This window comes from Taudactylus pleione, unplaced genomic scaffold, assembly GCF_031769625.1.
Source record: "Taudactylus pleione unplaced genomic scaffold, aTauple2 ptg000007l, whole genome shotgun sequence".
In the NCBI taxonomy this organism is placed as follows: domain Eukaryota; kingdom Metazoa; phylum Chordata; class Amphibia; order Anura; family Myobatrachidae; genus Taudactylus; species Taudactylus pleione.
The window spans coordinates 24908043-24980131 of NW_028284410.1; the positions used below are offsets into that span (position 1 = coordinate 24908043).

General features: G+C 44.4%; 1 protein-coding gene across 4 annotated transcripts; it reads left to right on the plus strand.

Annotated features, from left to right (window-relative positions):
* The first annotated feature begins 18780 nt into the window (after positions 1-18780).
* KDM1A (lysine demethylase 1A) lies at positions 18781-55650 on the plus strand. 4 transcript variants are annotated; one of them, XM_088462556.1, is made up of 19 exons: positions 18781-19285; positions 31474-31645; positions 31976-32109; positions 33511-33589; positions 33747-33839; positions 34093-34199; positions 34709-34790; positions 35462-35556; positions 36143-36291; positions 36548-36638; positions 37994-38128; positions 38216-38289; positions 40442-40553; positions 40663-40795; positions 42746-42933; positions 52435-52549; positions 52786-52913; positions 54138-54284; positions 55078-55650. In XM_088462556.1, the coding sequence occupies exons 1-19, from the start codon at positions 18995-18997 to the stop codon at positions 55252-55254; spliced, it is 2502 nt and encodes an 833-aa protein (XP_088318682.1). In that variant the 5' UTR covers positions 18781-18994; the 3' UTR covers positions 55255-55650. The 4 variants fall into 4 exon arrangements, with proteins under 4 accessions (XP_088318682.1, XP_088318683.1, XP_088318689.1 ...); XM_088462557.1 differs by having other exon boundaries at positions 36149-36291; XM_088462563.1 differs by having other exon boundaries at positions 31474-31639.
* The last annotated feature ends 16439 nt before the right edge of the window (positions 55651-72089 follow it).

A 72089-nucleotide genomic window follows, 5' to 3' on the forward strand; every position in this document is an offset into this window, starting at 1 on the left:
GAATTTTAATGGAAGGGAGCTAGTTGGAGTGAATTGATGGGGTTTGATTTTTAATAATGGAGCTGGTGTAGTCAAATCTGAGGGCCTGATTCAGCACTAATGGCACGCACCCGCTCACAACGAAAATATGCTAATGAATGCAATCGCATGGCAACCGCAGCTCTATACCAAGATGCCCATCACTGTATAAAGCCGCCCACTTCCCAAGTCAGCAAAACATTGGTAACATCGGAACCATTTGCACAGTTGTGGTTGACCTGACCCTACCTCACAAACTGCTAAACTTCCTGTCGCCATCTAAACCTCTGTCAGAGTATGTAATCGCAGGGGCTTAATTATGCACGCCCCTGTAACGGCGTTCAAACGCACAGGCACGTCTGCGTTACCCCAACCATCCCCCCTCTCCACCCCCAAACGGTCACTTAATTTCAATCACTATGCAATGGGACTGCATGCTCACAGTGATCGCTTCCCAATCGCAACTGTCGGTTTGCGCACGCACCGAGCACAAACATCACCCAGCTGTGTGCGAACTCAGCCTTGCGATCCAAACTAAATAAGGCCCTGAGTTTGGATTTGTTGATGTGTAGTGTAGAGCAATGTTAGTGCGTAGTGTAATGTCAGCATGTAGTGTAGAGCAAAATTAGCATATAGTGTAATTAGCAGGTAGTATACAGCAATATTAGCGTATACTGACGCAGAATCAATAGACTCTGGGCACTAGAGTGTGCCCAGAGTCTATTGCGCATGCTCAGATCGCCTGGTAAATGGAGCAGTGCCATTTTCCCGCAGATTTCCACACAGCGCATGCGCACAACGCCGGAAAAATGGACGCGTTGGCCATTTTCTGGAATTTGAGCAGCACTGGGAGACCTGACGCGGGACCTCGGAGAGGTAAGTTTTACATATTATGGGTGCATGTGTGCACCCTGGACCCGGGGGCCTGTGTGCACCGCACACCCTGCACCCATTATAGATACACCCCTGAGTGTAATGTTAGCAGGTACTGTAGAGCAATATTAGCGTATAGTGTAATTAGCAGGTAGTGTAGAGCAATATTAGCGTATAGTGGCCCTCATTCAGAGCCGTTCGCTATTTGCGGTCGTTCGCTCAAAAACAAGGGGTGGCTATTCAAATGATCCGTTCGCACATTGCAGTCTGTTCACACCTCTAAGTCTGAACGAGCGAGCAAAACATACACTCGTTTATTTGATAAAAACGCCCCCTGGCCGCTCGCACCATACGTCATGTCCGCTATTTACTAGATTAATCGAGTACATCGTACAGCGTATGAACTGCTCGCTATTCTTGTGGTTGGTTTTTTCAACCACTATTTTGCGAGCAGTTCTGAGTTTAAAAAAACCAAGTGACGTGGTCAATGACGCTGCTGGATTAATTATGCACACCCTTAAAACGCCCGTTTTGACATTTAAGCACGCCTGCGTTCCAATTCCACTCCCCCGTTTTAAGCACCTTCCCCTGTTACCACCCACATACGCCTCATTCTGGCACTCAAAATAGCAGGCACTCGCTATATAGCGTACAAACGATTTTCGGCCGCACTGACTGGTTCGCGCATGCGTACTAAAAACCGTACGCATGCGCAGATGTGTGAACATCGCTCGGAACGAGCGTACTGCCGCTAACGAGCGGCTCTGAATGAGGGCCAGTGTACTTAGCAGGTAGTGTAGAGCAATATTAGCGTATAGTGTAATTAGCAGGTAGTATAGAGCAATATTAGCGTATAGTGTACTTAGCAGGTAGTATAGATCAATATTAGCGTATAGTGTAATTAGCAGGTAGTGTAGAGCAATATTAACGTATAGAGCAATTAGCAGGTAGTGTAGAGCAATATTAGCGTATAGTGTAATTAGCAGGTAGTGTAGAGCAATATTAGCATATAGTGTAATTAGCAGGTAGTGTAGAGCAATATTAGCATATAGTGTAATTAGCAGGTAGTGTAGAGCAATATTAGCGTATAGTGTAATTAGCAGGTAGTGTAGAGCAATATTAGCGTATAGTGTAATTAGCAGGTAGTGTAGAGCAATATTAGCGTATAGTGTAATTAGCAGGTAGTGAAGAGCAATATTAGCGTATAGTGTAATTAGCAGGCAGTGTAGAGCAATATTAACATATAGAGCAATTAGCAGGTAGTGTAGAGCAATATTAGCGTATAGTGTAATTAGCAGGGAGTATAGAGCAATATTAGTGTATAGTGTAATTAGCAGGTAGTGTAGAGCAATATTAGTGTATAGTGTAATTAGCAGGTAGTGTAGAGCAATATTAGCATATAGTGTAATTAGCAGGTAGTGTAGAACAATATTAGCATATAGTGTAATTAGCAGATAGAGTAGAGCAGTGGTTCTCAAACTCGGTCCTCAGGACCCCACACATGTCACGTTTTCTAGGTCACCCAGCAGGTGCACAGGTGTACTCATTACTCACTGACACATTTTAAAAGATCCACAGGTGGAGCTAATTATTTAACTTCTGATTCTGTGAGGAGACCTTGAAAACATGCACTGTTTGGGGTCCTGAGGACAGAGTTTGAGAAGCAGTGGAGTAGAGCAATATTAGCATATAGTGTAATTAGCAGATAGAGTAGAGCAATATTAGCGTGTAGTGTAATTAGCAGATAGTGTAGCGCAATATTAGCGTGTAGTGTAATGTTAGCATGTAGTGTGAAGCATTGCTAGTATCAATTCCTACCTATCGATTCCTATCCATATGCTCTAAAATAATTGTCGCTGTTGTGATTCGCACAAGAAATAATTGCTTTCAGACTTTAATTGTGGTTCCAAAGCACAAAAAATTATTAATCAACATAAAAACAGATAGTTACACGCTGTGATCTAAATACAATTAGCGCAAATAAATTATACAGACCCAAGGTACAGTCGTTACATATGCATGCGCTCTGGACCCAGATCCCGGCATCAAAGAAGAAACCTCCGTCAACAGCAAAGCAAGAAGACTAGTATCCAGTTTCAGAGAGCATGCATATATACTCTAGCAGAGATAGGCAATACACTAGAACAGGTTGGCATGATTCCTTTGGTTCTTCTTCCTGGTTCTTCTGTTACAATATAGTTCATAGGTCAGTTCGTATGGTCACAATCCAGTCTCCAACAGCCCTTTGTGTCCATTTTCCCGCTGCATAATAAATCTAAGCTGGCTACATTACAGAGTAAATTTTAATGTTTACCTCTCTATGGTCCATAGTTTGCAGGCACATGTTGCGATCTTCTCACCGATGATACCGGAAATCTGCAAAGACACAGTGGATCAGAACAACACCAAACACGGTCTGCTTACCATGTACTAAACATTAGATATCAAATAACATTTATTTCACATCATTACTATACTGAATAAACCTTGAATATTGCAATTTAATGCTAGGGAACCTTTTTATGTAAGTGCGCAGTGTGTAAGTATTGGGGTAGTGAGAAAAGACGCTAGTTAGTGTTGTGCGACTACGTGTTTGTGGAGTACACCATGGTACGTGTTTTGCAGAGTTGATCATTTTATATGTTTTAGTGACTGTCTGTATTTGTTTAATGAGGACTTTTAACATCTTTCTATTGCGTGGGAATCGCACAAATCTAAATAATAGCATCGCCGTATGTACTTACAATGGGCGAGATTCGCTAAAATGGCGCCGGGCGGCCAGTCGCAAAATGGCGTCTCATTGCCATTCGCAAAATGGCGTAGTGCAGATTTAATTTTAAACCGATTCTGTCTCAGCCAATTATCCGGCTTCGACACTAGTGTGCAGTATACAGCATTGTTAGCTGTCGATTTAAATCAACATGGTTCAGTTTAGGGGCAGATTTGACAGACTTTGCTGAATACTTCCTAGTAAGATGGACCTTTCAGTGCAACGGGTCGGAGGACAGGGGCCCTGCCTGTTTCATTTGTACTGGGCCCCACAACTTCTGATGGCAGCCTTGGGAGGAACCAAGATCCTGATAGCATCCCAGTGCACACCATGGTGCCATGATATCAACACAGGCGTCGATACCTTGCTGATCTCAGCTGCCAAAAGAACCCCCCCAATCCCCGCCGTAGACCTTCCTATATCCTGTAACATACAAACCTTTGATGCTCCAGTCTGTTGTGACAGACAGTATAAAGTAAACTTGGAATTCAAATGAGTGAAAGTAAGAATAACATAGATTATAAAATTATTCAAATATAACATAATAAACATTTTTATGATTGAATTATTCAAACCAAAAACAGTTTTTAGTTTACAAATTACAACTGAGTGAGTCAGTGACACTGACTGACTTCCCACCCCTCTCCTCTATGTAATCATTGAAACACAGTAATTTTTATTCATATAATCCCAGACCAAGTAATTATCCCTCCTAGCACCCCAAACTTAGTATTTATCCCTTTTATCACCCAAACCCAGTAATTATACCTTATATTACACCAGGCACGGTAACTGTCTATAATATCACCCCAGGCTCAGTAATTAGCCTTTAAATAACTCCTTACATATTAATTACCCACATATCATCTCAGATCCAGTAATTTCTCTTTATATCACCCCAGACCCAGTAACTGTCTCATATTAACCCAAATGTGTGGTAGTTTTATTGTTTTTATTCTACCAAAGGGGGTGTCAAGTAACCAGAGCCAATGACATTATTGTGTCCAAATATGCATGTCCAACATCAGGGAAAACACCTGGTTGTCATCCCTTCATAAACAAAAATACAAAGTAGGGTGGTGGTAATGTCTGAAATGCCAGGATTGGACAGAGCCAGAGTGGAATTTGACAATCTAGTTCAGGAGGCCCAACCCTCATCTGATTGGCATAGTGGGGCCTTGGGGATTGATCAACTAATTATCCCCTTATCAGCAGCTCTGGTGAGGTAGAAGCCAGGGTAATAAAAGTTGACTTGCAATTTAGTGCTGGTCGGCTGGGCACACACCTAAACAACCGGCAATCGTGTCGATGTTCTGGGCGATTTGCCTTCACCCTGGACAAAGCATGATTGCCGGTATACACTGCACAATTTAATTAACAATGGAACAACTACTTGTTCCGTCCTTCATTAATATGTATGGCGCCGCATGCGATATCGTGTGATTGACTGTGCAGCACAGCCAATCACACGATAACGCATGCGACCAGCGGGAGTGCGCAATTGTGCAAACACAGTAGGCGATATACACGATTTGTTGATGTACTAAGGTTGCGGTGAACATTCCGCCAGTCACCGCAAACTTTCTAATCGCATATGTACTAACATATGCAATTAGTATCGAAAAGGACAGCTCTTGCGATAAGAGCTGCCCTTTGCGAAGCAGCCGACGCCGGGAGAGGGGGTCTCCGTGGGACTGAGCCCCGGGAACTTCCTGCTGATGACCTGTACAGGAAGTCCCAGTCAGCTCCTCCTCCTCCCTGCACCCGGAGGACCCAGGAGGAGCTTGGGCCAGCACACATGACACTCAGGTGAGTGAGGGCCAGCGAAGCATCGGGTGTCGGATGCGGTAAGAAGCCCATAGGTTTCTATAGGCTAATACCAGGTTTTTCTGGTGTTACCCTCCGCACCGATAATAGGGTGGCCGGGGCTTAGTACATATGGAAATGCAGTAAAAACCCCGAAAACAGGGTTTTTACCGCATTTTTCCATTAGTACATCCTGCCCATGGTAATTCTTGTTAATACTGAATTTGTGTAAATGCTATAGGTGTGTACATGTTTAACTATAACGACGTCGTTATCGTTCAATCGTTCATAAAATCGTTTAGTTTCTGAGTTATAACGATGAACGAAAATCGTTCAAGCGCGCTCCCATTTGTAGTTTATTTCAGACTGTCCAACATAACGATTTTCGTTAAGGGAAGGTAAATTTTTCGTTCATCGTTGTAAAAATCGTTCACTTTTTCAAGGGAAAATCTGACAGATAATTGTTGGTTACAAAATCGTTACGCATGTATGCACCTTAAGCCTAGAAACATAGGTATGTAGGGGAAGCAATCTGCTCACTTTGCATACAACTAATTTTCATGTAAATATTAACATAGGGCCCCATTTAACAATGAGACATATTTGTTCTTCTTTCAATTTAACAAACAATAGTAAACTAAGATTACCACTTTTTGTCACTGTATCGCTATAGAGGACAAGAGCGATACGGTCCTCATTTCCGGGAATGGGGACCCAGCAACAGCTTTTCCGGCTTATGTGATACCTTCCAAGGCTTTGCTTGTGTCCTCCCACCGTATAAAAGTGTAATGCGTATGTTCAGACTAGCCGTCGCACATGTGTATGAATCAGCAGCCTGTCTCTGGCAGTGATAGGCTGCGAGCAACAGAGCAGGGTATGCCGCTGAGGAGGAGGTTGTCACTGGATCTTGCTGGAGGGGTGAGTAATGTTGAATACCAGTGGCATATATAGTAGTATCACTGCGATACTAAACAAAATATGAAGCTGGTAATAAGATTAGTTATTTAATTGGAGTCAATATTATAAACCAATTTTTCTCGAGCTCTGTCCTCAGGACCCCAAACAGTTCATGTTTTCCAGGTCATCTGTGGATTTAAAAAATGACAGTTGGTAACACATCTGTGCACTTGCTGGATGGTCCTTAGGGGTCCTGAGGACTGGGGTTGAGAAACACTGCTATGGTATGTGAAACATGTCCTAATACAGTAGATTGTTTTCAGGGCTATAAGTTGGGATGTGCAGCCCTTGCTACTGCATAGAGCACTGGGCTCTGTGGGCAGCACCGACACTGCCCCACGGCACCCAGAAGCCTGTATCACGTGGCAGTACTGCCTGGAGAGTCCTTAGGATGCCATGCACCCTGCCACCTGTAAGTACAGCCGCTCGGAGCGACCCGAGGATGTTCTGGGCAGTGCTTCACTTCCTGGCAGGGGCTGGCTGGCAACTTTTAGCCTGGGGGGCAAATGCATGCAGGCGGCCCTGGCAGAGGAGTAGCGTGTAGCCAGGGTGCCCGAAGAACGTGCGTGCAACGGCGCCCCCCCTCAAGTGTTCCAGGGAGGAGGCTGGCCATATGGGATTAATGTAAAGTAAAAATAAAGATTAGGGACAGCCCCATCGTGGTGCCCATATGCAGTGCCCCCCTGTGCCCCAGGAGAGGATCCCCTTATGCAGGCCTCCAGTAGTGCCCCCAGTAGTGATCCCCCGTATGCAGTGCCCCTTATACAGTGCCCCCAGTAGTGGTCCCCCCTGTGCAGTGACCCTTGTGCCCCCAGTAGTAAGCCCCTTATATAGTGCCCCCAGTAGTGGTACCCCCTATGCAGTGCTCCTTTAATAGAGCCCCCAGTAGCAGTCCATACCCCATGCAGTACCCCCAATAGTGGTAACCCTTATGCAGTGCCCCTTAAATAGTGGCCCCAGTTGAAATCTCCCCCCTATGCAGTACCCCAAGTATTGCCCTTTTTATAGAGCCCCCAGCAGTGGTCCCTCGATGCAGTGCCCGTAGTAGTAGTCCCCTCCCCCCTATGCAGTGCCCCTAGTAGTTGTCCCCTCCCCTTGTAGTGCCCATAGTAGTAGTAGTCCCCCCCTTGTAGTAGTAGTCCCCCCCCTTGTAGTGCCCCCAGTAGTAGTCCCCCCCCTTGAAGTGCCCCCAGTTATAATCCCCAGTAGTGGTCCCCCCTTGTAGTGATCTCCCCCTTGTAGTACCCCCAGTAGTGGTCTCCCTCTTGTAGTGCCCCCAGTAGTAGTTCCTCCCTTTTGTAGTGCCCCCAGTGGTCCCCCCCCTTGTAGTGCCCCCAGTAGTAGTAGTCCCCCCCTTGTATTGCCCCCATTAGTAGTAGTACCCCCCTTGCAGTGCCTCCAGTAGTGGTTCCCCCCTTGTGGTGCCCCCAGTAGTGGTCTCCCCCCTTGTAGTGCCAGCCTCCCCCCCCAGTAGCCACACGTAGTAAAAAAAACCAAAACCCTTACCTGAATCCCCACTCCCACCGTCGCCATCCGCTCCTCCGTCTGTCCTTCCCGGGCCGGGCCGCTCTGCATTATGGGAGAGACGCCATAAGACGTCATGACACCTCTCCCATTGCCCACTGTGGGAGCCGGAAGATGGAGCGGCTCCTGCAGTGGGCGCAGCAGCAGCTAATGAGAGTCTGACAGACTCTCATTGGCCGCTGATCAAAACAAACACAGCTGCCGGAGCCGGCGGCTGTGTGTTTGTCACTTGTGTAGCCAGGGCTGCCATCAGAAATTGGGGCCCGGGACTACCAAAATAGGCAGGGCCCCCCCCCTCCCCACAACCCCAGACACTTAACTAAGTTACCACACTCTTATTATTAAGTTCTAGCTACTCCCCAGTCCTCACATGCTGCGGCTCCTCGGGGAGAGGCAGTGGCTGGCAGGAGAGATAGGTGACTGGTAGATATAGTGTGAGATCGAGAGGTAGTGGGTGACAGGAGAGGGAGAGGGTGAAGGGGATAGGCAGTTGGTGATGCCAGGGAGAAAATGACAGAGAGAGGCAGTGGGTGATGCCAGGGACAAGGTGACAGGGAAAGGCAGTGGGTGACGCCAGGGATAGTGTCAGGGAGAGGTAGTGGGTGATGCCGGGGATAGGGTGACAGGCAGTGGGTGACAGGGAGAGGCAATGGGTGACGCCAGGTAGAGGGAGAAAAGGAAAGGCAGTGGGTGATGCCAGGTAAAGGGTGAAAGGCAGTGGGTGACAGGTAGAGAATAATGGGGAGAGGCAGTGGGTGAGATATAGGGGGGCACTGGGCTGGATGGAAAGAGGGCAGTGAGATGGTGGTAGGAGGGGGGAACACTAGGCTGGAGAAGGTGTACACTGGGCTGGATGATGGCGGGACACTGACTAGACTGGCTGGGGTTCTTGCTGAGGGGCAGTTAGATGGAGGCAGTGGGCTGGTTGGGCAGGGAAGGGGGTAGACACTAGGATGGGGGAGTCAGTGAGATGGTGGGGGACACTGGGCTGAATGGGGGTGCACTGGACAGGATGAGAAGGGGGATCACTGTGACTGGACTGTTTGCATAGTACCTGAGCCAAATAGAATTGCACATGGTACATGTGCTGGGGTTTTGGAATTGCAGAGACAACAGAGCAATGATCTGCACAACAAAACGTGTAATCTGTAGAACTGCTTTTCCACATCTTTTGTTTTGCAGCTCATTGGACTCTCTCTCTGCAATTCCAAAATCCGGCACATGTACTATGTGCAATTCTAATATATTTGGCACAGGCACAGCATGTGCATATGAAATAAAAAATACACCTGACCTTACCTGTATGGTGGTTTCTCTGTGATGGGGAACCTCTGAAGAAATTGATCCTCCTTGGGCAGATGGTGTCTTCAGTCGGCATTCACTATTCATGGAGGAAATCCCATTGTCCGGAAACTGCCCGTTTGTGTAGGAATATAACTAATGTCATTGTCATACAACAAAGGGAGCTTCTGCCCCCTTTCCATGCCCGTTTTTCCAGCCTCTGGCCCCCTGTCTACCACCGTTTTTCCATCCTTCTGCCCCCTTTCCACCCCGTTTTTTCCAGCCTTCTGCCCCCTTTCCACCCCCCTGTTTTCCATCCTTCTGTCCCCTTTCCAGCCTTCAGCCCCCTTTCCACCCCCGTTTGTCCAGCCTTCTGCCCCCTTTCCACCTCCGTTTTTCCAGCCTCCGGCCCCCTGTCCACCACCGTTTTTCCATCCTTCTGCCCCCTTTCCATCCCCTTTTTTCCAGCCTTCTGTCCCCTTTCCACCCCCCTGTTTTCCAGCCTTCTGCCCCCTTTCCAGCCTTCAGCCCCCTTTCCACCCCCGTTTGTCCAGCCTTCTGCCCCCTTTCCACCCCCGTTTTTCCAGCCTCCTGCCCCCTTTCCACTCCCTTGTCTTCCCAGCCTATGTCCCTTCTCTTACCTTTTACATGATCCTCCATTAGCTGGTCCGGGTCTCAGTCCCACGCGGCCGGCGGCTCCTCTCTTCAGCAGGGAGCGCGACGTGACGTCACAAAGTCAGCGTCGCGCTCCCAGCAGTCCTTCAGGTAGGAACTGTGTCACAACAGGAACTGCCGCTGCGCTGCCGAGCAAGACCATATAACTCGGCGGCGCAGCGGCAGTTCCTGCTCTGACACAGTTAATAATAGTGATGGATGTATGGCGTGGGAGAGCTGCCGGCAGTACTAGGAGCGCCGCGGGCAGGGTCCCCAAAGTGTCCGGCTGCTGTCATGGCTTGTGCAGCAGCAGGGCTTAGCAGCAGGCGGGCCCCTAGAGTGTCTGGCCGCGGCTGTTAGGGTGCAGAGCAGGAGCCCTGGGCTTGGGCTGCAGCGGACGGGCGGGCCCACCGAGTGTCCGGGCCCGACTCCAGTCCCCCCCTGATGGCGGCCCTGTGTGTAGCGCTGACCGAACTCCGTCCGGTCAGCGCTACACACGCGGTGCAGTCTGTGTCACAGTGACACAGACTGCCCCGGCCCGCATGACGCTGCGGCCCGGAGCGCACATGGCACCCTGCCCCCCGGCCCAGCCCGCCAATGCTTCCTGGTGCTGGTGGCCCAGCCCCTTCTGCCCCCATACTCCCATAAAAAGAGTGAGGTTTACTTAAAAAGGGTATTAAGTATGCAATACAGCTCAGGCATAATAGTTTCATAGCTGGGCGGGGACGTAGTCATTAGGTCGACTTTTACAATGTTAACATTCATAATGTGACGTCGACACCACAATGTCAACAGTTATTATGTTGACATTGTCAAAATGTCGATAGGTGAAATGTCAGCTTTGTCAGAATGTTGACATTAGGGTTTAGCTGGTTAGGGCTAGGCTGCGGAGGGGTGGTTAAGCATAACAGGGAGGATTAGGGGTATATGTACTAGGGTTAGGGGAGAAATACTTACCCGAAGGTCGGAAGTCTGACCCGAAAGTCACTGTCACATGATCACTGGGACCTGCTGGAGCCGTCTGGAGCAGGTAAGTCACCAGGGCCACCAGGGATATGTCAACATTCTAACATGTTGACATTTCATCAATGTCTACAGGATGAATGTTGACATGTGAAATGTCATCATTAGGGTTAGGATGCGGGTGGGAGGGTTAGACTGGGGGGGTGGTTAGGGTTAAGGACTAGAGGGACGGTTAAAGTTAGGGAAAGGAAAAGAATACTTACCGTAATGCTTGAGGATTACAGCTCTGACCTGGAAGTGATGGTCACATGACCGCAGTCATCAGTAGCAAGTAAGTGACCTTTGGGCCCCCATGGACATTCTAACATGTCAACATATAACACTGTATAACAAAGAAATACTTTTAATGTGTTTCCTTTCTAAAAATAGTCATGCTTTACTAATTTGAGGTCAAGAAAAATGAATATGACTTTAGGATGTTTTTATTAGCTCTAGTTTTTAAGCTACACTACTTGCGCTATATGTATTTCAGTGATACAGTATGTGAAAAACAAATTTCAAATATAAGCTTATATTTTCATGATACAACATAATGAACAGTTGCTTCAATTCAACTAATTGCAAATAAGAGCACAAAACGAAGCGACATAAAGCAACCAAAAGTTCTATCTCATATAGTAGCCTATTCATGAGAGAGCTTTCTCTTTTCTTCTTGCTTGTACTCCGCTCTGGAGCATCTCTTGTCACTGTCCAGCAGTAGTCAGCAAGCATAAAAACGTTCTGCCTACCCAGATATTTTGGTTCCCTTGCTGAAATGTCTTGGTGGAATCACTCACCACACTTGTCAGGGAAGAAGTCCAGATGATAGTGGAGAAAGTGGATTTGAGCGACATGTTGCACCCTAATTAATGATACTTAGTTTCCAGCTCTTCTGTTACCCTAGAAGCCATGCACAACACCTATAAAAGCTTCCCAAGCCGCTTTCTCATTAACCTGGAGGACCGGTCCTTTAGAAGTTCATTTTTATTCATCCCCTTTCCAAAATTCTGTGTTTGGTGTGTAAAGAGGGCAGAAGAATTTTGCTTAGATCAACCAAAGGACTGTGGGCTTGATTCACTACCGCACGCAACTGCGATTATGCATGCAATCGAGCGATTGTTGCGTTCTGCGCATGCATCGTAGTGCGCGTGCGAGAACCGGCTGCTGCGATGGGGACTGCGATCGCAGTGACTACGCAGATCCATCGCAGAGTGATTGACAGGAAGTGCAGTCTGTGGAAGGTGACGGGGTGGTGGTCTGTGCAACGCAGGCGTCCCTATGTGTTGGCACGCCGTTGCCGGGGGCCGTTGCTGCAATGGTACTCGATTGTACCGATGGTTTTGCAGTCTTGCTAAACAGTACATGTGTAGTGCTGCGACAGGATAGCGATCGCAATGGATTATCATACTATCGCAGTTGAACTGTGTGCGTAATCGCAATTGCATACGCAGTTGGATCCGTAGTGAATCAGGCCCTGTGATGGCCATGGCTTACAATGGGATGTAGTCAGCATCCCGACAGTCAGGATGCCAATGATCACAATGCTGACAGCAGCATCACGACTGTCAGAATACCGTCAGATTGCAGAGGTAAATATAAGGGTTAGGGGAAGGTTTAGAGTTAGGGACTAGGGCGAGGGTTAGGCTGCAAGACAGGAGGGTTAGGCTGTGGGACATGAGGGTTAGGGTCAGGCTGCAGGACGCGAGGGTTAGGGTGCAGGAGGGGTGGGCAGGGGTTAGTGGGATGGTTAGGGCTACTATACTTACAGAAATCTGTCGGGATTCTGACTGTCGGGATGTCACTGTCGGTATTGTGACATTGGCATCCTGACCGTTTGGCAGAGGTGTCACTAGGGTTGGTGTCACCCGCTGCTTTAACGCACGGTGAAACCCCTCCTCCCACCAAAAAATAAAAACCCATCGGGACCAAGGTGCAGGGCTGCCATCAGAAATCTTGGGGCCCAGGACTGACAATATAGGCAGGGCCCTTCACTCACCGTGTTTCTGTAACTCCAGCTCCGCAGCGTCTCCCCAGCCAGCACCTCTTCTGTGTCTCTAGGCAGCACCCACATCCAGCCCCTTACAGCCTACAGACACTTACCTTCTCTTACTTCTTCTGGCTGCTCCTCTTCAACCTATGTCAATTGATAAAGACATTTTGAGAATTCGAATGATGAGGAGTCAATTAATAAAGAAGCTTTGAGGACTGTGTACTGGACTGTAGTGTGGCCTGATGACCAAGTTGCAGCCTTGAGGACTGATATAAACTTGGCTGGGGGCAGCCTTGAGGGCTGAGGTATACTTGGCTAGTAGCAGCCTTGACAACTGGTGTGTTGCAGAGAATACACACAGATGCTGGAGTACGGCAGAGACTGCTGTGATGTGAATAATATACACAGACGCTAAAGTGCGGCAGGGACTGCTGTGGTGTATTAGCAGATAGTCCAAATAGACACTGAAGTGCGGTAGTGACTGCCGTGATGTAACTGGTGGATAGTCCACACAGACACTGAAGTGCGGCAGAGACGGCTGTGGAATACTGGCTGAAAGTTCACATTGGCGCTGCAGTGTGGCAGGTATTGCTGTGGTGTTACTATCATAATCCACAGACGCTGAACTGCAGCAGAGACAGTAGAGATACACGCTGGACATGAGGAGCTGGAACATATAGGAAAATTAACTATTCACAGGAACTGGAAGCTACGTGCTGAACGCTATATAGCGGCATAAGAGCAGAGAACCAGCGGAGGTAAAAAAGGAAGAAGATCCAATCGGTGCAAGGAGGAGGTAATGGAGCAGTAAGATAGGAGGACCTCATATAGTAGCAGCCCGGCGTCCTCGTCTCCTAGCAACAGGCGCGAGAGAGCTACCTGGAGTATTGATGTCAAACAAGACGTTACGGCGGCTTGTAATTGGGTGACACCCGGTGTGGCCCGCACCACCCTTGTGAAGCCACTGCCGTCTGGATCCCATACCCAACCCCCTTCAATGACCACATGGCCTGCAATGACTCAGCATTGCTGTATTCATGTTTGCCAACCTACAGTATATATTCTCTAGATGACAAAATTCCCTAGTATTTAATTAAATACCCCTACATCATTGTAAATGGGCTACTATCAATTAGAAGTAACTATTTTCACGTCTGCAACATTTTCCTTGTTGCGTTTCCTCCGATAATCCAGAAGCATACTAATATGTTATATGACTGCAGACTACAATGGTGCATAATATAGTGGTACTATATAAACAATAACATTACTGATATCCAACAAATTCATTTCTTTCTATTGATTAGTATACAAAGCAGGTGCAATTCTGTTTGCCTCCAGGCTCCCCCTACACTGAGAATAGATGCTGTGCGCATGTGCCCGGTATCTATTCTCCTGCTACACACCCGCTGATCTGCTATGCAGAGCAGCAGTGTGCAGTCCCCCTCCACAGCCAACCATTGGATGGGCATCGGAAAGCTGCATCCGATGGCTGGCAACCATTGAATTTCCGGTATTCGATGGAAGAAGTACTTCCATCGAATCAGAAACATCGATGGTTGCTAACCATCGGCTTCCGATGTCCATCCTTACTAGAAGCCAGTAGCCATATTTGGTTGACATGGGACCTGGCTTTGCAGAGGTGTTTTCTATGGGACGATTTTAATAAAAATTATTAATGAGATTTTTATATTTTCAAGAGGTTTTTAAAGAGTTGTAAACTTGTCAGCAGCCTCTGTAACTACAAGTACCTCACTTTGCCTATTGGCCAGCGGTATAGGGCAAGAACCCTAAAGGTTTCAATAGTACTCTAAAATAGTGGAGAGAGACAGGGGTGTACAGTATCTACCCATTGGCCAGGATGGCACTCGCCAGGGGCGCAGGCAGAAGGGGGGGCGCCGCCCGGTGGTGTCACCCACAGCCAGGGAGTAGGATCACATTGTGCTACATGCCGGGGCTGGTGCCGGAGTGGTCACATGATGGCTGCCGGGAGCTTGATGCAACAGGTGACAGCCAGGGATGGAGACTATGGCTGTGGATGAGCTTGGTAAGCTCAGCTTGCATCCAGGCTGAACCAGCAGCTGAGGTTGGGGGACCCAGAGAAGGCTGAGAGGGAGCCAACGAGTATGAGGGCCTTCAACCCCTACACCAAGGGCCTGATTCAGAGCCGGACGCAATTAGCGCTTGCTCGTCCAGAAAATAGGGGTGGCTATTCAAATGAACCGTTCGCTCTTTGCGGTCTGTTCACGCCTCTAGGTCTGAACGAGCGAACAAAACTTGCGGTCGTTTTTTGGGAAACTACGCCCCCTGGCCGCTCGCATCCTACGTCATGTCCGCTATTTATTAGATTAATCGAGTACATCGACCAGGGTATGAGCTGCTCGCTATTCTTGTGGTTGGTTTTTGCTACCACAATTTTGCGAGCAGTTCTGGCTATAAAATAACCCAGTGACGTGGTCAATGATGCTGCTGTTTTAATTATGCACACCCATAAAACGCCCGTTTTGACCTTTAAGCACGCCTGCGTTCGGATCTCCACTCCCCGTTTTCAAACACCTTCCCCTGTTACCACCCACATACGCCTCTTTCTGTCACTCAAATTATCAAGCATTCGCTATTTTGCGAGCACATGAATTTCGACCGCACTGACTGGTTCGCGCATGCATATAACGATCTGTATACATGCGCAGTTGGGCAAACATCGTTATCGACAGCTACAGCCTGGCGCTAGCCTATCCCCACAGCAGGGACAGTACTGGCCCTACTGCCGGCTCCAGGCTGCACACGGGGATCTCGCGATACTTGCGAGATCCCGTGCATGCTCAGTGGAGCCGGCCGGGACAGAGACACAGCGCATCAGCACTAGGCTAATGCGATGTGGTCTCTAGCTGGTAATGCTGGATGTTCTTACATCTCATAAGTAGTGCTTCCTGCTTCGCCTCGGTAAAGAGGCGAAGCGGGAAGCGTTATAGTGGCACATTAAGTGCCGTTATCATACATCACCCCATTGAGTGCACCCTGCTGCCAGCCCACTGGGCATCCTTTTTACTCGTTTATCAGCAACCCAGGGCACCCTCCTTACTGCACTTCTGTGCCAGCACCACAGCGCACCTTCTGTACTCCTCTGTCAGCCCCCACAGGGCACCCTCTGGACAGACACAGGGGAGCCTGGAGAGACAGACGAGTGACATGGGGGGGCCTGGGAAGACACAGAGGAGGCTGGAGAAGCACAGGCGGGGCTGGGAGAGACACAATCACTATTGTAATCCGTAATGAATCAGGCCCATAGTGACAGAACATAGGAAATATGGGCAGATTATTGAAAATGCACACGCACTGCATGATATCGAGAATTTGAGGCAGAGATTTTATTTCTTGACCGACAGATCAGATAATCGAAGGAATGCGTTCATACACACTATACAAGAAGTTATGTTTACAGGGAAAAGCTGCCTATTTACTTGAACATGACTGCTGCCTATACTATTGAGTATTAACACTCAGTAAAACCAAACTATTTATTATTCATATTTTCGCTGTATCATCATTTGATACTTTTTTATGTATTGTACATTGTTTGTTTGTTGTTAAGATCATATTAACATACATAATAAATGTTATATTTGAATTTCTTGTCAAAGAGTGCCCCAGCAAAGATGAGTTAATTTTCTTCTTTTGTCTTCTTACCACTATACAATAAATCAGACCGATCACACGATTATTCGCAAATCGGACCAATAATTGTATAGTGTGTAGGTAGCTTATCAGTTTTAAGGATATCCATGCTTGACCACAGGTGACTTAGGGCCTCATTCAGACCCACTCGCGAGCGGCTGTCCGCTCGCAAGTGGGTCGATGGTGTGCACTGCGCATGCGCACGACGGCGGGAGCTCCGTCGTGCGCATGCGCGACGAGCGAAGGACTTTCCTTCGCTCGTTGTGTCTGATCAAAGGGGGCGTGCTGTCGATGTTGATTGACAGCACGCCCCCTATGGTGGGCGTGCAGTAGAAGCCGGCCCCACTGACATCACTAGTGATGTCAGTGGGAGTGATTTTGGCTCTGATAGAGCCAAAATCACTCCTGGCCTTGCGGTTAAGAAACTCAACCGCAGGCTTCTGGTCGCACTGGCGATGGTCGCGATGGTCAAGACCATCGCGACCATCATCCTGCACGCTCGTATAGGCTGTAGGTGGTGACCCACAGCTATACGAGAGTCCAGGAGGACGCTCCATATTTATGGAGGTGGGCCCTGATTCAGAGCGAGCGCTCTGGTCAGAGCGTCCGGCTCTGAATCAGGGCCTTAATTAGTACCTAAAGGCTCCCATACAACTGCGACGAATCGTAGTGATGGGACCGGAAACGCCGATCCGCTGGTCGGAAATGCCAACCAGCGGCCATCGATGTTCCGCGATCCGTCGCAGGATCGGTGAAATTCTACATGTTAAATTTCACCGATCTGCCAATCACAATAATTTTATGATCGTGATCGGCATATTTGTGAAATCCAACATGTTGGATTTCGGCAATCCTGTAATGCCGGGTTGCTGGATCACTACATTGCGACGATCCGGCGCAGATGTATGGGGGCCTTTAGTTAATTTTATTTAACCACGTTAAATAAAATTAACTTTTAGTTAATTTTATTTAAATGCAAACCGCCGGCTTCCCGACAAGGTACTGACAGGCGTAGAAAATTCGACGCCTGTCATTAGACCTACGCCAGGACCCCGTGCCCGGCATACCGACCGAAGGGCACAGGGGCGGGGGGGGGGGAAGAGTTTTAGGGCACCCGGGGGGACTTGGGGTTAGGCACCCCACCAGGAGACTTAGGATTAGGCTGCGGGGAAGGGGGGTTAGGTTTAGGCACTTAGAGGGGCTTAGGGTTGGGCACCCTAAGGGAGGGTTAGGGAGGAAATAGGGTTAGCGATACTTACCTTTTTAACGATCGGGATCTTCACCCCTGCTGGGCTGCTGCTGTCGGGAATTGAGCGGCCGGCGGTAATACCTACTACACCCCAACCATGGATATCTCTAAAACCTGAACTGTTGGGGTGCCTTGTGGACTGCGTTTGGGAACCTCTGGGCTAGCCTATTGTTCCTTCTAGCACATCAGGAAGGAAGGGCAGAGCATATGTATTAGGTCACCAGCTCTAAACTGTGAGATATCTTTTAAACCACATAAGGTGGGGCAATGAAGAGCATTGCAGCACTGAGCTTAGAGGGTGTTTGGATAGAGATAATTATTAGAACCATTCCCCAACAATTGATAGAGGCAAAACCATAATTATGCTGGCCCCATACACAGGGGTAAATAAGAGTGACTAGTAGCAAATAGCATCTATTTATTCTTAAAACAAGATGTCTGCTATTATTGAGCTATACTTGGAAAATTAAATGCCAAAAATATTCCTGTGTTTAGGAACATATCATTTCTGATATATTTTCCAAAATCTGCTACATATCTGCCCAAATAACATTGCAGTGGGTTATATTTTGTACCAGGCAGGGCATTTTCTTTCCAGCAGCAAAGCACCTTATTATATACAGCTGGGGTATTAGAGGCTGCAGCGTTCAGAGCAGAGGTAGAACGGTACCTGGGATGGAATGAAATACAAGCGTGGATAGAGATCAATCCCTATAGAATGGGTAGAACATTTTTAGTGCCCATGGTCACATAGTTATGTCTGTATAAAAAGTAATTTATTGTACTTCTCTGAATGCGATTATATTAATGCCAGGCAGAACTGTAAAAATGTACGTGAATAATGAACAAAAACACGGTGGCAGAGGAAGAAGTGCCAGTTACTGGAGGTAATGTGTGTGAGCCATGGCGGGGGTGGCAGGTGAGGGGCAGGAGACAATGAGGAGGGCAGCACAGGCTGAGTGAGTGCTGGTAGTAGGCGGAGTGTGAGCAGGCTGCGCGCTCCCCGCACTGACTGAGTGCTGCTGGTGTGCATGTGTGCCGGTGCCGCGCTTAGTTCCCGCAGACACAAAGCTCCGGCCGCCGGTGTGCGGAGTTACAGTGTCCACTACATCACCCATCATCGTCTGCCCCCAGCGCCCACCCATCTCTTGTCCACAGACCCTCCCCCTCACTACGAAGCCGCCATCTCAGAGCGATGCTAGCTGCCAAGAAGTCCGAGCCCAGCGGGGGTGGCGAGAACGGCACCGAGTGTCCGCCGCCTGCCCCCTCTTCGTCCTCATCCTCCTCCTCTTCTTCGTCTTCCTCTGGGATCATGGCCTCCCCGGATACTGGGGCGTCCATAGAAAGGACCCCGAGAAAGAAAGAGAGGGCCTCTCCCGGGGCTGAGCATGGGGGCCCCTCTGTACCCGGGATCATGGCGGGAGCGGATGGGGGGCTCCCAGAGACCCCCGAAGGGCGCCGTACCAGCCGCAGGAAGAGGGCGAAGGTGAGTGTGAGATGGATGCTCCTGTGTCACCATAACTCCAAAATGCAACATGGCCACACTTCGTGCACAGCGCCGTGCTCAGCCTCTGACGCCCTGATGTGCAGCGCTGGCCGCAGCGCCGTGCAGCTGTGTGTGTGCTCTGTGCGGACAGCGCCGTGTACATCGCTGCTGTTATTGGTCACACTGGGGACTGTTTGCAACTTGTTGTAACTTGGATCCATTCCCAACAGGCTATTATACATCTTCCTTATGGGCTGGCTAACCATCCTGAGGGACTGGCCGTCTCTGTCTTCTGTGACTTGAGCCTATTGTGGGTCCCTAGTTTATAGTAGTAGCCATCTGATTGCTTATGCTAGCCATTGTTTACCCTCTATATAACATTAGAGTCTACATTCCCATGGATTATATTGAAATGTTCTTTTTTCATACTGCACCCCCACTTGCACTATGTTCAATATGGTCTTACTACATTTAAATAAAAATACACTACATTTATTACCAACCAGACTGCAAATTGGTCACCTGCCATTGCTGCCACTATTGTGAGGTGCCAGGTATTGCCATTCTGTAGAGTGCAGCACCCCTGGTTGCCCGCAAGTGTACACTGCACTATACTTCCTGGCTTTGTGCAGAATGAAAGAGAGTTTGTGAACCATCTGCTGCAGCAAACAGTTGATTAATGATCGCTTATTCTAACAAAGGCACAAAGCATATATGGCACTTTGTTTTAATATAATTTTAACTTAAAAAAGAATACATTATATGCATAGTTATGGAAATAGATTATATTTACCATGTTTATTTATTTGTGCTTTGCTATAGGTCTTAGAATTAAGTTGGATTTACAGATAATTTAAAGTGGCATTTTTTTTTTATTATTAAGCATATTCAAGTCAATCGTGTTCTACTCTTTACAATCAACCTAAAAATGCATCCACTGGCAGGGAATACATTGTCAGGCTGAGCTGGGAATAACCAACAGGAAGTCCTCACATCATCTTTGTTGTTCATATTTGGGCCTTTTCAGTTTTTTCCCAATGGGCAAATATGGGTACTCTCAGTGCCATTTCAGTGGCATATTTGTTTTGTTTGTATTTCCATTATACTTTGGGCACAGACTAAAACCACTTTATATTAACAGTTGCTGCACCAGCTCTGGTTAAACTTAAAATATTGAAGATCATGTGCCAGTGGTATACAATCGGGAAACCGGCTGCCTTAATACCGACAGCTGGCTTCCCGACTGTCATATCCCGGCGAGGGTGAAATGCCGGGCATCTAGATGTAGACGCCTGACATTTCCCCGATGCCGGGAGACCGGCGCCCGGCATCCCGATCGAAGGGGTGCTGGGCGCCGCGAGCGGACAGCTGCGGGGGGGGGGGGGAGGGTTAGGTTTAGGGCACCCGGGGGGGGACTTAGAGTTAGGCACCCCCTCGGGAGGGTGAGGGTTAGGGTAGGGGGAGGGGGACTTAGGGTTAGGCACCCCCGAGGGGGGGTTAGGCACCCCCCCCAGGGGACTTAGGGTTAGGCACCCCCCCAGGGGACTTAGGTTTAGGCAGCGGTGAAGGGGGGGGGGTTAGGGTTAGGCACTTAGAGGGGGGATTAGGGTTAGGCACTTGGGGGGGAGGTTAGGGTTAGGCACCCCTAAGGAGGGTTAGGGGGTAAGGTTAGTTTATACTTACCTTAGCGACGATCGGGATTTCCAGCGCTGTTGGGCTTCCGCTGCCGGGCTCTGCTCATCTGTTGGACAGGCGTTGCCGGGAATCGGTATTACCGATTCCGTGCAAGTAGCTACTCTGCTAAAGATGATGGTAGGGTTAGTATAAATAGTAGTGATGTATGCCATTGTAGGTACACTGAATATTTTGAAATGTGTAGAATTTTTGTAGTTTAATCTTAAGACAAATAATGAGTTTCGCATAATGGTGAATGAAGGTCTTTGGACAGACATTCACGTTTGTGAGCTTACTTTATCACAGATGCAAATGTATGAAGGTGATCTGAAAATGATTACCTTGTATCTTTTCTATTTTATTGTACTGGTTACATTATTAACTTGCTTGAGTTACACACCTGTGTGTTTTTTCTTTTGAACACTTACATTTTAAATAATCCTGATTACATTTTGTCATTTTTATTAATCACCTATGCACATACAGATGTGTCCTCATATACCTAGCCTCAATACGCCATGTGGCACAAGTGAGCCACCAGGTCCCAGGCAGATGTATTAACCACCTAAGCGGCATCAGCGCACGTTATGTGCGCTGATACCGCTTATCCCCCATATATGATTTGGGGGCTGGGCGTTAAATGACAGGGACACTGTGCCCTCCTCTCATTATTGGCTCTGCTATCTACAAGATAGCAGCGCCGATGGGCAGGGTTATGTATGCCCTATCACCACAGGGACAGTGCTGTTGCGGCTGCTGGCTGCAAGAGGGATCCCGCGCATGCTCAGTGGAGCCGGCCAGGAGTGTGAGACAGTGCATCAGCACTAGGCTCATGCGCTGTGTACTCAGGCAGGGATCGCCAGAAAGGGGAGTTTACACTCCCCCGCTCCGGCCGATGAGATGTTAATACATCTCATCCTTAGTGCTTCCTTCTTCGCCTCAGTAAAGAGTTGAAGCAGGAAGCGATTTAGTGGCACGATAAGTGCCGCTAGAATACATCTGCCCCAAGTGACTTTTTCACCTGAAAATGCGTCTTCCTTGCAATTGGATTAGACAAACTACTTCACGAGATTGCACTGATTAATTTGATATGCGTCGCTTGTATATCCGTGTGCCTCTGAGTCTGTATATGAAGCACAATGAAACGTGACGTGAAAACATTAGACAGCCGCTGCATCATATACAGATTCAGTCTTAGGGAGGTATCCAAATAGCAGTGCTAAAGTAGCGCTGCTAATTGATAGCGTTGGGGCTATCCAATTTACCTCCCAAGTGCCACCTGATGCCAGCACTTATCATGGATACTTTTCGGGACCTGATGTGTCCCGAAAAATAATCCACGATAAGTGCCGTTTTTTCACCACCTAAATTGCGAAAACACATAGGTCCGCGAGCTTATCACAGATCTTGTGTGTTTTCTGGAGAAATATTAATTTTCGACCGAAAAAATAGGATACGGGGAAAAAAAACAGTGGTAATCGGTGAAGAATCCCAGTTTTCGCAGATCGTGGCTAATTGCATTCCCCCCTTAGTCGCACACAGTGTTGTATATCAAATTAATCAGTGCAGTCTCGTGATGTGGTTTCTCACATCCAATTGCAAATAAGATGCACTTCTAGTGGAAATATACAAAAAAGATGATCTGTGTTAGCAGTCACACAGGACCTGGCGTGCCTAGAAGGGCTGTTTAGCGCAACTGCAGCATCTGTTTGGCAGTTACCACTCCTGGTCCCCATTTTTGCAATTTTCATCAGTGATCTTTGACCAATGGGCAGTTGTTAAATGGCTAATGCGTATAAACTCCAAATTCTCCATTTGTGATTATGGGACCTATGTTTTAATATTCGTAGCCAGGGCTGGACTGGCCATCTGGGACTTCTGGCAAATGCCAGGTTGAAACGCTGGCCGAGCAACTCTGCCTCTAGGCGCACTTCTCGGCCAGGATACTGAGAGATGGGGGTGTGCGGCGAGGCCACACACCATGTGGAAAACCACGCCCCTTCTGTCAAGACCGCGCCCACTTCTTGCTCGTGGAAAGGGGGCAAGGGATTCATGCCAGGCCCAGTCCGTCCCTGATCGTAGCAGTGCCATAATTATTAACAGTCCATATTGTGACAGACTTTCATTTTTGTACACAAATATACCCGCTATGTACTAAATCTAAATCGCAGGTACAGCAATTGAGAACCTCTGTTGCTGTGAGTTACATCCCAAGACAACTCTGAGAATCTGACGCTGCGTGTGCGTACAGTGTCAGATTACGGTTTGCGACGGAGGCTGCGGGAGGGGGATTGCTATCCTTTGGGGGGCTTCTTGGAGGTTCCCGACTAGATGTCTTCTCATCTCTTGGAAAGTTTTATGTAACTTTCCACCTCTGGAATATCAGATTCCATTACGGTATCTGGAATAAAGTGCAGATGGCAACTTCAGTTAGAGACAGTTTCTGGGTCCCATCCCATATTATGGGAGGTGAAGGCAGGCAGCAGTTGCAGGGGGGCAAGGAGGGAGTAGGGAGGGGCAAGGGTAGATAGCAGCTGGGGCAAGGAAGAGGCTAGGGGCAAGCAGTTCTGGGGATAGGAAGGGGGTAAGGGTAGATAGCAGCTAGGGCAGTACTGGGGTGCAAGAAGGGGGTTAGGGGCAATCAATACTGGGGGGCAGTGCTGGGTGTAGGGAGGGGGTCAGGATAGCAGCTGGGGCAGTACTGGGGGTAGGGAAGGGGGTAAGAGCAGTTTGGGCAGTGGTTACCTCCTTCCTCCTGGTGGGAGCCACCTGCCGGGTCATTGTAGTCTGGCTCCAGATCCTTCCTGTCCCACGCAGTGTCCATCTCCTGAGCCTCCTGCATGCAGAGAGCTGGGATGTAGGCTTCGAGGATGAAGCACAGGCAGCTAGAGGGGCCGACTCCATCACAGTGCTGCTGCAGCCAAGGAGGATGCGCCAGCGACGATTGATGCAGAGTCAGGACGGAGAGTATGCAGGCAGGCAGGCAGGCAGGCAGGGAAGGAGGTGGTCTCCGGTGGCAATTGGATGAGACGCTGCTTTTGCGATCAATGAGTGTGTATGAACAACCATCATCTGTAGATCTGTCGATCTACACACACACACACACACACACACACACACACACACACACACACACACACACACACACACACACTGTTTTGGTGTGTAACTGTGTACCCAGCTTAAGAATGTTGCATTCAATAAATCCTCCTGTGGAGGAGAGCAGCCAAGCCTTTCAATTTGAAAAAAACATTTTTTAGCCTTTGCATGCAGAGTCCAAAAATTCTGGAAACTGCTAGTGGATATTATTTTGCTGGCATGAAGAATAGGAAGATTTTGAAAAGATTCATCCTTGAAGACCTCAAACTAAGAAAGAGGATCTGTTTTCATATTTTGTGACTCTGGTTGGTAGGTTACCATAAAGCTAAAACGTGAAAAGAACGGCTCCCAATGTGCTTGTTTAGATCTTGGCTGCTTTCAAATATTTTAGATTCTTGTGATCTGTGAACTTAGTAATGGTTGTAGAGGCCCCTTCCAATATGACAACATTTTTTTAGAGCCATTAGCAAGTAACTCTTGATCCAGTATCAAATAATTTTGTTCCGAAGGGGGATCATTTTTTGGAAAAGAAGGAGCATGGATGTAGAGCACTTTTAGGCCCCTTACACTAAGATAAAATGGCTCCAATGACGTCTGTTGAAGCATCCATTTCAATAATGAAAGGCAGTGTTGAAACTTGGTGGGCTGATTGAAAAACGTCCTTACAGAAAGAAAGAAGGCCTGTAAAGTGGAGGTGGATGAAACAAAAGGTATCATCATCCACATACACTGTGTAAAGGTTGCGTAATCTTTTAAAAATGTAATGAAATATCTATACTAATTTGCAAACTGAGGAATATTTGTAAAATAGGGTTATATACAGGCAGCGGTCAGTACGCAGCAACTGAGCAGAGACTTCTGTAACCAGCTGTAGGAAAGAGTCACTGGAACACCAGGAGCTTGTAGCAATAACCAAGCACTGAAGTCTAGGGCTAATTGCCCTAAATAAAGAGCCGGCAGATAATGTCATCAGCAGAGGGATCGGGATGCCAACGCAGCACAGACAGATTAGCTGCTGTGGTATCAAGATGCTGGCAGAATCCCAAAACACACCATGTTGCCATGGCAGCAAACTGCTGTGACCTGTATATACGGGCCAAGAGCTATACCACGCTGACCTCGGCCTCCAAGAGACTGCCAACCCCTGGACCACCACAGCACACCTCTCTGGGCATTGCAAGACTTCAACTTGCTGTATTGTGATTTGTGACCATGGTGGTGGTAGGCTATACAGTATATGAACAGAGCGAACCTGACCCATGTGACATGCCAGGTGGCAGTAGGTCACTACTTTAAATCATCTATTACTGGCACAGTAAAACAGAGTTGTTATGTATTTGCTGGGTTTCAGTCGAGCATCCTGTCTGAGAATCATTGGGTCACATTTACTAAAACTTCTAAAAAGGAGACATATAGGTGTTGCCTATAGCAACCAATCAAGAGTCTAACTATCCTTTCTCTAGTACTTTATAGAAAATGATAGTTAGAATCTGATTGGTTGTTCTAGGCAACATCTACATTTTTCAGAATTGTTAGTAAAGGGGCCTATCCACTACGTCCTGAAAAACTGAACATCTAGCGTTCAGTCCTTCAGGTCGCCGGGTAGGGTGCTCGCACTGAACGGCGTTCACTGAACGTCATTCAGTGCAGGAGACCAACCTCCTATCTGCGAACATGTGGAACCTGACGAGCGTCGTCTGGTTGACCAGCATGTTTGGCAGGTAGTCTGGGTCGGATAGGACCCAGCGTGCACACGCATCGCTGGTCCTTACCAGCTATCCATTAGACGACTTTCTGAACGATGCGTCCAAAACCTCCTGGTTTTGGTCGGATCGTTTAAAAAGTCGTCTAATGGATAGGCCCCTTTAGTCTATCCCATAATGTGTTTTTATGTTCACGGCCATCCCTGTGTTGGTCTGATCAGCTATTTAACCTTGCACATCTGAAAGTTTCCACTGCTCCACCCCTGTTTGATCTATAACCAGTGGTTAGAATGGCATATAGAAATGCATTGGCGCTGTTAGATTCCTCTTATGGTATACTTCAGTGATCTAATAGATTAGAAGCTGTGCAGCATTGCAAATCTACTGACTCTGTGATCAGCTGGATCATTTGCACTTTACCCCTTTCAGTAATGATTTGGATTTTATTTTGTTAATTCTAATGAGTTAATGTACTGTTGGAGTGAGCTCTTATTTAGCCTATGTTGCTGACCCAATTGTATGTGTCTCTTTATTCTCTGGTTAAACTAACTGGACTGAACTACTTGTACCTGAGCACCACTTTGGAAAAGGTGGACAATGTTTTCTATCTGGTATCACACTGGTAGATATAACACCCCATACAATAGCTTACTTATGAACTGACATTTTGAAGAGTCCAGCTCTCTGAATGGCTGTTCATAGCTGAAATTTAAAGACTGCAGTTGTGTTCTCTCCATTGTGCCATCATTGCTTTACCTTTTATGGTCTATCACCACAAGGGGGGTACAGTTTTGGCATCATCAACCATTTAATTTGGCACCTGCACCACATTTGCTAAACACAGCGTTTTCCCATGATACTCATGCAGCTCCTCCTACATCTTTTTACAGTGTCCTGATGGGAACATGCATGTGAAAAAGCAGATGCTGCAGTCATTTGGGTTGTGACATAACTGGCCCCGCCCCCTTTGTGCATGAATCAAACCTACTAAGCCAATGTCCACCACTCTCTGCAGAACGAGAGAAGCACCTTTCTTCTAACATGGCAACCAATTGCAGAGGGGTAATGAGATTGATGAATATGTTGTTAGGCATAAGCACTTTTAAGTCTTTCATTCTACTCAATAATATTACAGCCCATATATTAATTACAAATACTGTGACTTGTTGCATGTTGCTTTTCATTTATTTCCCTTTAATGTATTTATATAAATATTAGTATATCATGTATAGCGAGATTTGCAAAATCACCATGGAGATTGTGAAACCTCAGTCACCTCACTGGTTTTCAGGCAATCAATATAAAGGACAGTACATTTCAATCTGCTCAGAAAAGTCACAACAATATTTACTAATTGAAGTTATTAATGAAATAAAGCCATTAATATCAAATAAAACAAAGATGAAATGCTAAATATCAGTACTGTGGAACGCTATGCACGCCCATGAAACAGAGTTTAAATGGTACTGACGCGCCTGCGTTTGCCTAGCTATGCCCCCCCCTTCCTGTCACCTCCCCCAGACACTGACTACCTGTGAGTGAATTCCATCTGTGAGCATGATTGCAATACAATCTCTGAGCGTGCCCGCCCAGCATTTGCTATGGCTATCAATCACGCGATAGACGTAAATATCGGCATTGCGTAGATCTCAGAATCTGGCCCATTGTTTTCATAAGCAGCCAGCATTTAAACACTGCTTATTATTGAGCTTTTCCATTAATTTCTGTTGCCTGTGTTTTTGCCCGGCATTAAAAAAGAAAAAAAAAATGCATGCGATGACTAATCCTGAAATGCCTGGATTGGAAGCTCCAATCCCGGGATTCAAATCCCAACGTTTTTAGGCCAAAATCCCCGGATCCCGCCGATCCCAGGATTGGCCACCCTACTATTGATGATTAGGAAATGCAGTGTGTTGCTCAGCAGAGTAAAATCTTCCAATATTGCCTGATTTAGAAACAAATTGACTTTTCATATATAGGATAGTTTGAGAATGTTAATTATTTAAATGTTGGGTGATTTTAACTTTTGAACAAATATTGTCCATTGGTAAATCAGACTTAATTATTGATTGATACATCCTCTTTGTTGTAAATGCTCAATATTTATTCATTGTTTTATAGTTGATTATTACTGATTTCCGTAATCTTGCATAACACATTTTAATTGGAGCAAATTATATGGTATTTTACATTTTCACTGTTCACAAATCAATAACTATGATTTTATTTCTATATGGTTTATTAATGAATATTTGACATCTCACTATTTTGTGATTATTTTTTTTTTTTTTTACCACTTTCCAAACATATTTTGCTTTCCTGTACTAGAATAAAGGGTATACGTTTAGGAAGCCGGCGGACAGAATGCCAACCGCCGGCTTCCAGACAATTTAAACCCGACGAGGGACGAATGACAGGCATCTAAATCTAGACGCCTGTCATTTTACCGACGCTGGGAGACCGACGCCCGGCATCCTGATCGAGCGGATGCCGTGCACCGCTGCGGACATCCACGTTTGGTTTGGTTTAGGGTTCCCCGGGGGGAGGTTAGGGTTAGGCAACCACCGCGGGGGACTTAGGTTTAGGCGGTGGGGAAGTGGGGGTTAGGTTTAGGCACTTAGAGGGGGGATTAGGGTTAGGCACTGTAAAGGAGGGTTAGGGGGAAAAATAGGTTAGTTTATACTTACCTAGGGACGATCGGGATTTCCTCCTCTGTCAGCCAGCCGCTGTCGTGATTTGAACCGCCGGCCAGAGGTCCAGTGTTAATTCATACCGATTTCGAATAAAGTAGAACTTATAGTTGTTAGGGTTCCCATACACGGGGTGATTTGTATCAAATCCGATTTCTCATACGATTCCCTCGAAAATTCTTCCCTCAACATTGTGTGATTTGTATTTAGAAAAGGTACGATTGTACAAACGACCATACGATCCGATGTATTAAGATGTGTCACATCGTACTGATCTGTCGAAATCTTTCTGCAAAACCATCTGATCTACGACCCCGGTACACGACGCCGGGGACGCGCATCGCATCGTAATCGTGTATGAAAACACTACTTTTCACACGATTGGTCGTTACGATCATTCGGAATCGGCCATATTGTGTGAAAAATCGCCCCGTCTATGGGGCCTTTAGAATCCCTTTCAGAACAATCTGTCGAAATGTTTCTAAATAGTGAGATAAAATGTAGATACTTTAGCAGTCAACCCTACTGTGTAGCACATTCAGTATCAATAGACTTTCTAACTGCAATGCAGAAGTAACTGGGATTCTTTTGCATACACTGTAGACATTTAGATGCCTATGTATCAAGCTTATTTTTACATAAAATTATGCAGAAACTGTATTTCTGCATAATCTTGTGTATCAATCCTATGTTCTAATAGCACAATGCAGGAGATTTCACAGAAATCTTCGGCAAAGTGCTAATTAGCACTGCAGATTGCAGTCCCCATTATTATCAATGAGGACTACGATCTGACCTCTATGTACTAGACTACAAATAGTGAAGCTTTTCGGAGTTTAGCACCGGTAGTTTACACTATCTTAAGATGGTGTAAACTACTGTTTGTCTATGGGGTCTCCAAGGGAAGGGTGCAGCCCCGCAGCCGGACCCGGGGAAGTCTTTCACTTCTGTGAAAGACTTCTCCTAAATGCCGGGGATATAACTCGCGTGGACAGCAGTTACCACAGCCACTGTCCTTGCGAGTTCCAGGTAGTACATAGCCGGGATATTTTTATTAAAAATAAAAATATCCCTGGCGAGTTGGACCATTAATAATCGCGGAAGTACCGCGATTATTAATACGTAGGCCCCTTAATGATCTTCCAAAGAACACTAGGTGCCAAATGTAATAGGGTTGAGAGTTTAGAAAATGTGAGAGTTTAGCAGTAAACTCTCACAGTATTATATTGGTCGAGTTGTATCATCTTCAAAATGAGAGAACATCTGGATGAGAGTTTAAATTGTGAGTTTTGTGAGTCTGAAAACATGCGAGTTTGCATGTTCTCAGACTCCTACATTGGTTGAGTTAAAAACATGTGAGAAAACTTTCACATATTTTTAACTCTCACCCTATTACATTTGGCCCTATAACTCTGTGGGTATAATCTCCCTATTTCGCGCTGTTAAAAATGTATCAATCCTATTGGCCATTACCTATGCTTGTTCTAAGTGAACTCCAGTTAATTGACTTGTATTAGAAAAGGAATCAATAAATATCTTAGTCAGAAATTACAATAAAAATATATTTTTATACTCCAGGTTGTCTCCCATATCCAAATATTCAGAAATACGGAATATTTTGAAATACAGAATTTTTTCCGCTTGACTGAGATAGTGAAACCTTTTGCTTTTTGATGGTTCAATGTACACAAACTTTGCTTAAGGCAGGGCTTGACAAATTTTTCTAAAACTTAGGAGCCAGGATGAAAGTGTAGGTGCCAGACGCCCCCCCTTCTCCCCAGGAAGCATTACTGAGCACCTACCAACCCCCATGGCCACACCACTAACTGGGTGCCCCAGTAGTAATCCCCCCCTCTGCAGTGCCCCCAGTAGTAATCCCCCTTCTGCAGTGCCCCCAGTAGTGGTTCCCTTATGTATTGCCCCTTTAATCAGTGCCCCCCCATATGCATTGCGCCCAGTAGTAGTCCGTCCCCCCCCCCCCCATAGTGTCCCCAGTAGCGGCCACCCCCAATATGCAGTGCCCCCACACAAGCGACCACCCCCACCTATGCAGTGTCCCTACAGTAGCGGCCATCCCCCCTATGCAGTGCCCCTTACAAAAACAGACAAACAAAAAAAACGCAACTTACCTGATCCCCGCTCCTGCAGACCGCCGCTGTCCGCTCCTCCTGGCCACTCTGCACTATGGGAGAGACGTAATGACGTCTCTCCCAACCTGCTCCCATCCTGCTGCGGGGTGAGCCAGAAGGTGGAGCTCATGAGTGAGCTCCAGCCGGCTCACTCCGTGAACGACGCAGCAGCCAATGAGAGTCTGACAGACTCTCATCGGCTGCTATAACAAACATACAGCCGCCGCTGACGGCTGTATGTTTGTTACCCTGTAGTGTGGATCGCGGTCTGCACTACAGGGCCCGGGGGTTGCTGAAAACCTGGTCGCCAGGCAGCTAATTCTGGTTGCCATGGCAACCTGGCCCTCGGGTTTTGTCGAGCCCTGGTTTAAGGCACGGAATTATTAAATATATTGTATAAAATTACCTGCAGGCTGTGTGAATAAGGTGTATATAAAACCTAAAAGCATTCTGTTTTTAGATTTGGGTCCCATTCCCAAAATATCTCATTATGGTACGCAAATAGTCCAAAATACAGATTATTCCAATATCCGAAATACCCCTGGTCCCAAGCATTTTGAATGTGGGAGACTCAACCTATAGTAACCAGTCACATTTTTTATGTGTTGTTGATACCTTTTTAAGGACCTGTCAGAGGTTCTCAGTTATAGGTGAACTTATTTGCTAAATATTGAGGGAAAATACATAATAAATGTACTTGTATAGAAAATCCAGATTGAGGAATGGAATCCCTGGTATTCTACATTGAAGTATTGCAGACCTTTAACTGCATTCTACACTGTTCATATTTACTTTTAAACCTCTATTTTGCTGTGTTGTATTTAAGACTACATTAATTTTTAGTTTCAACTGAAGTTCACTAAAGGGTAATCATTTTTGTTTTATATTTATAGGTGGAGTACAGAGAGATGGACGAAAGCCTTGCCAACCTCTCTGAAGATGAATATTACTCGGAAGAGGAGAGGAATGCAAAAGCCGAGAGGGAAAAGAAAGTGCCACCGCCCCCACCACAAGCTCCTCCCGAGGAAGAGATTGAGAGTGAACCGGAAGAGCCGTCAGGTAACGGTCAGAAACGTTCCTTTTTTTATTACTCTTCATGTTTGTGCGTTGTAGTCTAGTTATAATTATTTATATTATCCCTTAGGATTCTCTACACTCATAACCTTGTCACTTTGGGATTAAGCAACTTTCATTTTATGTTTAGTATCCCATTAATGCAAAGACTTATGTAAAAGATAATTATTAAAAATCTGGATCATCATCATATACTTTAAAAAATGGGGTTTTGTTTATTTTTATATGATGGATAAATCGGGCATACAGAATAGTTCTTTATTGTTTAAGGAAAATACACCTGGAAGATGTCTGTGCTAAAGTATTGATTTATATCTTCAGGTGTAGAAGGTGCGGCCTTCCAGAGCAGGCTTCCACATGATAGAATGACTTCCCAAGAGGCGGCGTGCTTCCCCGATATTATCAGTGGCCCACAACCCACTCAGAAGGTCTTCCTTTACATCCGGAATCGTACAGTAAGTGTCGCTGTGCACCTGGTCTGGACCCATTGCTGAGAAAGCTAGGCATTAAGGGCAAAAATTAGGAGACTTAACTGTTTAAGCCAAAATATGCACAATGGCAACAGAGTTGGGTTATTATGTAAAATATTTTATAAGGCCCAAATTCCATGTGTGGTATACTCGGCTACTATTTCTAGATCAGTGTGCGTCTGCTCCAGGGACACTATATTTCAAGGAGCTAGCTGCCAGTACTTAAGCTAGTCCGCGCTAGTGTCTCTCCACTCACTATAGCTGACTAGCATTTGTTCAATGCCGATGGCAGCCATGATTTGCTGCTGATCATGTGTAGTAATCCTTCAGGGGTATTCAATATGGGAGCGAAAACTCTGTTTTTGCGTTAATATCGCACCTATGACGTCATTATCGCAGGTTTTAGTTTTACACCGTATTCAATTTCAAAGACTTTTCGCAGGTTCGAAAAGTCTTTGATAAAAAATGGGGATAACTTTTCACCAATGAATAGGTGTCGAAAAAAAGTGCAGAATTGGGGTTTAGGGGTGCAGGCTTAAAAAAAATTTGCCTGCACCCCTGGGAATGACATTTAAAATAGAACTGTGTCAAAAAAAAGTTTAAAAAAAAAATAGGGACACCCCAAAAAATTAATTTCAAAATTGGGGTGAAAAAAAAAATGGGAAAAAATTGTTAAACAATAGGGAAATAGGTTCAGGGCTATTCTGCAAGTATGCAGCAGGTGTTTTCTAGAATAGATTTATAGCGGCAGGTGCACAATTGCAGAATTTTTAAAAACTTACTTTAGGGACATCAAAATATGCTAGTACCCATTTTCATGTACCCCAAATTTGATGGGACCACTTAAAAAAATGAAAAAAAAAACCTAAGTGCTCTTCTGCAACACTTCTTCCATGTCGGGAAAAAACACCTGCTTCGGCTATTTAAACCCCCGACTTTCATTTACAGGCTAAAACGGGGGTACCCATAGTGATCCCTCATGTTTTTACAACTTTAGGGGGGTCCTACAATTTTTTTAATTAAAATTTCGTAACTTTACGCAAATCCCACTTTGCAGGCTCCCGTTTTCGTTAGTTTCATATTGAATACGGGGATAAGCGGCGCGCGCCCGATACTTTAACACAGGTAAAAGCTCCGATATGAAACGTAAACTTCGACAGCGAAGTTTACGTTTCTTATTGAATACCCCTCCTTATGTTTTGACTCCAGGCAGCGTATTTGTTCCTACAGGGAAACAGGTATTTATCCAGCCCTGCTATACATCATCTGATGTACCTTTGTTGGGATAATATTTTTTTTAACTTTTTAAATACTTTTTTTTTCATTTGCACATTAAAAAAACAAAACATTAAATTGCATCTAAGTGTTCTCCATTATTTTATTTAGTTGCAATTGTGGTTAGACAACCCCAAGGTTCAACTGACGTTTGAGGCGACACTTCAGCAGCTAGAAGCACCTTATAATAGTAGGTTCATGTTCACTTGAATTTTGTTTTTTGTATATGTAATCGGTTCTATCATATGATCCTCCTATAGCGTTTCCTGGAATACAAAGGTTTGACTTGTGTAAGATGTGAAAATAGGTGTTGCCTTTTTTCATCTATATTGTATGATTTTATTTAGGTGATTCCGTGCTGGTTCACAGGATACACTGCTATCTTGAAAGACATGGGTTAATAAACTTTGGCGTCTACAAAAGATTGAAGCCTTTACCAAGTGAGTATAATCGTTTTCCTAATTAAAGATGAATCCAAATAACATCTTGAATTATGACCGTTAGACTTCTCTTCACACAACTGACGATATTAAAAGTGACAGTCTTTGATTAAGTGGCCTGTGAAGGATACTCCTTTAGTAGCAATTGGATTCCCAATTGATGACTTGGCAATGAAATAATAGATAAATAAGCAATATTTCAAGTTTTTATTCTATGTAAGAGTTTGACACTTGATTATTTTGTCCTTGTTAGCCAAGAAAACGGGCAAGGTGATAATTATTGGTTCTGGAGTGTCTGGTCTAGCTGCAGCTCGCCAGTTACAAAGTTTTGGCATGGATGTTACACTTTTAGAGGCTAGGGTAAGTACTTCTTATAGAATCACTGCATATATATCAGAGCAAGTGCCCTTGAAGTTGTTAACATGTATCTGCAGCCTGTTTTGGAATATATAAGCATGTCCTTGCTTTAAGTATATGAGCTATGTTCTTAGGTTTGTATTTAGCTAACCCGCCCACTTCTGTGAAATGTAATTCTCTTGTCTGTCACCCATTTGCACAGACCACCAGCCCAATCCATTCTGGCCTGCTATATTCAGTAGGCTTTTATTGCTTAACTGAGCGACAACAGGCCTGAGGGGGAGGGGGAGGGTGTGTGTGTGTGTGTGTGTGTCTGTCTGTCTCTATGGCTTTTTCAGCTGTCTCTGTACAATTTAGCTCTATTTTTACTTAAGTTTTAAATTATTAGTGGTTCGGTGCATGGTGAGTGCATTCTGGGATTGAGAATTGGGAGACTGCATTTGTCACTAATTTGCAAGTCAGTCACTTTCAGGATGTTAAATTATAACAAAAATGTAACATTGCTATTATAGGATCGAGTTGGAGGAAGAGTTGCTACATTTCGTAAAGGAAATTATGTTGCTGACTTAGGTGCAATGGTAGTCACAGGACTTGGTAAGATAGACATTCTGTGAATATTATAACTATACACACTTGTATCCTACTCTACTGTAACGTTGTACAAAGTTGTTTTTTAAAAAAAACAATAGATTGTATGGCCCTTGCAACATTCACCCCCATAGACTGGGGTAATTTGTTTATATTGCAATTTCACAGGACTTTATACAGTATGTTTAAAGGTGAAGCCTGGGCGAAACTATCAGTTCCTGGTCACTTTACTGTAATCATTGGCTGTTATTAACAATCAGGTTTGGTTGTAATCCCAAATCGGGCAGAAAACCGCTTCCATACCAACTGAATGGTAGCTCAGCACAAAGCCCACTTACCTTAGACGTAAACTTTCTTTTGGATTTAGGGAGTACGTTACTTAGTAAAGGACAATATATTTTTTTTCTGCCTCACAAATTAAGGGGTAACTATTAACATAATTAGGGCAAATAATATCCATGTGTTATTCTAACTCCAAAACTCGTTCAGCATTGTTATAAATTGGCATTTTCCTATTCTTATGTTAGATAAGTCCGATATTCATTCCTGTCCTACCTGGGTATTTAAAAAGTCCTGAGTTTGGTGGTGGGGGTTTTTTTTTGTTTATTTTAATTTTTTTTTCCTTTTTTCAAACTCTCCATTGGTAATTTTGCTAAACTTTGTGTGTGTTGATGTAGGTGGGAATCCAATGGCTGTGATTAGCAAGCAAGTAAATATGGAACTGGCGAAAATAAAGCAAAAATGCCCACTGTATGAAGCTAATGGACAAGCTGTAAGTTTACATCAAGACAAACGGTGCGGTTACCCTTCTATACTAATAAAGTAACACACGTGCAGCTGTTCTAGATGGAGAAATATATTTTGGTGCAGATCCAAATTGGGAAAAGGTCTCTGCTATCTACTAAGAAATAGCCCTGAAATACATCCTGTCTGTAGTAATTGAGTTTTTATTTTTTAATATTCTGAAGCATGATTAGCCAGGCTACTCTGTATAGGGAACAGTGGAGTGCTACCAGTGGGGAACGCAAAGTTGGGGGTGGGATTACCTAAACTTGGAGTACAGTTCACTAAAAGTAGAAATCCTTTTAAAAGTTACGATGATGAGGGATTCCCTCTGACTTTTGTGCAGTGAGCATTACATCAAAAGCTCATGTTTTTCTTACAATTATTCTGAATTATTCATTTAATCATCTTGTAATGTCATCTCAGTACATTAGGATTCTATAGTCCTTCACACTGTGTGGCTTTCATAGTTATGTTATATAAATAGTATATTTATTTGAAAAATTTGTACATGGCAGTTATGTGCAACCAGTAAACCTTGCTTCATAAATTTTATATACCTGTTCAATTTTGAGTTTCAGGTGCCCAAAGAAAAAGACGAAATGGTGGAACAAGAATTTAACCGTCTGTTGGAAGCGACTTCCTACCTCAGCCACCAACTGGATTTTAATATCCTTAATAACAAGCCTGTCTCACTAGGACAAGCTTTGGAGGTTGTTATACAGTAAGTTGTTACCCCCCCCCCATCCCACCTCCTATTTTATTGAAAAATAACTGAAGATGAAAGCTCACCATGGGTCCTGGGTCTTTATTTTCCCGTCTATGTGGGATCCCTTTTGTGATAAGTGTAATATATTAAAAATAGAAGTTGGTGCGTTTAACGACTAAAAAAATTCAAGTGCAGATATTTATTCTTTTATTGTGTGTTAGGAACTTCTTTAATATGTCAAAATTTTAAATGACTTCTTACTGGTTTTTAGGCTTCAGGAAAAACATGTGAAAGATGAACAGATTGAGCACTGGAAGAAAATAGTGAAAACTCAGGAAGATCTAAAAGAACTGCTAAATAAGGTATGATATCATAGGGCTTTAAGGAGAGATTTTGGATTTTCAACTTCAACACACAAATATTTAACATAGCTTTAGGCTGTGAGTAACTGCGCTCTATTCAAAGTTATTAGATATATAGCAACCACAAATACACAATAGGTACAGATGTAAGCTGAACACATACCTTGTGTGGTCGAACTCGTGTAAGTGTTTTTCTGTTCTGTATACATGGCCTTCCCCTAGGGAATGACAGTGCATGTGGCTCTCCAAGCCAGAAGAAATAACATGCCATGCTCTTTATTTCATTTTATTATATACCAAGAGCATCTTTTGTTTGATCAGCAACCAGAAATCTTCTAATCCAGCGCAGAGAAGGGTTTCTGCATCTAGAGTTTTCCGCAGGAAAAGGTTTCTAGCGTGCAAGTTCAGATGTTAAAACTCATAAATCTTTGCAAGGAATGAAGGTGGCAGTCATAAAGGCGATTTCATACTGGAGACCACTTTGGGATGTTCTGTCTTCCCAGTGCACTTTTTGAAGGATAAGTTTTTCTGAACTAGCTTGTTTAGTTTACTGGGGAATGTGGAATTTTTCCTACACCTGCAATTGTACTAATTTTAAGACTTTACCTTCATAGGGAATGGGTATGAAATACCGGCAGTCGGGATGCCAGCTGTCAAAGTACTGACAACGGCATCCCGATGCTCAGTATCCCGACAGGGGCTCTGTAAGTATGCTAACCCTCCCCCTACCCCTCTGTTCCTGCATCCTAATACCACCCGCACCCTAACCCTCTACGCTAGTGCCTAAACCTAACCTTCACCCTTGGTGCCTGAACCTAACCCTCCCACCTTAGTGCTTAACCCCCCAGTGGTGCCTAAACCTAACCCCCTAGGTCTGTAGCTAATCCTAAACCCTGCCCCCCCCCCCCCCCCCCCCTGGCTAACGCCTAACCTGACCCACTATACTTAAGTTCGGGATGCCGGCTGTCAGGATTTTGGCATCAGAACTGGCGTCGGGATTCCAGCGCCGGGATTTTCTGTCCCAGGTCGGGATTCTGGCGCCGGAATTTTAACAGCCAGCATCCCGATCGTAGTTCTACTAACTACATCTCCTTTCATAAGTTGGTAATTGTAGCTTGTTTTTATTTCCCTTAAAGTTGGCTTTGCTATAAGTGACTGCTTTGGATAATGCCAAGGGTAGGACCTACTGTACATGAGGATTTGTTTTCAACCTCCAATCCCCCAATGAACTGTACAAGTATAGAACCTACCAGTCTGTACTAAACTCCTATTTTACTTGTACAATTTTATATCCTGCTATATATTTCATCCCGTTAAGAAGAATGTGATAATGGTGTTTGTTGTTTTTTTAACAGATGGTTAATTTAAAAGAGAAGATAAAGGAGCTCCATCAGCAATTCAAGGAGGCTTCTGAGGTAAAGCCTCCCCGCGACATCACTGCTGAGTTCTTAGTGAAAAGCAAGCACAGAGACCTAACGGCACTTTGCAAGGTATCAAAATGTTGTACATTTGATTCAAAACCCGTTTTGACTTTCCTTAAGAACTATTATGTAATTGTATTTATATTTTGTAACTAGGAGTATGATGTGTTAGCAGAGAGCCAAGTGAAACTTGAAGAGAAATTGCAGGAACTTGAAGCCAATCCTCCAAGGTAAATATATAGTTCAAATGTAATTTATTAATGTGTGGGCCAGATCATTTGCCTTGTTCACATTTAATAAACAAAATGGTACAAAAAAAGTTTGGATAAAACACAAGTGTATGCATGTAGTGGAATCATTAAACTTTTATTCCCAAAAAATCATTACACACCGTAATGATTCTCTCTGGCCTAACTTGAACTCTGAACATAATGCAATCTATTATTTTCTCTTTCATGCATTTGTGGGACGCTGGTATCAGCCAGGAGTACAGGCAATGTAAACTTTTACACTGTAACTGCTCCCCGTGTCCCATCAGGGACACTATACCTAATGATAACCCTCAGAGCTCAGACTGTGCCTATTGCAGGGTTCCTGGACAATAACCTCCACTTGCCTCGGTAGTGATGGAGGGTTTGCACCCACTGCTGATGTGTGCAGGCTCCAGTAAAGGGGAATTGACTGCGGTTCCAGCATCAATTCTTCACTCTCCCCACTTGGAGCCACTTACCGTAGGCCATGCCTCTGCTGTGCACTTCATATTGGACCTGATTGTGGCAGGAAGACTGGAACCTTGCTCACTACCTACCTGCAGCTGTAGTGACTACGGGCCTGATTCAGAGATGGACGGTATTGCACAGCCATATCGAAGTGGCTGTGCAATACTGTCAAACAAAATGTAAATCACCAGATCACCATTGCAGTGGTTGCCCCTTTGGCCAGGCTGCGTAAGCATCATACTGAACACATCCTGCACATACGCAGTCCTCCAACTGTTAGAGATGTGCGCTAACCTCTGGGATAGCATAAATCTCTGAATCAGGCCCTAGGTCCTTTTAAAGTGGCCATCCATCATACAAAGTGGGGGCTAGCTGTAGGACGTAGCAGGCATCGCATCAGAGATGTGCAGATGCCGCTGGATGCTTACCTTATTCCAGTCTCTGGTCTCTTTTTTTTATGTTATGATTATTGTTGTAGAAGGATATTGATTGTTCCCTTCTGGCTTCCTAATGAGAGAGGGGCAGGAGTTATAGAAATGTAAAGTACCCGCAAGGTTTCCTGTGTTCCCCAATGGACTCCTGAGAAAAGCATTTAATTAATGATGTTTTTATATTTGATATACCCAATGACTAATTGGGGGCGATACAATTCTAACATGGGAAGTACCCGGGAGCTATTTAGTTACTTCCTGTGACAGCCCCTATTTCAGCTATAATGCCCGTGATTAGCCACATTAAGTTGCAGCTCCCTGGCACGATGCAGCTGTCCGGTTACTACTAGCCCTAAGTTATGAGGATTTCTTCTTGCTCCTCAGAGAGGTGTGTCCTGACTCCTGAAAGCTACGAATCAGGGCAGCCTCGGAGCACTTAGCCCGGGAGCTAAGTTCCCCCATTGATTGAAGTACCTGTGATGAATTTGGGATTTTGTAAAATCTGTTTCATTAGATTTCAAGGCTTGGGTTTTGTAAACTTGGCCTATAAGATGTACACTGGTTTTATATAGGTACTCTTGCAAATCACTGTCCAGTCTGTGGGCCTGATTCAGAGGTGGACGTAGTTAGCGCCGCTGCTGCATCTTTGTACGCAGCGGCTGTGCTAAAATATTCAAAAGCTGCATGAGGCGTCTTGAGTTAAGACCTCCACTGCCGGCTTCTGTGATTATCTGCTGCGTCTGCGGAAGCAACATCGGATCAACTGTGTGACTATCGGATATCTAACCCTCAGCTTACTCCAGGATGCCCGATAAAATTATGCAGTCAGGGCCGGTGAAGTTGCTTCTAAGGACGCAGCCACTGTCTTCAGCATGCCCAGAAAAAGGGACCGACACCCCCCCATTTTGTGTAACGCTTCCTGTTGCCGCCCCCAAGCGCCAACAGCATGTTAATCGTTCTGCGGTGTTTAGGGCACTGCGAGCAACACTGCAGGCCCAGATCTGCACATGCGCAGTGTGGCTTAAGCGTATGCACAGATCTAAAAACTTTGGAGATGTGTATAAACATCAGGTTTGCATACATTTCTAAATTAGGCCCTATATCTGATATATTTTCTTTTACTTTTCTCTATAGTCTCTGTTGTGCTTTTATGTTATTTTACCACACTCAACTTACAAATATACAACATTGCTTGACCAAATTTATTCGTTTTGCATTTTCTTTTTTCTCAGTGATGTTTACTTGTCCTCGCGGGACAGACAGATACTTGATTGGCATTTTGCAAATTTAGAGTTTGCCAATGCTACACCCCTCTCTACACTATCTCTGAAACATTGGGACCAGGTAATTTATGTGACATTTGTCTACTTCTAATCCCTTGCTATGTATCTCATCTGCTGCCTACAGCAAATGATTCCTTCTATAACAAATCTTTGTTTTTGTTTTTTACAAGGATGATGACTTCGAATTCACCGGCAGCCATTTAACTGTCCGAAATGGTTATTCCTGTGTTCCTGTAGCATTAGCAGAAGGGTTAGATATAAAACTTAACACAGCTGTACGACAAGTACGCTACACAGCTTCTGGTATGTAGTTTTTCTGTAAATGGAAATAAGCCTAAGTGGCTGCCAAAATGAGTAGTTCTAATAAAACTATATATATTATGTATACATATATTAATATATAATATATATTTGATTGGATAGTTTAATCGGAGAAGGGGCTTCTGAAAAATGGCATGTACATGGCAATCCTGTTAGTCAGTCCCTTCTCCTCTTGGCGAGTCTTATTTTAATATTTGTTTACAAGCAGCATTGTTTGGTACTTTCCCACTTACTGTTCTAATGAGTTTCTAGTGATATCTTGAAAATATTTAATCAAAACACTATAAAAGTTTTGTACAGTAGCATATCTATTTTTTATGTTTTAAAGGAAGTTTTTCTTATTTTGTTTCATTTTATATATTGTGTGAGGAAATATTGAGATTCTTGTTATATAGTTAATGTAGGCCTTTATCTGTACAGTAAGCCATTTTAGTGACATTCACACGACTAGTTGATTAAATTGTATTGATTCATCTCCCAATTACAATTGGTAGGATTTATACATCTGCCAATTAATAGGTCTACCACCATTTCTGAGAAACTTTCGTTACATCTGTAAGGGCATCCATTAATGCTTACGCTTGCAAGCCATTTGCATATATTTATTTTTATGGCGCCACAAAGGTTCTGCAGTGCCTTACAAATGAGCAAAACAAGAAAACAGTGACTTACAGTATAAAACAATGCAATACAAGGGCATGGTTTATAAACATTGGTATATCTGCGATCATAACGCAAATAAGCAGAAGGATGGCAGCAATCAAAGCTTAGGTGCAGTTTTAGCGAGTATAAGATAGTGTCAGTAAGGGAAAGGAGAAGCACAAGAGGGAAGAGGGACCTGCTCGTGAGAGCTTACAATCTAAAGGGAAGGGGCAGACGGGTGGCACAGATGGGGTAGACAGTGAGGAAGGAGCCGTAGATTTGGATGAGAGCTGGATGACTTTGATAAAGAAGTGAGTTTTGAAAGCCTTATTGAGGTTTAGTAGAGAGTCTGAGAGGGAGAGAATTCCAGAGGTAGGGAGCAGCGTGGGCAAAATTTTGGAGGCTGGAGTAGGATCAGTGGCAAAAAAGACAGCATGCATTTACGGAGCGAATCTGGCAGGAGTGTGCATGGAGATGAGGTCAGAGATGTTAATGAGGGACGATTTGGTGAGGGCTTTGTAAGTGAGTGTGAGAAGCTTCAATTGGGTTCTGAAGGGGAAAGGTAGCCAGTGTAGGGCTTTCAGGAGAGGGGAGGCAGATGTTGAATATTTGGAGAGGAAGAAAGCTCTAGCAGAGAGACAGTTGGAGATTTGAGTGCTGAGAGAGGGGGAGAGGCCAGGGGAAGAGAGGCAGATCCAAGTGTCAGCATAGAGATGATATTAGAGCCCAAAGGGGCTGATGAGCTCACCTAGAGAGGACATATAGAGGGAGAATAGGAGATGTCCCACAGCAGAACCTTGGGGGACACCTACTATTAGTGGTAGTGGGGGGGAGAGGAGAGGAGACGGAAAGAGCTGTCACAGAATTAGGAGGAAAGCTATGAGAGGCTAGTATCCCGCAGACCGATGGAGTGAAGGATTTGCAGTAGGAGAGGGTCATCCACAGTGTCAAAAGCAGTAGAGAAGTTAAGAGTAGTGAGTAGTGTTCCTTAGATTTGGCAGCAAGAGGTCATTGCTGAGGTTCGTGAGGGCAGCTTCAGTGGAGTGGAGAGGGCAGACGCTAGAATGAAATGGGTCGAGCCGGGAGTGGGAGGAAAGAAAGTTGGTTAAGCAGTTGCAGACAATCCGCTCAAGGAGTTTGAAGGCAAATGGGAGGAGAGAGATGGGGCAGTAATAGAAGAGAGTGGAAGGTTCAAGGGTGGGCTTTTACAGAATGGGGGGTAGATATGAGAGTTTTGATTTGTGTGGTATTTATATTTTAACTATTCCCTTATGTTTTTGTTTACTGTAGGATGTGAGGTTATAGCAGTGAACACACGCTCAACTAGTCAAACATTCATCTATAAGTGTGATGCCGTCCTCTGTACTTTACCACTTGGTGTACTAAAACAACAGCCCCCTGCTGTCCAGTTTGTTCCTCCACTACCAGAGTGGAAAACTTCTGCTGTTCAAAGGATGGGTTTTGGAAATCTAAATAAGGTAAGTACTTTGTCTTCTGTTTGTTGTTCCCACCACTGAACGTACCCCCTCTACTTTTTTTAACAATTAAATATTTTTTTAAGATGATTGCACGTTGTAAATCCCTTGTATAAACAGTTTAGCCGAAACAGTTGCTGACGTTTCAGTGGCTTCTAGACCTTGATCACACTGTTTCACTTATTGCCAACATTGATGGGTTCAGACTACCTGGCTAATAGTAAAATATGGTGTGCATACTGAGGCCTCCCTTAATGGACATGCAATTAATTTGGTTCGGAGCATACACCTAATCATGCTACATTTCTGTGGCCGATTACTGCAAAACCTGCCCTTTTTTTTTTCCTAATCGTAAACACCTGCTTATATATTCATTATTGGAAGCACGAGAAGCAGCGCTATCCTGGTTTCTACCATCTTTCCTGCCACAAGCCAGGCACTGCAGCACTTTCCGGGTAGATCTCTGGGTACCTCAGGCATTACTCACACTTTTCTAATGAGGTCGAAAACTCTACTTCAGTTAATTTTTAGGTGTAACTGTCATGGTGCAATCCATATAAGGCCTTCTTACCTCACATTGTGAGAATAGGTGCCAACACCTGAAGCTCTCTGAATGAGTTCCATGGGAGAACTGGCAGGATAGAGTGCCTAGAAAGGGGGCAAATTAGTGGCGATAGCCAAGAAGTGCGGGTATTCCTACTGTTTCGCTGGCACCTCATGACCACCAACATCGCATTGGAGTGCACATACTCTTAAGACCTTTGAGAGGCAGCAAGGTGAACGCTGTAAAGTATATACACTGAGATAAATTAAGCAAGATTAGTCTGATATCAGATACTTATACAGGGTAAAAATTAGCTGTTGTACACTACAACTTTGTTCAAACTTAACATATCAGACCGTTCCCTAAATAACCAGATTCATGGGTCTGTCAGTATCAATAACTGCACTTAAAGGTGCTATAATATATTTTAGCTTGATGGTACAGCTGCCTGAGACCAAATTTCACTAACATTCTAGAACACAGGTTCTCAAACTCAGTCCTCAGGACAGTGCATGTTTTTCAGGTCTCCTCACAGAATCACAACCAAAATAATTAGCTCCACCTGTAGATCTTTTAAAACGTGTCAGAGAGTAATGAATTCACATGTGCACCGGCTGGCTGACCTGGGAAACATGAACTGTGTGGGGTCCTGAGGACCGGGTTTGAGAACCACTGTTCTATACATTGCATAGAGCAGTGGTTCTCAAACTCTGTTCTCAGGACCCCACACATGTCACGTTTTCCAGGTCACCTAGCAGATGCACAGTTGTAAACCACAAAAATGTATTAGACACCTGCGCCCCAGGACTGCTGCTTAGTCTGGAGCACCAATCCTTCACAAGCAAATAAACAAAAATATGAGTCGTCCAAAAGCACAAAGCCCTTGCAATGGATCTGTGTCATATTCTCGATATCCCCCTCCTGTACGGAACCTTTCACTCTCTCAGAGAGAAGAAAACCGTCTATTACATTCACATACACTATTCAATTCCAATACGTGGACTCGCCTAACAATAGTGAGATGCGTGCATATAGAGGTTTATTTTTACTCACCCTGGTCAGACCAACATATACATCTATATGGGTATTCACCTCGACCAATGTAGCCCCCCTTAGATAAAAGCTCACCTGGGAACAGGTATAAACGTTCACACAAACGTTTCTTTACATCAGGTAAGGATCCCCCTTCTTTTGGTCTCCCAGAGAATAAACCGATCAATGTCCAGAAAAACCACTTGGTCAAAAATGGATATTTATTCCAAATTCACAGTATAAAACAGAATCTAATAAGATAAAAACAGTCCCCAAGGAGAACCTTCTGCAGATAGGAACTTTAGGACAAAAAACTCTTCCTCTCACCCGGTCTGAGTGGGGCTGAGATTTCTAAGGTAGATGGAAATACCAAATCCCACAGCTGCATTAATGTGTCCTATTTCACCAACGTGTTTCTGACTATGGTCCTTCCTCAAGGTGCACAGGTGTATTCATTACTCACTGATACATTTTAAAAGATCCACAGGTGGAGCTAATTATTTCACTTGTGATTCTGTGTGGAGACCTGGAAAACATGCACTGTTTGGGGTCCTGAGGACCGACTTTGATAACCTGTGGCATGGACATTGAATTGATGTAAATTTTTCCATTACCACTAGGGGTAGACATTTCCCCATATATTAGGAATTACAGAGAGGTATAATTTACAACATATTACGTGGACATTTAAGATAATTCAGTCTTTTGTTACCCCAAGTAATATAGTTTGAAAATTGCTAGCTATTATAAATAACTGTGGTTATTGTACCGTTTAGTTTCTTGCACAGTCCTATAACTCTGATTTTAATATTTTATGTAATTTAGGAGAGCCTTTGACCACATAAACATAATAATTAATAAAGCTTATTAATACCCTTTTCAGACAGAATTTTCCGAAATACCCGGCATTTGAGTGCTGGGTCGTTTTGCTGGTCCCAGCCTGAACAGACAAAAAAGCAAATTATCGGGTCAAACATTTCTACCCTGTAATTTGCTGTAATTTTTCTTCTTCCTCCACTAGGGGCCACAGGGATGACTCTGGGTATTGCCTGGAGAGGAGAGTCTGGGCACCAAACAGTTAATGAAATTACCCACAAGCCCAGGTTCCCTCTCCTCTATACCCCGCCCCCAGCCACTTGAGTTTGGTGCCGGCAGGAGCTGGGCACCAGGTTATAGGGGGGGCTGCTTTAGGTGGCTCTCCACTGTTTATTTTCTTGATTTTATTAATTTTATTTGACAATAGTTTTTTTATTCAGAGTGGGAAGTGTAAGGTGTCCTATAGGACACCCACACTGCAGCTCCAGCACCGGTGGCCGCAAGCAGTGGCGACTGGGTCAGTAATATCGACCACGGTCTCCCACACATCAGGAGCTGCAAGCCACAGCCGGCGCTCATCGGGGGATGTCAGGTAAAACTGCTTCCAGCATGCAGGGAGCCGTGGGTTCGCGGCTGTCACCGCCAGAGCAGGAGACCTCCAGCGGTGCTGCCATTAAAGGGCTCCCGGTCTAACGGGCTCACAGACCACCAGGGATTTCTATATGGAGCAGGGCCAGCATTTTAGCAGCAGCAGCCATGTTCCCTGTGGGGTATACCAGATGGGGGAGGATGACGCTTACCTGTTTTCCCCTTCCCCACCCCTGGGGCGTGCTTTTCCTATGTGGCCATTAAGCCCCAGGCAGATCCTCACTTCTCTCCTCCTTCCCAGGACGCTGTGTGGCCATTTTAGCCATAGCCTGCCTCAGCGTTGGAGAGAGAAACAGGGCTCCTTCTCCTCTGTTAGCCTGCTCCCTGCAGCTGTGCCACATTCCTTGCTCCCTCCTGCTACATTTGGCTGGTTTGTTGAGCAATTGCCCAAATCTGTTCCGCTCTAGCAGGTCACTGAGGGAACATCCCTTGCAGGGGTGAGTACAGCTTACTTATAATATATACCTATATTATACAAATATATATTTCTATATATACAGGTATGTTCTTATACCAGTATATACTAGCGCTACAAAAGACCCTTTTTTGCTTCCAACTTACTGACTAGTTTTGTGTGTAGTGATTTCTCCGACTAACAGCATGTCCAGAAATAAAACTACTAAGGAGACTGGCGCTATAGCAATGCGCACGTGTAAACAGTGTCTTGCTGTCATTTCTCCTCCGGATCCGGAGCATGATGGCCTGTGTGTCAATTGCTTTGGGGCCCTACAACAGGTGACTTTGCCTATGGCTTCAAGTCAAGAACAAACTTGGGCGTCTCATCTGACACAGGTAAAGTCACAATTTGTAGACCGTATGTCAGTGCCAGTACCACCTGTCCCTGTCGCTATGCCACAGCTTTCCATGGTGGAGCCACCTTAGATGCAAACTTTTGCCCAGTCTGTACAGGGGTTAGCTTAGGTGTCCACGTCTTTTCAGCAGATGTTTGATAGAGATGGGGCTCCTAGGCGTAGGCCTGCTCCACGAGAAAGTTCCACTCCGTTACCTGGTGGGGGTTCGGATTCAGAAGTTTCCTCAGATAGTGATGCTAGCGCCTCCATTGCTTCAGATGTGGAGATGTCTTCTGTTCCAGAGGAGACTATGGGGCAGATGTATGAAGCTCTGGCAAGTGATAAAGTGGAGAGTGATAAACGACCAACCAGTCAGCTCCCAAGTGTCATGTTACAGGCTGTGTTTGAAAAATGACAGTTGGGAGCTGATTGATTGGTCGTTTATCACTCCCAGAGCTTCATACATCTGCCAGTCTGTCCCCTGTAGATGTAGAAGCTCTTATCAGTTTAATCTATTCTACTAGTGGAGGAATCGGAACAGCTTTCTAGATCCAAGGCACCTGTTTTAAAAGGCAGAAAAAGACTGTGGTGGAATTTCCGTCTTCTGCACAGTTAGAAGATCTCCTGGTGGAGGCGTGGACACCTAGAAACAGAATTTGGCGGCAGATAAGAACCACTTGGCCCATCTAGACTCACCCTAGTAAACGCTTTCAAGTTTCTAAAGGTGCGTACACACTGGGCGATAAAGTGGACGACTGAGCGATAACGATATCGTTATCGTTCAGTCGTCCACTTTATCGGCCATTTTTAACCCCAAAACGATGAACAATGAAGACGACGCGCGTTCCCGCGGGTCGTTCGTCATCATCGTTCATCGGGCTGACATGCAGGCCAACCTGACGATCTCATCAGGTTGCTGCATATTGGGGAATGGGGGAGAGAGCCCGGCGCTGAACGATATCGTTAATGATATCGTTCAGCGGCTGTGCTCATAGTCATGAACGACATTGAGCACAGCCTGCCGGGAACACACTACACGATATCGCTCAGGGAGCATATCGTGTAGTGTGTACGCACCATAAGAGTATTGCTACCTTTTACCCTCTCACAGCTGCGGATAGGGCTAAGTGGATCCCCTCTCGGTGGATGCCTACATTACTCAACTTATTAGGTCATCCCACCTACCTATCCCGAATATGGCATCTCTTAAAGATTCTACAGATATGTATATTTTAAGAAATTTTCCAATATCCTTTGTGAATGCGGGGGCTCTGGCTCGTCCAGCCCTGGCATCGGCTTTGGTAGCTAAAGCTGCGGATCTCTGGGCAGACACTTTGGAGGAGGTCTTAACCTCAGGCGCACAGAGAGGTGACTTAACTACTGTGGTTGCACACGTTAAGGAAGCAGCTTCCTATCTCTCCGAAGCAGCTATAGATTCTGGTTTTTATCCACTAAGGTTTCTGCTTCTGCAGTTGCTGCGAGAAGATCTCTCTGGCTGCGCACCTGGAAAGTGGACACAGAATCTAAGAAGGCTCTGGAAGCCCTTCCCTTTTCGGGTGATATTCTGTTTGCTCCCTAATTGGACAAGATCGTGACTACGTTGGCAGCCTCCAAATCTGCTTTCTTACCTAGGACTTAAGCATCTCGTTCCTTTCCCCATTAGGGTAAGGTCAGAGGTCAGCTGTTTCCAAGAACACAGGGTTCTGCTTCCAAAAGCTCCAAGCCCAGAGGCAAGCAACTCTGGTCCACCAGATGCCCAGCTGCCAAGTCAGTGGACAAACCTGCCGAATGATGGGGCGGGCCTCCTCCCAGGGAGTTCGGAGTGGGAGGCCGGCTTCTTTGCTTTTCAGCAGTGTGGATGCAGGCCACAACAGACGCTTGGATCAGGGTGTTGTGTCTCAGGCTACGACCTCTTTTTTACAGCAACCCCCTTCCAGGTTATTTTTCATCAGTCTTACTCTCTCTCTCTCTCTGCGTCTATTCGCGCTCTCATGGCCTCGGGTCACTATTCCTGTTCCCCCGTCCCAGAGAGGGTTAGGCTTTTACGGCAATCTATTTCTGGTTCAGAAGCCAGACTGCTCCTTTTGACCCATTCTCAATTTGAAACACCTCAACAAATTTCTTCAAATTCCCAAATTCTGCATGGAATCTCTTCGGTCCATCATCCTAGCATTGGAACCGGGGGGACTTTATGGCGTATTTGGATATACAGGATGCTTATTTGTATATCTCTATACAAGCCCATTGCCAACATTTTCTCAGGTTTGCTATCCAAACCAACCACTACTAATTTCAGGTGTGGTCTCGTAGGTCATGGCAACACATCTGCACCGCATGGGCATCAGAATTTTACCGTATCTGGACGACTTGCTGCTCTTAGCACAATCTCCAACAGTTCTCAGGGATCACATCCATCTGACGGTGCAGCTTCTTCAATCTAATTGGATAATCAATTGGATGAAGTCAACGCTATCTACATCCCAGGAGATGCTCCACCTGGGAGCTTTGTTAGCTTCCAGAACTCTGAAAGTCTTCCTCCTTCTAGACAAGATCTTGTTATTACAAGCCAGAATTCGCACCTTTCTCAGTCAGCGGCGAGTGTCCATTCACTCGTGCATGCAAATTCTGGGGTCGTTAGTTTCGACATGGAGGAGTACGGTCAGTTTCTCTTCCGACCTTTCCAGATAATCGTTCTGAGGCGTTGGATGAAGTCACGCCCAAACTTCAAGGCTCAGACTAATTCTTCCCTAATATGGTGGCTCTTGTGATCTCATCTGGACAAGTGACGCCCCTTTTGGATCCAGGACTGGGTCCTACTCGCCACCAATGCAATCCTACGGGGGTGCGGGGCTGTAACTTGTCAACTAACTTTTCAGGGCGCATCAGGAGAGCCAGCTTTCCAGCAGCATCCTGGCACTTTGTGCCGTGTACAGGGCTCTGTCTCAGGCACAGCACCTCCTTTGGGGACTTCCGGTGAAGAATACTATTCAACCGCGGTGGCCTACATAAATCACCAGGGCGGCACTCACAGTCGTCAGAATTCTTTGCTGAGCGGAGCATCCTCTTCCAGCACTGTCCGCATTCTTTATCCCGGGCGTTCAAAATTGGGAAGCGGACTTCCTATGTAGTCAAGTAGTCCATGCAGATGAGTGGGCGTTACATCGGGACGTCTTCCAGCTAATAGTCCATCGCTGGGGCCTACCAGGCATCAACATGATGGCGTCTCGCTACAGTCATCAGCTTCCGAGATATTGCTCCCGCACCAGGGATCCAGAAGCTCTCCTGGTAGATGCACTTGCGGTCCTTTGGATTTGTATCTTCCCTCCAATCTCAATGATTCCTTGGGTCCTTCGCAAGTTCAAAGTGGAAGGAGGCACTCTGATCCTGATGGTACCAGATTCGTCCCAGCGGGTGTGGTATGCAGATCTGCTGAGCCTCTCCATAGATGCCCATCTATGTCTTCCACTGCGACTGGATCTTCTGTCTTACATCCAGATCTAACCCTTCTCGCTTTGACGGGGTGGCTCGAGACGTCCATAACGTCCATATGAAGAGCAAAAGGATTCTCCAGGAGGGTTGCTCGGACCGTTCTGCAGGCTAGGAAGTTTTCTTCGGCACGTATTTATCACAGGGTTTGGCGTATCTACTGTTTTTGGTGTTCGACTAGGAGTTTGAACCCCAGGTCTTTCTGCCTTTCCCGTATCCTTTCCTTTCTGCAGACTGTTCTGGATTTGTGCCTGTGGCTCTCATCCTTGAAGGTCCAGGTTTCGGCTTTCTGTCCTTTTTCAATGGCAGATAGCTCTGCGTGGTGAGGGATCTCCATCTTTATGTCAAGAGGACCAGGGAGATTCGCAAGTCGCACTCTGTTCGTCTTATTTGATGTCCATAAGAGGGGCTGGCCGGCTACTAAGCAGACCTTGGCCTGCTGGCTTCGCTTTACCATTCACCAAGCTTACTCCTTGGTGAACCATCCTACCCCTGCCGTGGTGACGGCCCATTCCACAGTGGGAACTTCTTGGGTAGCACGCTGTGGGGCTTCTGCAGAACAGCTCTGTAAGGCTGTGCCACATGGTCGTCTGTTCATACCTTCATCAGATTTTTACGCTTATGATACTTTTGCATCCTCGGACGCCGTCTTCGGGCATTGTGGCCCTGATTCAGAGCCGGACGCTCTGACCAGAGCGCTCGCTCTGAATCAGGGCCCACCTCCATAATTATGGAGCGTCCTCCTGGACGCTCGTATAGCTGTGGGTCACCACCCACAGCCTAAACGAGCGTGCAGGATGATGGTCGCGATGGTCTTGACCATGGCGACCATCGCCAGTGCGAGCAGAAGCCTGCGGTTGAGTTTCTCAACCGCAAAGCCAGGAGTGATTTTGGCTCTATCAGAGCCAAAATCACTCCCACTGACATCACTAGTGATGTCAGTGGGGCCGGCTTCTGACGGTAGGCGTTCCCTTGGGAACGCCTCTGTCTGGCAGGCACGCCCCCGGCACGCCCACCAAAGGGGGCGTGCTGTCAATCAACATCGACCCGCTCGCAAGTGGGTCTGAATCAGGCCCTGTGTGCTCACTGCAGCTCAGGAGCGTCCCCACCCATAGTAGACAGCTTTAGGACGTCCCAGAGTCATCCCGGTGCCCCCTAGTGGAAGAAGAAGAAAAGGAGACATATCTTACTTGTTAAGCATTTTTTTTTCGACTCCATAGGAGTCACATGGCCCACACCCTGAAGCACCTGTCTGCCGGAGGGTGTTTCCTTGGTGACAGGTCCGGGTTGTACTTTCCATAGCATGTATGATTCTGTATGTATGCCGGCCTGCCGTGGGCTTGCATACTAAACTGAGGTCCAGTTGCTGGGTCTCCGCCACTGAAAAATTACCCATGTTGATCAGGAAATTAACGGGTAAAAGTGCTTTTACCCGGTAATTTGCTTTTCTGTGTGAAAGGGGTATAAGTTTTAATGTGAGTATTTTAGGTCCTGCACTGCTTATTTTGAACTTCTTGGCTTTCTTGCTTTGGTGTTCAGTAACCTTAATTATCAGTGCTGTGCGCAACCACACATTTCCATTATTTAAATACATCTTTAAGGGCTTTTACAAATTGATACAACAGGATTCCATGCCCCAAATTATGCAGAACTCTATTCTGAAATCTTTTCAATGTCCTGAGGGGCATGCTAAATGTAGAAATAACTTTAGGCTGTGCAGATGACAGGAGTATATCACCTAGCTATTCTGTGGTGTCACTAATCCTGGGGCAGGAAGCTGTTTTTTTTTTTGTTTTGTTTTTTTGCATTAATCCACCTGACATTACAACCAGTGCTCACTGAGAAGCATTTAACAGCAAAAAGAAAGAAAATACTGCACAAAGAACCTAAATCTAACCTATTTACTAGAAACCAGCACCAGATAATTAGCCTAATACAAATTTAACAAACTGGAACGTTCTTGGCTTTAATATCCCCCTTGATAACTGAAAAACAAATTTCTTGATTACAGTAACTATGTAAAGGTCTTTCAATGTGCTACTAAAAAGTCCTCTCTGTCCCTGGTATTTACAAAGTAGATCAATATCTCTCGGTTTAATCAATACATAGCAAATGAAATGTGGTCTGGTCAAGGGTTAAATCTTGAATGGGAATTCAGTCTGAGTGAGCTTGTGTCTCTTTTCCCAGGTTGTACTCTGCTTTGACAGAGTATTTTGGGACCCTACTGTGAATTTATTTGGACATGTCGGAAGCACCACTGCAAGCAGAGGGGAGTTATTTTTATTCTGGAACCTTTATAAAGGTAAAATGGTTTTCACATCTTGCTGTTTGACTTCTAGCATAACAGCAGTTTAGTTTAACATTTTGAATTTTCATTTCGGTGAACTGAAGCTTATTCGTAGTTTTACATGACAATTTGCTGCTGTTGTTTACTTTAAATGGAACAAAATAGAACTACAGTAACTGCCATTTTGCTGTAGTAGAACAAAATCATTGTACTGTATGACATGGTATAACTGATGTGCAATTGTTATACAGCACCAATACTTCTGGCACTAGTAGCTGGGGAAGCTGCAGGAATTATGGAAAATATCAGTGATGATGTTATAGTCGGACGTTGTTTGGCCATTCTGAAAGGGATATTTGGAAGCAGTGCAGTTCCACAGGTATGTATTATACAGCTAGGACATTCAGGGCCGGATTCGGGGCTGGACGCTTATGCTGCCATGACTTTTTATGTAGCAAGACTGGGGGGGGAGAAGTATCCAGCCCTGGAGAGAGAGAGTACCAACTAATCAGCTCCTAACTGTCATTTTACAGGCTGTGCTAGAAAAATGAGTTAGAAGCTGATTGGCTGGTACTTTCTCTATCCCAAGGCTTAATACATCTCTCCCCTGTGCCTTTATTTTAATGCTGCAGCCAATGGAATTTGTACAGAAACACCCACCTGCTGATTCAAAAGTCACACCAAGCATTACACCAGCCCTAAGGAGGTGTAGAGTGTCCGTCTGAACATGGCTGCAGAAATTAGTGCTACTGCGTAAAAACTTGCAGTCACTGGTCGTGACAGGCTAGCCACCCGCTCTGTTACAACCCCGGAACGTCCACTGAAATTCCACCTCTCTGAGCCCCCGTCAGTAACCATTGTTTGGAATGCGCAGTGTGACTTGAACGTGTGTGCAGACTTATGTCGTCGGCTGCTTGCGTCGACCTTTACACTACGTCCATCTCTGAATTAGGCCCTCAATGGGATCTGTTTGTTGTATCACGTGTTACTCTCTAAACAAAGCTTTGCTATATAGCCAGAAATAATCAGAGGTTCTATCTATGAGTAATGGTATATAAATCTTTACCTTACTATGTGCTTATACATGCCATGTATATGGTTTGTTTATATGTATTTTTCTGCATGCATTTGTGTTGTTAATACTAAAAGAGTTAATGGATACAGATTTTAGGCATTCAGTCACTCTGATGGGGAGATGTTGTTGCTGAGCTTCCCTTTTATACACATTTCCCTTTATTGAAACATCCACAGGGCTTTGTTACTGTTAGTACATTTTTACTTATGTTTTTGGATCTTGGAAGGATAATGGTTTCATATCATATGTTACAAATAATACCAGAGTCACTAGTTACATGTGTAGGTATGTTTGTGTGAGTTCATGTATTAATATACAGAACTTAGGAGAGATGTGCCACACCTTCTAAACAGGACAAATGGAGAAGTTGCCCATAGCAGCCAATCGGCTGCTGTTTTTCATTTATCAAGTTCATTCTATAAAATGATAGGCAGAAGCTGACTGGTTATAATATATATATATATATATATATATATATATATATATATAGCGTTTGATTTATTTTTTCATCTTTATGAATACATTTAGCCAAAAGAGACCGTTGTCAGCCGCTGGCGCGCTGACCCATGGGCTCGGGGATCCTACTCTTATGTAGCAGCTGGCTCTTCTGGGAATGACTATGATTTAATGGCTCAACCAATTACTCCCGGTCCTGCCATTCCTGGAGCACCACAGGTGAGATGATTACAGTTAAAAGCTATGTATGTATGTATTGTTCCTATAAATAGAAGTGTTTTATCTTTTGATATAACCCATACAATTTACTCATAACTGAAGTACTACTTATTTTTAATATGCGCTATACAATGAAGTGACCATGAAGCTGGAAAATACCAGACTGTAGTATGTAGCAGCAGCAATATTTGTATAATCAGGCTGTTAAAAATCCACACATAAATCCATTAATGGCAGCACAGACGGTGTAATGGTTAGCGTTACTGCCTCACAGCACTGAGGTCATGGGTTTGATTCCCACTACGGCCCTAACTGTGTGGAGTTTGTATATTCTCCCTGTGCTTGCGTGGGTTTCCTCCGGGTTCTCCGATTTCCTCCCACACTCCAAAAATATACTGGTAGGTTAATTGGCTCCCCACAAAATTGACCCTAGTGTGTATGTGTGTGAGCATGTGGTAGGGAATATAGATTGTAAGCTCCAGGGACAGATGTGTGGTAAGATATTCTCTGTAAAGCGCTGCGGAATATGTGTGCGCTATATAAATAACTGATAATATATAATAAATAAATTAATGGGCAAATCAAATTTGAATCTAGTATCAAAAACCAGCCTGCCTGTCTAGTACAGATGGCAAGGAGTATTTTACTATGTTCTCCGTGATTCTACAAACTTCCCAAGATTGGTTGACATGTACGTCCTTTCACTCGCACTTTTATAACTTCTCTCTCTAAATCAAGATAGATGAGATTTCCTCATGTATTTACCTATTAACATTTGGCTTTTTTCCCTTAGCCCATTCCACGCTTGTTCTTTGCTGGAGAGCACACCATCCGAAATTATCCGGCCACTGTTCATGGAGCTCTTCTAAGTGGTTTAAGAGAGGCTGGGCGTATTGCTGATCAGTTCCTTGGTGTCATTTACAATCTACCTCGGCAGGCCACCCCTGGGGTTCCTGCACCAGCTATGTAGCTCAATCTAGAAGGACCTTGGATTGCTGACCTCTTTAGACTGGACAACTCCTCATTAACACATTGAACACACATTTCTGGCTGCTGAAGCATCTATTCAAAAGTTACATACCAGGCTGACCACCAAGATGTATTTAATGAATTTGTTTCTTCTGAGTATTTTATAACAAGACTTTGAATCCTGGTGTTAAACACTTGTTGGGTGAATCATATTCGGTATTCTCTAGCATTAATAGCTATTTTTTGCATCATGAATTTTGCCTCCTAATGTTTAAATAAACATTATACTGGCGTAGAATAATTGTTTTCTGTTTTTGTTTTTTTTTATCCTTTAGCAATTAACATATTAACTGTCTCATCAAGTATTTTTATATTAAAGTTATTTATGAAAAATCAACAGAGCTTTATTTTATTTCAAATTATGAATCAGAAAAAAATGTAGGATAGTTTCTGAAGCAGACCACACACTGTTATGTCTGTAGTAGTTTAACCACACACGTGCAGCGAAAGTACACAGACCAGGCTATGTGGTCATTGCACCCTGTGCCAACTTTGCTAAATATGTGCGTGGCTGGGCCTGTACGCTCTACTCTCCATTTTACCATCCTGACAGATCAGTATACAGGGTAATTTTTTTATGTTTATTGTTCTTACAAAACTATGCATAGGGTATGTCCTATTGCACTTGTGTCCCCCACCCCCAGAAGCCTTTCTAACATCATTGCTAAAAGTTTTCATAGGGCTGGGAAAAGCCCCTCAGTCTCCAAGCACTGCACCTTGTGTTATGTCAAGGACAGCTAAGCCTACCTTTTATCCTACAAACACACTGATGGGTTTAATATATTTTTCCTTGTGGGAGGGAGAATCAATAGTACGTGATGTTGCTTCTGCCGGCTTCTCAAGTTTTCCCTCGCACCCCATATAGGTGCATAGGAATTTTTGCTTCACTTGTGTAGACTATAAAATAACTGATTCCTGGTGAATTTGACTTAATGAAAAAATAATCTGCTCATTGTGTGAAATGTGCTCCTAGAGGGGTTATTCGAGGCCACACACGTTACATTGCTTAGTCAACTTGCTTTGCGTATGACAGCCTATTCCTGTGGCTCTGACTCCCTTTACTCTCCTTATTACAGGTGACAGACCCCCCTCTTCTTCCCTTCCTCTGTCGCTTCCTCGTTTCCCACTGCATGGAATAGTATCACGCTTTACCCTTCATCCTCTTGTGAAATTCTGTCCCTCTGTCTCCCACTCAGCATATGACATTTTGTCCATGTCTCTGCATGTAACAGCCTCTCATTCCCCTTCAGCATGTGACAGTCTCTTCCCCCAATTCTCCTCTTTGTGTGTGTGTGACTGTATTTCCCTGTGATGACTCCTCAACACATGAAGTTCTTCCTCTGTTTCCCCTCGATATGACTGCGTACACCATGCCACATATACATAACGCAATGGAGCAAGATGCAACAGTATGCTTAGTGTCATTTTACTTTTATGGTGGGGAGGCAGCATGATCTGTTAATGATGTGATGAGAGTGATGGCTGTTTATTTTTGGGGGTTATTTAATGGTGGGATGATCAGATATTAAAAGGTGGAATAATTTAAGGTTAGGTGATGGAACTTTTAATGCTGGGGTGGTACGGGTGCTTTTACTTGAACATGGAGCAAAGTTGGGGAAGAATTAGGACTACTTATTAATTGTGAATGCTATAACTTTGTGGACTGGTTGCTAGGAAATAGGACTATTTATGAAATGTTATTTTTATTTCTTATTGTGGTAAATAAGCCTATATAATAAATGTGAGATCTAAACGTTTAATTTTAGGAATTAGACCTAATGGTTAAAAGTGTGTGCTGTTAATTGACTCTCCAGGCTGGATGGGTAAGGGGGTGTGCCTAGAGTGTTCACTAGCATTTAGAGTTTGCATTTTAGGAGACATTCTAGGACCAAGCCAAGCTGCAAGCAAGCTTAAAACAAACGCAACTCCAGGTAGTCAAAATGTCATGACCGGGCAGGAGAGTGCATCATTGTATGTCAACTGTCCTGGTATTGAGAGACTGTCCCACTCAGTCAGGATTTGCCAACCATGACAGGGGGGGGCCCAAACACATTGTGTGACCAACCTATCATGTCGTAACCTGGAGCCTTTTGGATGGTCTCCATGCTGTTCTACTGTAGTAGAAGTTTTTTTTTTTTTTAATATGTGAAAATACTGTTTGGCATCTTAATTTCGTATAGAGTCACATCTTGACATATTTAAAGCATATTATTGATGCACTTTAAACGTATATTGATGGAGCAACATTCCAATATGCTTTGTTAACCAAGAGCCCAATTTATTGCTGCTCACATATGTTTCGACTGCGAATTGCACTGAACTCTACTTGAACCCCATGGGTGACCACTGACACTGATGTGTCACAGTACTAGCTGGACTCCATGGTTTTTATACAAGGCATTGAGGATTTGCCTCTTGGTGGTAATCAATACTGTAAAAATACAGTCACAGAAGTATTGTATTCAGGTAGGCATACCTGCCTGTTCTCTATATATGAGGGGATTGTGCCACTTTCCAGTTGGAAAATATGTCCTACTGAGTGATAAATGCTGACCGTATCGTCTGCACCTGTGTGCGGATCAAATTGGTGTTTTTAGGAGAAATTGGGTCAACTGCGAGCATCACAGAACTGTAATCCACTGGAAGGCGTATGACCACAATGTGATGTGACAATGCCCCATCTTCATGCACACTGTCTTCCGAATCGTGTTGGCAGGTGGTAGGCATGAGGTCATGTTTTCTTCATAGACTTGACACTAGATAACCATGGCAAACCATTTTCACAACTTATTACCTGCTCAGAGGTGGTGAAAAGAAATCGCCAATAAAATCAGCACATTCGCCCCAACAATTCTCACTTGCTTGTAATTGGATAGCTTTTACGTGAATAAGCAGTGTGTTACTATGGAGAAGAGTTTTCTCCCAAAAAGGGAAATAGGAGAAAAATTCTCTAGATTTCATGAAAATCATGTAATAGAATAAGGAGAAGAGCTATCTCACGAATGTTATACCACGTGACCGCGGGTTAATGGGAGAAAACGGGTTATCAGATACTCCCCATAGTATTTATTTTATTTTGATCAGAAGACCATAACAAACTGTACTGTACACTAAAAATCTATATTGTAGTAATCATTACGTTACTATTCCACCTGGTGGTTCTGGGGGCTTATCTGAGCAGCAGCTGCACAAATGTATCCACTCTGGCACCCCTTGGCCACAAGTTTCTTGTTGAGAAATTCAGAAAAATTATTGCATTAAGTAAATTGTGCTTAACTGTCATCCTTAGGTGCAGTTGAGTTAGGTGGACGGGTTGTGCTTCTGTTAGTCCACATATTTTAGTTTGCCAGCCACTGGCGATTGTTTTCCCTATTACATTAACCGTAAATCCTTTTATTTGGTCTTTGACCAAGTGTCCCATGGCAACTAGTTCAGGAACCACTACATTAGGCGATATATTGGACGATATGTTTTGAGGCAAATTGGAACAACATATCATCCACATTGCATAGTGTGTACGATCAATCGCTTGCTCACATCAGATGAGAAGATGTCATGAACGATGTGCTGCCCATCATGCAGTGTGTATACTCAACCGGAAAACCTCAAGATATATTGCTCCCTGACATACTGGGGTCCAATCTTTTCTCTGAAGACATCACCGCCACTGCCAGTGATCTAGACAATTATTGCATAGTGTGTACAGGAGAAAAGATTACTGTTTCACTGTTCATCCTACAAGAATAATAATTCTTAAAAATATAAATAATAAAATATATATTTTAGCACCCTTACTGAACATGTGTGTCTGAAAGGCTGAAATCCTAAAGGTGCCTACACATTTGGCGATGTGCTCACGATCACTCATCGTGTCCGATTTCCCCTTGAACTCTCCCTGGCAGCCGTGGGCACGATTTGGTGATAAAAATTGTCCAATGTGACAAACGATCTATCGTGCCTCCTAACTATTCCAGTGCATCGTGACTGAGATCGGCAAATCTGCCCTACAGCACGGCAGATCTGAAGATGCAATGTACGACGAGCGGGTACGTGCATCGGCATCGTGATTGTGAGTAGACACGTTTAGGATATATTTTACACAATTTGTCGTCACGATGCTTCGGAATCAAGCAAATCGTGTAAAATATCGCTAAGTGTGTAGGCACCTTAACATTTCCATGAAGAATGGAAACTTTATTTTTTTTATTTTTTTTCACTATGTTTAGAAACATGCATAGGTTAGGTCCCTTTATTAGAGAATAATACATGCCAAAAAGGAATATCTAGGGACACTTTGCTGATCTGGTGCATCTTAGTGCATGGAGGACCATAGTGCACTAGAGTGTGGTATATTTGTTCGACATAAGAATGTTGACATTCAGCATGTTATGTTGACAGTTGAAATATCGACATACTCTTCTTTTCTGTAATTCTGTCCCTAACGGTAACCTTAATGTAAAATCTAATCCTAACAGTAACCCTCATGTCTACTTTTACCCACTTACAATATTGACATTTTTGCAATTGTAAATATCGACATATTGACTGGAGACGTTCTGACAGCATTTGATGCACTACAATCCTCGCTTATATATACAGTATATTGAACATGTCTATAAATTAGAATTTGGCATTTAAATGTGATTTTCAATATATAGGTAGTGCCACACAAATATGTAGTAACTAAATTGATCAACACAATGGTAAATTGAATGGATGTATAAATAAATAAGGATTGAAAATTATATTGAATTATTAATACTTAATTATTGTAGATTACAGACAGTTAAGTGGAATAACTTTTATGGTGATTCTGTATATATGGAAACAATTATGTTTTACTAAAGCGGAAAGCACTAATGACAGTGCAAGAGGTAAGTAAAGACTGACTGTACGTCCCTATGTGGCCACCACAAGCCTTACGTTAAGCCTCTTCATCAACCAGAAGTGTCTTGTGATGAGAAGGCTCAATATGTGCTGCAGTTAGCAAGAAGAGTCATTAGTGGAGGAGTCTAAGGAATTTAAAAAGACTTCTCTTCATAAAAAGATAGAAGCTGAGGAGATGGGAGCATCATCCTAATGGGGGGAGAAAGCGTATAAGGGCAGAACTGGAAAATGAGGGGGTTATCAGAGTGCATTGGGAGCTTCCACTGGCCGTAAAATCGTACTGTTAATCCACAGCTGGATTAAGATCTCTTGGGCATCTACATGGAGTGTGCGGCCACTCGCTCTGTGCATACGGCAGTCGGGTGAGAGGCAGACAGAGAAAGATGCTGATTGTGAATTACACAGAGTGGCCAGGTGCAATTCTCAACCTGACTCCCAGCCTCCAGCCACAGAGCTGGATTAAGGAGGGGCACGGGTTGCACATACCCCTCTCTCAGGTGGCTCTGAATACTTAAATCACAGCTGTATGTGTAGTGCAAGAACTGCTTTGTGAGCTAGAGAACATAAGAGGGAGGTACTGTCCGAGCAGGGGGTGGTGCCAGCACCCTCATTGGGGGGAGGAGCTGCTGCAGACCCAGTTGCCAAAGTGATAAAAACTATCCAGCAGCCAGCCTATAACGTAAGAGGGACTCGGGGACGAGGCACTGTCTATATTTATGTATGTGTCAGTGATCACTCTGAGCAAAATAAATTGTGGGTCCCAAGGACCCCAGACTTTATAAAATGTAGGTCCTGTGCACACAGTTTCTGGGTCCCATCACATATTATGGGAGGTGAGGACAGGCAGCAGTTGGGGTAGAAGGCGTTAAGGGCAAGCAGCAGTTGGGGTAGAGCTAGGGGTAGAAGGGAGTAATGTCAGGCAGTGCCACAGATAGGGAGTGGTAAGTGAAGACAGCAGCTGTGACAGTGCTGGGGGCAAGGAGGGAGGTAGAGGCATGCAGTGCTGGGAGTAGGGAGGGGGCAAAGTTAGATAGCAGCTAGAGCAAGGAGAAGGTTAGGGGCAAGCAATACTGGGGTAGGGAGGGGGTATGGGTAGATAGCAGCTAGGGCAGTACTGGGGGGGGCAAGAAGGGTTAGGGGCAGGCAATACTGGGGCAGTGCTTGGGGGTAGGGAGGAGGTCAGGATTGCAGCTGGGGCAGCACTGTGGGTAGGGAAGTGTGTAAGAGAAGATAGCAGTGGTTACCTTGTTCCTCCTGGTGGGAGTCCCCTGCCTGGTCATTGTTATCAGGCTCCAGCTCCTTCCTGTCTGCATGTAGAGAGCTGGGATGGAGCGCAGGCAGCGTGACTGCAACGAAGGAGGATCCGCTGGTGCGGATGGATGCAGAGCAAGGAAGGACTAAAGGCCTCATTTATCAATGAGTTTATCACTCAAAACTAGTGATAAATTTCACTTTTTATGATAAATGGTGATCCAGCCAATCAGCCCCCAAATGTCATCTGTTAGAAAAATGACAGTTGGGAGCTGATTGGCTGCAGCACCATTTATCATACACAGTGAAATTTATCACTAGTTTTGAGTGATAAACTCATTGATAAATGAGGCTGTAAGTATGCTGCCGAGCAGGAAGGGAAGGAGGTGGTCTCCGGTCATTGGCAGTTGGATTAGACGCTGCCGGCAGTGATTGGTTGAGAGAGCGGGCCTGCAGGATGCGCCGTGTGTGTGTGCTATATCCGCAGCAACTATTCACTGCCGACAGTGTTTGGGTGGGGAGACCCTGCTGGCGGTGCTTGGCTGCTGCATACACAGAACACACAGCGCGTCTTGCAGGACATGCTCGGTTTTAAAAACCTGGTCCCCAAATGCCTGTATCACATAAATACGTGTTTTAGTGCTTATTTTACGATCACTGAAAATGAAAAGGTCTGCTTAATTGTTTCATTTAAACCTTAAGTCACAGTTAAAAGGCCCATATATAACTGATTGCCGCAATTCCCCATTCTACTTACATCCTTGATCCTGACCGGAAATTTTGACATGTTCAATCTCCCTAATCTGCCCACGGGTCACTGATCTTCGAAGTCTACGGATCAGCAGTTTTGGTCGCCAATTGGCTGGAGGAGGTCAGAACGGGGAATCGTGGCTCAAGTGTATGGGGCCCTTTTCATAGCTATACTTTTCCCAGTGCACACAGATGTGCTAGTATACAGCGCCAATCACTTCCAGGTTGCACATCAGGCAACAGTGTGGCAACAGAGCAGCCTCTACCACAACCCTGTCTATAACCAGCACCGAATGGAGTAGAGGAATACTGTACCCTTGGCAATCCTCCATCCTGTGTTACTATCCTCCCACACCTGATCCTTTATAGAGTAATTCAATCCAGAAACTCATGCTTTTAACTGATGCCAGGGTAGTAGGCTGCATACACAGCACTGGGGACGTGGGTGTGGTCACGTGGGCTCAGGGTTGCTTCCTGACTGCATATGAAGTATTGGTCACAGCGGACCGACACTTGTCGGTCAGTATCCTAACCCCCCCCCCCTCTCCCTCCACAGTGCCAAACCTAATCTCCTTCTGACCTGCACCCTAAACCTAACTCTCCCCCCTTTTGGCCTAACCCTATCCCTCCCCTTAGTGCCTAACCAGTGATGTCAATGGCTGGGGAGGCACACATGGAGATGGGTCTGAGTGCTAGGAGCCTGTATCACCCCCTACTCACTGTAACTCTCCCCTCACTACACTAAGCTTCAGTGTCCATTGATTCTCCTACCTGCATCACTGTTTCTTCTCTTGCTTCTGCTGACTGAGCTCCAATCTCTAAACACTGCAGTGCACTTCCTGGTCACATGACACATCCAAGATGTCCATCAGTGCTCAAGGCACACCCTCCATACTCAGAGGCATTAGCTCTCTTTCTGTGCAGCTTACTGCCTGTGGTGTGGCCCCACCCCCCGCTCGGCAAACAGTGTCTGACTATACAAAAGCAAGGCTGAGCTGTTGCTGCCTCATCTCTCATCTCCCTGCAGTCCCAGGGAGCTTCACAAAGCTGGTGAGTGTTAACTATAAAAATAATTACAATAAACAAAGATGTTTATTTTATAAATATTTTCTTTGTATTATTCTAATCATTTTTATATCAAATCTCAAGAGTATGACAAAGGAGGCACTGCCTACCCTGACACGTCCCTGTTCCTAATCCTAACCATCCCCCTAACCCCACTACTTACCGTCGGGATGCCGACGCTGGTATTCTGACAGGCGTCGGGATTCTGCCGCTGACATTATAGCCTCCTGTATCCCGGTTGCTAGTACTATAACTGCTTCCTAATAGACCAAATGTGATCTGCACCGAACTGACAGCAATTATCATGTTCACAAAACAAAACCACAGCTATCTGGAAAACTTGTGTCTACAATTTTAAAAAGGTTGATATGCTGGAAATCCTACGCCTAAAACATCACTAACATGGGCACAAAATTAACTTTTGTTTAACTGTTCAACACCTATTCTTTAAGCAAAGATTTTCTTAAGTGCAATATGATGTGTGAAGTATGGTAGGTGGTAACTTATTTTGCAATGTTGCTTGGAAAGCTGGTTTACCCAATCACCGAGTAAACTGTCTATCGGATACGTGACGGAGACCAGCTTGAAATTTATACCTTCAAACTAGCTTGTATCTTGTAAATGCTTATACTGGTTTCTCATTTTAGGAGTGGACTTTCAGATCCTTGCTGAAGACATGAATGAAAAATACTAAATGTCTTATATGTACATATTAAATGTCAATAAATTAAAAATAAAACTGATCAAACATTAACTTACATCCTATACTTATATAAGGAACACTCACTTTATTTTGTGCACAGGGATTATATCTAGAGATGAGAGGTTCAGTTTAGCAGAAAAAGGAACACACCCGAACTTTGCGGTTCCGAGTCAAATCAAGTCCCGAATTGGGTGTTCTCGCCAAGTTCAGGACTCGAATCTATAAACCAGATCTTGCATGGTTTGGATTGCATTTCAGTGCCTTCCTTGTGATTTCAGATGCTGTGAGGTGGTCAAAATTGACTGGTAATAACTGGAAATGAATGTTATTGTTATTAATCCTATAGGAACAAAAACAGGTCAAAGTTCAGTTACCTCCCCAGGGAGACAGTGGGGAGGCTCATGGACCCCCCCCCCCCCTTACAGCTGAGGGTCCAATTGCAGCTCCAAGATGGCGGGGGGGATCGGTAAGACAGGACGTGAGACCCGCACTCTGACAGTCCCAGCGCTAGATACGGCAATGCTAATTTTGCGGTTAAACCCCTGAAAATGACATATTCAGAGGTTCGGCCGCTTACCACATACGCACCAAGCCCTGGAATGCAATCCATTCTGAGGCTTGGATGCGGTGGGCCTAAGGGCTTCTATTCACAACTCCCCAATCAGATCCCTCCCACGGCGCATGCATCACATGTAGGGATGTGCAGGCTTGGATAGGTTCGAGTTTTGCACGTTGAGTTCGGATTTTTCCCTCCAAAAAAACGGAACTCAGAAAGAGGCTAAACGTCATCTTACATGGACGAACATCATCATCCCTAGTCACATGGTGCATGCACAGAAAGACTTCTGGGTCATAAATCCAGAAGTCCTATCACAAAGGACAGCTCTTCTATCGCAAAGGACGGCTCTTCTATCACAAAGGAGAGCTGTCCTTTGTAATTTCGTTTCAAGCATACAGCGTTAATAAACGCCGTTATGCTTGCAAAGAGTGGCGGGATGCATCGCATTATGAATGCAATGCCCCCATAGAGCTGGCAAACCGGAAGATCCAGATAACAGCCACGGCACTCCAGGCCTCCGCGACCCAGCACAGCAGTCTACAGGCAGCAATGAGGAGAAGTAGGAGCCCCACAGCAGCAGATCCGATAGGGTATTTAGAAGAGCAGGGAGGCCAAGATAGTGAGTAAAGCACTCCCATCCGCATCCTCACAATGTCCAGCGCCAATTGGAGCCTGCGGACCCCAGGACACAGTCTTGAAAATAGACAAGGGCCAAAGACTCTAAGAGCCCAAATAACACTTGGCAGCGTGCAAGGCCCGCCCACATGGAAGTTTTCTATTTTATATGATGTCAAATGGAATATTTGATGCTGTTTCAGAAACCACTGATAGGCTGTTTATTAGTTCACATAGAGCACAGGTTCTCAAACTCGGTCCTCAGGACCCCAAACACAAACAGTGCATGTTTTCCATGTCTCCTCACATAATTACTAGTGAAATAATTAGCTGCACCTGGGGATCTTTTGAAATGTGTCAGTGAGTAATGAGTACACCTGTGCACCTGCTGGGTGACCTGCAAAACGTGACCTGTGTGGGGTCATGAAGTTTGAGAACCACTGACATAGATCCTGATTTATTGTTTAGTATGTAAGCATGAGCATTTTAGCATTCCCCCGATAAAATGGTTAAAAAATGTCCCTAAATGATTATCCGATCAGTCAGCTAAAATAGAAAATCTCAGGCTCAATCTTCTGATATCGAGCAGTACAGTGTTCGGACTGGGGCATGAAGGGCCCACCAAGGGAATAAGCACAAAAAGAGAAGAAAAATGAACTGTCATGAGTGGTGCACTGTTGATTAAAACATAACTTTTAATAAATAATAATTAATACCCATTATATGGAAAAGACAACAGCGAAATTTGGTAAAATATAAAGTAGTGTAATAAAGACAGAAAAAGTGATTAAAAATAAGTGGCAGCGTATGTACCTGCCTCCATTATGTCATAATATAATTAGGCTGGTCTATAATTTAAGTTGTCCTTGTGATAAACAATATATTGGTAAGACTATAAGACCTCTTAAGAAAAGAGTCTTTGAACATCTGAATAATATTAAAAATGCTAAACGAGATAAACTCCTTTTCAAACCATTAACATCGGTAGCAAGACACTTTTTAAGATTCCATGAAGGTAATCCGAGTGGCTTGAAAGTATATGGAATGAAGAAAATTGTAACTAACATCAGGGGTGGAGATATTGATAATGAACTCCTTAAACAGGAGACGAAACTCATCTTTCTTATGGATACAATAGTACCTAGAGGTTTGAACGAAGAAAATAACTATACATCTTTTTTGAAATAATATGCTTCATATGATTATTATCACAAAATCTCTATTTCTTCTCTTTATTCAATTATGAACTCTTACATATTTCTTTATTTATAAACACATTGGATTTACCATATATATTTTATATGTATTCACCAATAATGTAGATTTAATATGATTCACATGTAGTAACTTATGGAGTACTGTTGGGTGTTTTATTAACCATTAAATATAATATATTTTTTTCTATTCTATTCTATATGTGTTTTTTCTGTATTAATATAGAGGATATATATACGTATTAGTGTAGGTGTGTATGCAATATATCTTATATGTTTTTGTCACTATGATATGATAGCATTTTTTTATATTTCACTTATTTTCATAGTCATTTTCACTTATTATCTTAAACTTTTGATAATAAATATATATATTATCTTATTTTTTCACCTAATTTTTGGCATGATCTAAAAGAATGTCTCACATTTTATTTTCAATTTATTACATTTCAAATTTTTTAGTGGGTTCGCTTTGTTCACAGGATTTTTCTTTTGCTTTTTTCCTTTTGGTTTTATTATTTCTATGGACACTTATCAAATATATTTTTTACATATATTTGTAAAATCATTCTTATTACAGTTATGTCACTGTACACTACCTATATTTAATGGGTTATTACGGGTTTTATATTGCTTAGTTACACACATTTCTTAACAATAATCATTTCATTTGTTCTTACACTTTTCACTTATATCACATTACTATATTATCAGTTTGTTATAATAGGAACATTATATATTCATTAATTTAGTGTTGATAAGTGGACTTATTAATTTTAGATTAACACTATTGATTGGAATTATTATTATTATCGATATTTTTATTTAGTGAAATCCATATAGATCCATTAACAATGGATTGTTATATGGAGTGGTTCTCCACATAGACACCATTTATTATTTTTATTGGAATTTGATCCATGATCCTTCTATCCATTACTTTGGTCTTATTTGTTTTTTACATTGGATATTTAATACAGTTCATTTAATTAGTATAATTAGTCATTATGCATATTTACTCATTTTGATCTTTTTAATCTATATCCCCTCTTAAACTATTTGATTAATGGACATGTAATCACTGATTCACGATATGTCTATTGGAGAATATACCAATAGGCTAGCATTTATTAGAGTCTCACTGGGATCAGTGAACTCTTAGCTCGATTACCCAATCCTGAATAGATACCATTGAATCCCACAGTAGAGCAGTACAATCTCAGCTGAATAGGCGGGCGGGACCAATATGACGCGACCTAGCGCGATTGGTCACTCGGACTTAGGACATCTTCTGATTGGACAAGGGTTAGACATCCGGATATATGAGGATACCCTGATGTGAGATTCGGCTTGCCTTGACAAAGCCAGTGTAGCGAAACGGCGCGTCGGTTAGCGGCGCGTGTGACCTGACCTCATGTCTCATTATATGTAGTACTGTTGTGTTGTTTGTGTTTGTCCAAACTCGGAGTAATATCTGATATTGCCAGTGTTATGCAACGATTAGCATAGAACACCTGGTCACATGGTGAAAGCATTACATCTGCATATTTCCCAGATATACTTCCTATAATAAACGCAAATTGCTATAAACGCTTAAAACTTAATATATGATTCTATTACTGGGAAACTTGTATATAAGACACATTTTTGATGTCCTAAAGAACAATAGGGGCTGCTGGGACTGTTAATCTATAGGTACAATTATATTTGCCATAATTATCTGAGCACATTATGAGAGTTACTCTCTGAGATTGTACCATGATATGCTGTTGTAAAAACAGATTTAATTCCGATACATCAGAGAAGGATTTTTTCTAGTGATCACTACTCCAACGTGATCCTTAATCCTCTTGATCAATTAATTTTCTATGAGGATGCAAGTATATAATAAATAGACTTTGTGTCTGTTGATTTGTTATTCAGAAATGTCAAACACAAACACACTTTTTGTTGGCTGTAGCTCAAATATCAGTGATATAAACTACATATTTATGTAGTATCCTATATTTCATCTATATCTATATGCTATCACGATAACATAGGGAAAGGTGTATCCCAAATATATTAGAGAGTAAATATAGATATCTTACGTATTAACAGCCTAATTATATTATGACATAATGGAGACAGGTACATGCGCTGCCACTTATTTTTAATCACTTTTTCTGTCTTAATTACACTACTTTATATTTTACCAAATTTCGCTGTTGTCTTTTCCGTATAATGGGTATTAATTATTATTTATTAAAAGTTATGTTTTAATCAACAGTGCACCACTCATGACAGTTCATTTTTCTTCTCTTTTTGTGCTTATACATATTATAGCTGTCAGTGGTAGCACCCCTCAACATTACCTTTTGATAGTATATTAGGAGGGTCCCTGCTTATTTCTAAATTTTGAGGTATTATTATTCTTGTGCGACTGTCATTGCTTCTATGCCCACCAAGGGAATGCAGTGATAGGGGCCCATACTTAGGGTTGTGGCCAGCCTCCACAGAGGCTTGGCTTACCATTAGAGAATGCATTGTCTGGTATTGTAAATACTGACAGTGCATGCATGATAATGTACCAGATTAATAACAGCCAAGCACTGTAGAAAATACACCACAGTCCTGTTCAGTATAATGTAACATGTATAATTCAAGTGCACAGCCTGGAACCTGATACCTAGAGGAGGGGGTGGACCCACAGGCAGTGGAGTCCACCAAGGGTTTCCCCTGTACCCCTGTGGGAGAGCCCAACCCTGGAGCAGTGTGTGTGCATTCTCAATAATCTGCCTATATTTCTTACGTATTCCTGTGACTACGTGATCCTTCTTGTGAGAGGACATATGCAAAATCAGTGTGGTATGACCGGAAATCGATAACTTCTGATAAAAAATCTGAGAATTTGTAGCATGATATTGGGGCTTTCGATGTGACGAAAAATCGCCCTGTTTGTTGGTCCGATAAAAAATATTGGACAGTGTGTACCTATCTTTGGAGTATTCAATTTAGCCATTTATAGATTAAGTGTGTTACCCTTTGGTAGAGCCTTAACTAGCTATGGGCTGCCGGTGCAGCACTCTGTGGACGGCACTGCTGACCATCCATGATCCCTGAATCTGGCTAGCAGGGTGCCTAGAACGACAACTTGCAGACAGAATCGCAGATGAAGTGCTGCCTTGAGCATCCTCTAAACACTCCAAATGACAGACTGCAGCCTCAGACCCCCAGAGTTGCTCCAGGCAGCAATGTAGTTTCAGTAGCTTGTGGCCCCACCCCCATGGCATGATGTTATGTGCTGAGAGGGGCGTGGCCATCACTGGGTGCAGTAACTTGAACTTACGGAGATGCCTTGTGGTGAAGGATGTCTTCAATTGGTTGAAGGACGCTCATGTTTTCCTTTATGCACATTGGCGTGTGCTTTTTTATTGTTGTAATACACTATTTTGGTTGGCTTTTTTTAATTAATTCAAGATAATCTATTGGCCTTCCTTGCTCTTCTCTGATCAACTTCCCAGAAATGCTTCACACCTCCAACTCCATTGATTTAGGCCTTGAACTGGTGCGTTTCATAGACGGGAGCAGAGCTGTGGATGACACAGCAACTCCAAAGTACAGGGCATGCCCACGATGTGAGTTATCATGCTGACATCTCATATGTTCTGCCATAAATCATCAATGTGAGGTATGATGCTTTGAAACCATAATTGTAGGATGTGCAATTGTTGATCACTGTGTTTGCATGTTCATAAATAGCTCCCAGTAATCAGTGAAATACTAATAAAGGATAATTGCATGCCTCATATCATCCCTAAAAGAAGCTTCAGATAATTATCAAGTATTCATTTGACACTTCCAGGTACATTCCAGTTAGTGCATATTTTAGCTCTACCTGCATAATCTTTCCTAGTGAATTTTAGTGGTGCCAGGATGAGGCTGTTGTTACCACAGCTGCATGGAGGGTGTGTTGATGTTACACGTCACTTTTAAGTTGTATAAAATAGCCTATGCAAGAAGCCATAATCAACCTGCTGCAACCAGGCAGTATGTCAGACAATAGCAAAGTGTCTACACTTTTACAGGATGTTGTTAAAAAAATAAGTTTGCTTATTGCAAACAGAGGTGTGATATAATAGATAGTTAAATGTTTGATAATGTCTAGATAGACACCAGATGTTAGACACGGGCGTTTCTAAAGAGGAGGGGGCCCGTGTGCAGTCTCCGACACGGGCCCCCTCCTCTCCCTCCGGCGGCCGGCAGCGCAGTGAGGTGTGCGTGTCCAGCGCTGGAGTTATAGACTCTGGGCACTAGAGAGTGCCCAGAGTCTATAATGTATGCGCCAGTCAAATGGAAAATGGCCGCGGTGGCCATTTTCCCTGTACTGCGCATGTGCAAACGACGGGAAAATGGCCGTGGCGGGCATTTTCCAGTCATTTTACAGCGCCGGACCCCCGCCGATGTGGGACTCTGGGGAGCTAAGTAATATTATGGGTGCAGGGTGTGCGGTGCGGGGCCCCCCTGGACCCAGGGGCCCGTGTGCCCCGCCAGTGGCGTAAGTTTCAGACGCCCCCCTCACCACCCAAAGTATAGACACACCCAAAGATGACGTTTAAGCTGTTGGTTTCATGACACAGTAATGTGCCTTCCACCAGAGGTTCCAAAACGCAGTCCTCAAGGCTCCCCTACAGTTCAGGTTTTAGTGATAATCATAGCTAAGCACAGGTGGTTAAATCAAATTGACCGAGGTACTAATTAAATCACCTGTGCTCAACCATGGATATCACTAAAACATGAACTGTTGGGGAGCCTTGAGGACCGTGATTGGGAACCTCTGCCTTACACATTATGACACACTAAGTAATGCCACTAAATAACACATTATGACACACCGGAATGCCCCTATAATACATTATGCCACATTGTAATGCCCCATACAACACATTATGCAACACAGCAATGCCCTTTACACATGCCACACAATAATGCCATGTATAACACATAATGACACAGTAATGCCCCTATAACAAATTATGCCACGCCGTAATACCCCTATTTCACATTATGCAACACCGTAATGCTACATACAATACATTATGCCACACAGTAATGCCCCTTACACATTATGCCCCTTATAATACATAATGCCACACAGCATGCCACACTAAGTAATACCCCTAATAGCAAATTGTGTAAAGTAATGCCCATTGCACATTATGTCACAGAGTAATGCCCATTACATCCCACCCTGACAGATGTACTTCACCAACTCTTCTCTCCGCTCCTGTCAGTCTGTTACCTCAGCTCAAGAATGGTTGCACAGTTTTATGTCCGTGTAGAACCAGATTATTGGGAACATAGTTTATAACCTGTAAACTGTGCATATCAAGTTATTGCCCCTTATACAGTGTCCCCTGTAGTTGTGCCCCTTATGCAATGCCCCCTGTAATAGTGCCCCTTATGCAATGCCCCCTGTAGTAGTGCCCATTATGCAGGCCCCCTGTAGTTGTGCCCCTTTGGCAATGCCCCTGTACTTGTGCCCCTTATGCAATGCCCCCTGTAATAGTGCCCCTTATGCAATGCCCCCTTATGCAGTGCTCATTATGTAGGGCCCCCTGTAGCAGTGCCCCTTATGCACAGCCCCCTGTAGTAGTGCCTATTATGCAGGCCCCCTGTACTAGTGCCCCTTATGCAATGCCCCTGTGCTAGTTCCCCTTATGCAATGCCCCCTGTAATAGTGCCCCTTATGC

Bases quoted from the DNA above. Each gene is read 5' to 3' on its own strand.
- KDM1A (XM_088462556.1), top strand. From the start codon at position 18,995: ATGCTAGCTGCCAAGAAGTCCGAGCCCAGCGGGGGTGGCGAGAACGGC. The intron at 32,110-33,510 runs GTAAGTGTCGCT...TATTTTATTTAG, and splicing joins TTTACATCCGGAATCGTACA to TTGCAATTGTGGTTAGACAA. The intron at 33,590-33,746 runs GTAGGTTCATGT...GATTTTATTTAG, and splicing joins GCTAGAAGCACCTTATAATA to GTGATTCCGTGCTGGTTCAC.